Here is a 72,089-nt window from a genome sequence, read left to right as displayed (position 1 = left end):
CAGTGGAACAAAATAGAAAACCCAGAGATAAATCCACGCACCTATGGACACCTTATCTTTGACAAAGAAGGCAAAAATATACAATGGAGAAAAGACAATCTCTTTAACAAGTGGTGCTGGGAAAACTGGTCAACCACGTGTAAAAGAATGAAACTAGAGCACTTTCTAACACCATACACAAAAATAAACTCAAAATGGATTGAAGATCTAAATGTAAGACCAGAAATTTTAAAACTCTTAGAGGAAAACAGGCAGAACACTCTCTGACATAAATCACAGCAAGATCCTTTATGACCCATCTCCCAGAGTAATGGAAATAAAAACAAAAATAAACAAATGGGACCTAATTAAATTTAAAAGCTTTTGCACAATGAAGGAAACTATGAGCAAGGTGAAAAGGCAGCCTTCAGAATGGGAGAAAATAATAGCAACTGAAACAACTGTCAAAGAATTAATCTTCAAAATATACAAGCAGCTCATGCAACTCAATACCAGAAAAATGAACAACCCCAGTCAAAAAGTAGGCCAAAGAACTAAACAGACATTTCTCCAAAGACATACAGATGGCTAATAAACACATGAAAATATGCTCAACATCGCTCATAATTAGAGAAATGCAAATCAAAACCACAATGAGGTACCATCTTGTGCCAGTCAGAATGGCTGCTATCAAAAAGTCCTTAAACAGTAAATGCTGGAGAGGGTGTGGAGAAGAGGGAACCCTCTTACACTGTTGGTGGGAATGCAAGCTGGTACCACCACTACAGAGAGCAGTGTGGAGAGTCCTTGTGTGTGTGTATGTGTGTGTGTGAAGTCGCTCAGTCATGTCCGACTCTTTGCGACCCCGTGAACTGTAGCCTGCCAGGCTCCTCTGTCCATGGGATTCTCCAGGCAAGAATACTGGAGTGGATTGCCATTTCCTTTTCCAGGGGATCTTCCCAACCCAGGGATCGAACCTGGGTCCCCTGCATTGCAGGCAGACGCTTTATCCTCTGAGCCACCAGGGAAGCCTCTTTTTAAGGAGATTCCTTAAAAAACTGGAAATAGAACTGCCATATGACCCCGCAATCACACAGAGGAAACCAAAATTGAAAGAGAACATGTACCCCAATGTTCATTGCAGCACTGTTTACAATAGCTAGGACCTGAAAGCAACCTCGATGTCCATTGGCAGACAAATGGATAAGGAAGTTGTGGTTCATATACACAATGGAATATTACTCAGCTATAAAAAGAAACACATTTGAGTCAGTTCTAATGAGATGGATGAAACTGGAGCCTATTATACAGAGAGAAATAAGTAAGATAGAGAAACACCAGTACAGTATATTAATGTATATATATGTAGAAAAATGATAATGACAATCCTATATGCAAGGCAGCAAAAGAGACACAGATGTAAAGAACAGACTTTTGAACTCTGGGTAAAGGCAAGGATGGGATGATTTGAGAGAATAACATTGAAACATGTATATTTCCATATGTAAAATAGATGACCAGTGCAAGTTCGATACATGAAGCAGGGCACTCAAAGATGGTGCTCTGGGACAACCCACAGGGATGGGTGGGGAATAAGGTAGAAGGGGGTTTTAGGATGGGGGGGGGCACATGTGCACCTGTGGCTGACTCATGTCAATGTATGGCAAAAGCCATCACAATATTGTAAAGTAATTATCCTCCAATTAAAATAATCAATCTAAAAATATTGAATATTCAGATCCCTCATTCTCAAGACATGGATGGGCATAATAAATATGTGACAATAATTTTAAGAGGTTTTTTTGGATGCATCTTGTCTCTCTGGGGTTGTGTTTCATCCTCCTGAATAATAGGAAGATGTTATATTCCCTCAATGTTCATGCAAAGAAAAATATTCCTTTTAACATTGAACCATAAATAAAATAAATAAGATATTCTTGAGCTAGCATAAAAATTAGCACAGTGGGATTGAGAAATTATACTGTTCAAGAAGAATAATGAAATTGCAAAATGCTAAAGATCCTGTAGAAGGAGATTAAATGGTCCAGTCCAACTTTTTTAATGTTCAGATTCAGAAGTTAAAGATTAGTGGAGATTAGGTAGCTTTCTGAGAAATAGTTTGTATTTAAACTAGGACTGGGTCTTGCAATCCCAAATACAACCAAAATAGCAAAATCTTGACTTAAAAAGTATTTCAGGAAAATGAAAACTTTTCTCCATATTCTCTCTCTCTCTTCATTAAGCATTATTGTCCAGTCAGTAATAATAAGTATGATTACATTATTTAATGATGTGAAAGAGAAAATTGGCTTGACTCTCCTCTGTTTGTACAATTAGAGAAAATTACTCTATCATTTGTTCACAGTGACTCTATTTTTACTACAAAGTGCTGCATAGTGTATGCTTTTTCATAAAATTAATTCAAAGTGATATCCTTAAGGATACTCTCAATACCTACTGACATAATTAGCTGTATCTTTAACTTTTTCAAAACCAGAATTAGTGATTTCAAGGTTGAAGAAAAGACTAAAGACAAACCTGAATTTTCAACATGTATTGTCACTGAATACCAAGGGCAGAAATCATATTTAATTTACTGTACATGGCTTGAAATATTGGGGATGCTGGCAAGAACAGAAGGAAAGCAGTGAGAGCTTTAAAGTACTCAGGCAGAGAGAATCATAACTCACTATTTTGAATTTACATGAGTTCACTGTATGATGATCCTTGACAAAGGAAACGTTCTAAGATTCAGGGTAAATGAAACATAAACTTATTAGGCTAAATAGTTGTATCAATATGTCAGGGGAAATAGGCCAGAGATATTTTCACGTCGAACCATATGCAATTGTTTGTATATTCCCTTTTCTCCCCCCAGAGACATTCTGGCTGCCTTCCCATTGGTCAAGTCTCCTGACTCATTTGTAAACTTAAATTTCATCCAGGGAAAGCCTTTCATGTCTATTTATATCACATCCTGCTTTCATTTGGTTTATTTAAAGATTTATTAAATGCATTAAGCACAGTGAAATTTCCTATGAGAGTTAGAACATGTGAATAAAATAATTTTAAAATTATGTTTATGTTGTGATTTATAGAATTGCAAATTGTCAAAGACATAAGGGATCGTAGCAAAGTAGCACACAGTTGCTTGGAGCCCACATATTACTACAAGACCTCACTTGAAAGCTGGTAATTTTCCTGAAATAGCCCATAGGGGAAGCATATGAAGGCAGCTCCCAGCACGTGGTGTGAATAGATGTGCCCTTACAGTGAAATGCCAAATTGAGGAAAATTTTAATGGAGAATTTGAGTACAGGAATCACTTCTTAACTTGATTCAGAGCCTGGCCCCATTTTCCTCCACTTTTTGTCATCTGTCTCATTGAAGAGAGGAAGAATTTACTCAAGGCCGCAAGCACTTGCACCCTTAAAGTGAGTTAATAGATAATGTAAACAGCAATGCAATTGCATACCTCCTTTATGACTTGATGAATATAGAGAGTGGGGAAAAAAATGTTTGGTAGCCACAGCAGCTTGTATTGATAGCAAACTAGTCACTGTGCATGAGTGTCTTTAGACCATTCAATTATGAATTCAACAAACACTGATTACTAATCATAAAGCATTTTATGGAGGAGTGGTGTGAGTGATGAGGGTGAGGCTGGCAGGGTACGAAGATGCTAGTTTGTAAAGGGACTTTTGTGACATTCTAAGTAGTTAGGCCAGATCCCTTTTAGTCTGTTAGGTGTCACTGAAGGATTCTAATCAAGACACAGGCATTTTGGGGACTTCGCTGGCAGTCCAGTGGTTTAGACTCTGCACTTCCAGTGCATGGGGCACGGGTTTAAACCCTGGTTAGGGAATTAGGATCCTGCATGCCGTGCAGCAAGTATTACTATCAAGTACTTCTATACATAATGTTAGTTTGATTGTAATAAAGACTATGTTGAAAAAGATAGGCATTTCTAAGGCCTGCTTCCTAGAAATAATAATATGATGGTAGTATATAGGATGGATGGAAAGAGGAAAGATCTAGACCCAATGAGGAGATAATGGCAGTTGACTGGACTGGAGATGGTGGTAGCCTGAGCAATGGCCAGGATAAAAATGATGAAAAGGGATAGGCTTGAAATATCATTAGGTTAAATCAATAGCATATGTGATTGATTAGATATGGAAGCTAAGAAAAAGGCATGACTCAATGGTGATTGATAGAATGATAGAGTGATTGAGAGTGATTTCTGCTTTATACAAACTGAGCATTTATGGAACTTTCTAACCTCTGTTCACTTTTATAACACTGAAAGTGACCATTGAAGAAAATTGTTATCAAGTAATACATGTAAGACAACAAAGTACATTTTCAAACTACATGTGTAGGGCAAGCAAGGTTAAAAACTGGTTTCTATTGTTTCAATTTTGCTAAATAAATAGTATGAGAAAACAGGTCTAAATTGCCAGACTTTCTAGTTCATATTTGTAAGAACAGAGCTTACAAATAAATGAACATTCCCTATGAAAATGAAGAACAGACCTTAAAGAAAATTCCACAGAAAGCCTTGAGGTCTAACATGACATAACTTGATAGACCAGGAAATCTGAAAATTTGGTGTCTAATTCCAGAGAGCAAGTGTTAGAAGATAGAATTGATGAATACTTGACTGAAACGAATTCCTTGAATATCTAACCATGCATTTTATGTCATCTATCATTGTAGTTTCTCAGCACTTAGAAATATGAGCCCTGAATAAAAATGTAGAGGACCACCTGTCTCCATGGCAGTATTCCAAGAATCCACTGGCTAATTTATGCTTAACACTAGCAGGAAATGTAGATGGCTACCTTCTACTTGCCACTCACAGTTTCATTGTTCAAAGGAGGGCATTACAACGAAACTAACTGTACATTAAGGCAAATATAATAGAGTGCACTCCTTATACATGGGAGCTTGGAGTTAGGTGTTAGGATCCGAGGGGAATCACATAGGGTAGACTTACTATAGCTATCTTCTAATGTCTCCCTCAGCCATTTGACTTTGGAGTCTAAAGCAGTGCGACCTAGTTAGTAATGAGACTTGGAGTATTGTGTTTCAGAATAGGTATGTAATATGTGAGTAATATATTTTGTTTAATGTGTATTTTTTTTAAGGTTGATGGTTATTTTAGCAATTTCCTTTCTCACAACTATGAACTGAACTCCTGAATTATTATGTTATAAAGTAAAAACATAGAAAAGGGCATGGCCTCTAATCAGTGCAATGAGTATTAATCTGTGTTTATACAAAACAAATGTCGCTGACTGAAAATGGAAAGTAAAGACTGACCTATAACAAGTATTTGTTGATGACATCACATAATCATACTGTTAGCATTGATAGAATTTACTAGCTTCTTTAATATTACAATGTTTGAGGTTTACAACATACCACAGTGGTTTGTATATAGGATTAAATTAGACCTAGGACCAAGCTTTAAAACCTGCAGATGGTAACTCCTAGTGGTGATTCTGTGGATCAATTATTTAACCCCTCTAAACTCCCTTTGCTTCATTGTTAATACAGAAATGACCATAGCTAACTCATCCAATAATTGAATGCAAGGTAAATGCTCAGTAAATCATTATTGGTTAATAACAAACCAAGAGTAGTGGAAGTACTGTTTGAATTAGAATAAAAGTAAAGTGTTGAGAGTCCCTTGAACTGCAAGGAGATCAAACCAGTCTATCCTAAAAGAAATCAACCCTAAATATTCATTGGAAGGATTGATGCTGAAGCTCCAATACTTTGGCCACTTGATGTGAAGAGCAGATTCATTACAAAAGACCTTGATAAAGGGAAAGATTGAAGAGGAGAAGAAGGGGATGACAGAGAACAGATGGTTGGAGTGCAATCACTGACTTAATGGACACGAGTTTGAGCAAACTCCAGGAGATGGTGAAGGATGGGAAAGCCTGGTGTGCCACAGTCCATGGGATCACAAGGAGTCAGACACGACTGAGCAACTGAACAACAAAAAGTAGAGTATCCTTTTTTGTCCCACAAAATACTTGAGATTAATTATTTTAAAAGCTTTAAAAAATGATAAGTAAAAGGGAAGAATCAGACTTTATTTTTAACATGTAAAAGAAAAAAGAGGAAAGCCAAAGTCAGTATGTGTGTGGTGTGTATATATCTGTGTGGGTTTATATGGGGGCTATGTCTTTGTATATCATTAAGACTAACATTACTTCACTTGATCTTTCTAATCTGAGCTTCAAATTCAGCTTTAAGATTGATACCTGCCATTTGAAAGAGGAATATGTCCAGCTATGTAATTTTCCATAATCTATATGGAAAAAGCATAGTAACTATTCAGATCAAGCCAAGTTTTTCTTGAACAGTTATTTGTTCAAAGGATTTCTTCTGTTAGGATTTATAAGAGGGCATTTCAGGATAAGGGTAGGTCATATTTTCAAAAATTTATGCCTGACACAAAAATAGTAATGTATTGTCTCATGTTTGATCTTTTGACAAAAATCAAAATCTTATCATTAAAAGACACGCTCACTCATGTCCAACTCTTTGCGACCCTGTGGCCTGTAGCCTACCACGCTCCTCCATCCATGGGATTTTCCAGCCAAGAGTACTGGAGTGGGTTGCCATTTCCTTCCTAGGGGATCTTCCCAGCCCAGGGATTGAACCCTGGGTTGCCCTCATTGTAGGCAGATGCTTAACTGTCTGAGCCACCAGGGAAGTCCAAAAGACAATTAAATGAAGCCAAATACATGAAGGATACAATTCATACAGTTCAATTATGTAGCCTTTCTGTGGTCTAGTTTATTAATCCAAGGAAGAACCTGGAGCAACGGAAGAGATAGATGCAACCATCTTATTTCAGACAATTCTTTTAGTTGGCTTTCTAATGGGAGCAGAAAATCTGAGCTCATCCTCTGAACTAGGAATAGATTCACGCACTTAAGGAAGAAAGGAAAAATTACATAGACATGTGTCCTTGTGATAATGTAAGGAGGTCAATCAAAATCCTCAGTGCAAAATACTTTTAATAATTATGTTAAAGAATAGCTGCTTGTATTGGAAGTTGCTTTTCTTTAAAAAATGTTTAAAATTATGAAATACTGCTTTATAATTTTTTCTGCTGCATGGGATATTTTATTAAATTGAATATGTGGCTTCATAATCTTAGTATGAGACAACTGGGTCACATGATGAAAAACTACATAAATGGCAGTACTGCATGTTGAGGATTATTAAAATTTCTGTTTTGGCAACAATTTTGGAAAATGGAATAAAGACTGAGAATAAGCGAATGTATTTCTTTAATTCTTTTATTTAAATGAAAACACAGTCATCTCAAATAACAACTGTATGAAAACATGCCATGACTTTAGTAATCAACTTTTACTAGCATTATCATTAACAAAATGATGATGATAATAATTGAGGGAGCAAGACATAAACATTCTAGTTTTTGACTAGTCCTATTAAAGTAAAGTGAAATTTGTTCTCTCTTAGATCTCATTTACTTGAATGAGGGTAGTTTTCTCTATTCAGTGCTGAATGATTAGTAATCAAGCATGTTGGTAATGTTTAAGGCTGAACAATTAAAGAGACTGGGGACTTCCCTGGTCGGATGGTAAAGCGTCCGCTCGCAATGTGGGAGACCCGGGTTCGATCCCTGGGTTGGGAAGATCCCCTGGAGAAGGAAATGGCAACCCACTCCAGTATTCTTGCCTGGTGAATCCCATGGACAGAGGACCCTGATAGACTACAGTCCATGGGGTTGCAAAGAGTAAGACATGACTGAGCAACTTCACTTTCAAGGCTAACCTGGGGTCTCTTCAAAAAAATACAGATTGTGATATCATTCCAGTCCTATTGGATAAGAATTAGGGTGAGTTTAGGAAATGGGGTACCTTGTTGGGAATTTATATTTTCAACAAGATTTCTGTGTGTATATGCTCAGTCATATCCAACTCTTTTGTGACCCCATGGACTGTAGCCTTCCAAGCTCCTCTGTCCATGGAATTTTCCAGGCAAGAAAACTGGAGTGGGTTGCCATTTCCTACTCCAGAGAATCTTCCTGACCCAGGAATCGAACTTGTGTCTCTTGAGTCTCCTGCACGGGCAATGGATTCTTTACCACTACCCCACCTGGGAAGCCCAACAAATATACTTCATGATTCTTATGTCAGACAAGTCTTGAAACAACAGATGAAGCCAGTCCTTCTCAGAAGCATTCTGGAGATGAACTTTGCTTTAGAAATTTGTTTTCTGCATCCCCACTGCTTTAGCCTTCAGAACCACAAAACAATCCAAATATTCTCCATTGAAACCTCATTGCTAACATCTGGGCTACTTTTCTCTCTGTTCACAGATTTTATCAGATTACAATATGTGTAAGTCTCTGCTGTTTTTGAAATTAAAAATGCTTGGTCCTTGGAAGAAAAGCTATGACCAACCTAGACAGCATAGTAAAAAGCAGAGACATTACTTTGCTGACAAAGCTTCATCTAGTCAAAGCTGTGGTTATTCTAGTAGTCATGTATGGATGTGAGAGTAGTACTATAAAGAAAGCTGAGCACCAAAGAATTGATGCTTTTGAATTGTGATGTTGGAGAAGACTCTTCAAAGTCTCTTGGATTGCAAGGAGATCCAACCAGTCCATCCTCAAAGAAATCAGTCCTAAATATTCACTGGAAGGACTGATGCTGAAGCTGAAACTCCAATACTTTGGTTACCTGATGTGAAGAACTGACTCATTTGAAAATACCCTGATGCTGGGAAAGATTGAAGGCAGGAGGAGAAGGGGACGACAGAGGATGAGCTGGCTGGGTGGCATCACCAACTCAATGGACATGAGTTTGAGCAAGCTCCAGGAACTGGTGAGGGACAGGGAATTCTGGTGTGCTGTGGTCCATGGGGTTGCAAAGAGTCAGATACAACTGAGCGACTGAACTGAACTGCTATTTTTTGGTCATACTAGAGAAGGCAATGGCACCCCACTCCAGTACTCTTGCCTGGAAAATCCCATGGACAGAGGAGCCTGGTAGGCTGCAGTCCAATGGGTCGCGAAGAGTCAGACACGACTGAAGCAACTTAGCAGCAGTAGCAGCAGCAGGGTTTTTGGAGAAGGAAATGGCAACCCACTCCAGTGTTCTTGCCTGGAGAATCCCAGGGACGGAGAGCCTGGTGGATTGCCGTCTATGGGGTCGCACAGAGTCGGACATGACTGAAGCGACTTAGCAGCAGCAGCAGGGTTTTGTGACATTTTTCATTCAGAGTTTCTATGGTCTAGAATTCATGTTGCTGACACTCTACATTTAGCTTTAAGAAAATGTAGAAAATTAAAATCTGGCTAACTGACTTTTTACATTCAGGCATATCCATTATTTCTCCTCCTTAATAGAATGGATACAGGTCATAAGATATTAGAATAATTGCCCAAACTGCAAGGCTGTATATTGTCACTCTGTTTATTTAACTTATATGCAGAGTACATCATGAGAAATGCTGGACTGAAAGAAACACAAGCTGGAATCAAGATTGCCGGGAGAAATATCAATAACCTCAGATATGCAGATGGCACCACCCTTATGGCAGAAAGTGAAGAGGAACTCAAAAGCCTCTTGATGAAAGTGAAAGTGTAGAGTGAAAAAGTTGGCTTAAAGCTCAACATTCAGAAAACGAAGATCATGGCATCCGGTCCCATCACTTCATAGGAAATAGATGGGGAAACAGTGGAAACAGTGTCAGACTTTATTTTTCTGGGCTCCAAAATCACTACAGATGGTGACTGCAGCCATGAAATTAAAAGACGCTTACTCCTTGGAAGGAAAGTTATGACCAAACTAGATAGCATATTCAAAAGCAGAGACATTACTTTGCCAACAAAGGTTCGTCTAGTCAAGGCTATGGTTTTTCCATTGGTCATGTATGGATGTGAGAGTTGGACTGTGAAGAAGGCTGAGCATCGAAGAATTGATGCCTTTGAACTGTGATGTTGGAGAAGACTCTTGAGAGTCCCTTGGACTGCAAGGAGATCCAACCAGTCCATTCTGAAGGAGATCAGCCCTGGGATTTCTTTGGAAGGAATGATGCTAAAGCTGAAACTCCAGTACCTTGGCCACCTCATGCGAAGAGTTGACTCATTGGAAAAGACTCTGATGCTGGGAGGGATTGGGGGCAAGAGAAGAAGGGGACGACAGAGGATGAGATGGCTGGATGGCATCACTGACTCGATGGACGTGAGTCTGAGTGACTCACGGAGTTGGTGATGGACAGGGAGTTGGTGATGGACAGGGAGGCCTGGCGTGCTGCGATTCATGGGGTCGCAAAGAGTCGGACACGACTGAGCGACTGATCAGATCTGATCTGATCTATCTTCTTTTTCTTATCTTTCTAAGTACTACCAGTATCAAACAGTTACTTCTTGGCTTCTAGTTAATCTTGCACATTTTAAAGTTTCTTAAAGATATGATAATATTTTAATATGACATTGTAAAATTAATTATTAGGTCTTTCATTTAGACCAACTACCAATCCAGTATGATGTTGCAGTGGGCTCAGTTAGCAAGCAATGTAGAAATGGTAAAGTCTCATCACTCAAATTCACAAACAAGGTATTTGCATAAACACTGAAGCATTTTCTTTTTCAAAGTGATGTTTCCTTTTAAAGATCTGCCTTTAATCTTATGTAATCTTTGACCATACAAAAAACAAGATTTAATTTTTACAAATTCTTGTAAAATGCTTTGCAAAATAATATCAGGAGAACAAGACCTATTTCATACCTCTACCCCATAGCATCTTTTAATGTAGATGTGCTCAGTTATTAATTTTTCCTGTTTAATAATGAGGATGAATGCATTCTTTTTTATAATATTTATATATATTTTATTGAAGTATAGGTGACTCACAGTGTTTCAGGTACACAGCAAGGTGATTCAGTCATACAAATACACATATATTATTTTTGAAATTATTTTCCATCATAAGTTATTATAAGATATTGACTATGGTTCCCTATGCTACACAGTAAATCTTTTTGCTTGTTGCATATCCATTTTTTAATTAAAAATCTAGCATTCTGTTAATACTACGTCCAACAAGTGGAATCAAAATGTCATAGATTTTTAGTTAGGCAAAAATTCATAAGTTTTCTAAAAAAGATATATATTATACATATCCAACCAGTCCATTCTAAAGGAGATCAGTCCTGGGACTGATGCTGAAGCTGAAACTCCAATACTTTGGCCACTTCATGTGAAGAGTTGACTCATTGGAAAAGACCCTGATGCTGGGAGGGATTGGGGGCAGGAAGAGAAGGGGACGACAGAGGATGAGATGGCTGGATGGCATCACAACTCGATGGACATGAGTTTGAGTGAGCTTTGGGAGTTGATGATGGACAGGGAAGCCTGGCGTGCTGCAATTTGTGGGGTCGCAAAGAGTCGGACACGACTGAGTGACTGAACTGAACTGATATATATTTTTATACATGTATACAAAAGCTTTACCACTACACTTGATAAAGGCTTGATAAAGAACATCAAAGAAAAAAAAAAAAGAGTTGGAGACATTGGAGAACATAAACTAAAAGAAATGGGAGCACTGATTATGAAATAGAAAAAGTGAAACAAACTGCTGCTGCTAAGTCGCTTCAGTCGTGTCCGACTCTGTGCGACCCCATAGACGGCAGCCCACCAGGCTCCTCCATCCATGGGATTTTCCAGGCAAGAGTACTGGAGTGGGGTGTCATTGCCTTCTCCAGTGAAAAAACTAGATAAAAGTAAAAGATCGTCCTGTAGTCCAATTGCTTTTAAACAAGACTGCTCATTAGAAACATCTGGAGCTCTAGAGAAAAAAGCAATACTTGAGCATTTGTATTTTTCAAAACATTTCAAGATAATTCTGATATGCATCTGGATTTTAAAAGTAATTACAGGTTTTTCTATTAGGTCCCAGTTTTGGTGATATAGAGTTCTATTATTTTTTTCTGTTGACCAATCATGATACAGTGGTATTAAGTGAGTAATAGTTGCATAATCACAATAGTAAAAGATGTTTATCAGTTTTCATACTCGATAGCCAGATGAAAAATAAAAGATAAAAATAATTACAATTGCAAGCCATAATGGGAACATGATTAACGTAACAATATAAAATAATCACATACAATTTGGAGGGGATCAAGCAGAGTGATGTGGTAAGAGGAAATGCATACATGCACATGTTTTCATCCACCCAGTCAGTCTATGTCTTTTGGTTGGTGCATTTAATCCATTTACATTTAAGGCAATGGCACCCCACTCCAGTACTTTTGCCTAGAAAAATCCCATGGACGGAGGAGCCTGGTAAGCTGCAGTCCATGGGGTCGCTAGAGTCAGACACGACTGAGCGACTTCACTTTCACTTTTCACTTTCATGCATTGGAGAAGGAAATGGCAACCCACTCCAGTGTTCTTGCCTGCAGAATCCCAGGGACAGCGGAGCCTGGTGGGCTGCCATCTATGGGGTCGCACAGAGTCGGACACAACTGAAGCGACTTAGCAGCAGCAGCAGCAGCATGATCCTATTACCATTTTCTAAATTGTCTTGGTTTTTTTCTGTAGGTCTTTCCCTTCTTGTGTGTTTCCCACCTAGAGAAGTTCCTTTAGCATTTGTTATAAAGCTAGTTTGGTTGTGCTGAATTCTCTCAACTTTTGCTTGTCTGGAAAGGTTTTGATTTCTCCATCAAATCTAAGGAGAGTGTTGCTGGGTAGAGTACTCTTGGTTGTAGGTTCTTCCCTTTGATCACTTTAAATATGTCATGCCATTCCCTTCAGGCTTGTAGAGTTTCTGTTGATAAATCAGTTGATATCCTGATAGGACTTCCCTTGTATGTTATTTGTCCTTTTTCCCTTGTTGCTTTTAATATTTTACCTCTGTCTTTAATTTTTGTCTGCTTGATTACTATGTGTTCCTCCTTGAGTTTATCCTTCCTGGAACTCTCTGTGCTTCTTGGACTTGGTTGACTATTTCCTTTCTCATGTTCTGGAATTTTTCATCTATTATCTTTTCAAATATTTTCTCATGTCCTTTCTTTTTTCTCCTTCTGGGACCCTTTTAATGCAAATGTTGGTGCATTTAATGTCCCAGAGGTCTCTGAGTCTGTCTTCATGTCTTTTCATTCTTTGTTCTGGGACAGTGATTTCCACCATTCTGTCCTCCAGGTCATATATCTGTCTTCTGCCTCAGTTATTCTGTTATTGACACCTTCTAGTGTATTATTCATCTCTGTTTGTTCTTTAGTTCTTTGGTAAACATTTCTTGCATCTTCCCAATCTTTGCCTCCATTCTTTTCCCAAGATTCTGGACCATCTTCACTATCATTATTCTAAATTCTTTTTCTGGAAGGTTGCCTATCTCCACTTCCTTTAGTTGTTTTCCTGGGATTTTATCTTGTCCCTTCATCTGGGACATAACTTTCTTCTCTTTCATGGTGATTAACTTTCTATAATATGGTTTTTGTTTTAGCTGCTGTGAGACTGTGCTTCTTGTTTCTTCTGTCTGCTCTCTGCCTTCTAGATGAAGCTAAGAGGCCTGTGTAAACTTCTTGATGGGAAGGACCAGTAATGGAAAAAACTGGGTCTTGCTCTGGTGTGCAGGGCCTTGCTTAGTACTGCTTTAATCCAATTATCTGCTGATGGGTGGGACTGCACTCCCTCCCTGGTAGTTGTTTGGCCTGAGGGGTCTACAGGCTCTATGTAGGGTTAATGGTGAACTGGAGGGTTTACACCAAGGGGGACCTTCCAGTGCCCCCATTCCTGTGGTGAGCCCCTGCCCAAGCCACGCCTCCACAGGAGATCCTCCAACACTAGCAGGTAGTTTTGGATCAGCTTCCTGTGGGGTCACGGCTTCTCTCCTCTGGGTCTTGGTGGATGCAGAATTTTGTTTGTGTCCTCTAAGACTGGAGTCTCTGGTTACCTTAGTCCTAGGGAAGGCCAATGATCAAATCCTGCTGCCCTTAAGGCCAGATTCCCTGGGTATTCCCAGTCTCTTTGTTGGATCCCCAGGCTGGGAAGCCTGACATAGGGTTCAGAACCTTCACAATAGTGCAAAAACTTCTTTGGTATTGTTGTTTTCCCATCTGTGGGTCACCCACCTGGCATTTCTGGGATTTGATATAATTGTGATTGCACCCCTCCTACCGACTCACTGCAGTTGCCTCTTTGTCTTTCGACGTGGGGTATCTTTATTTGGTGGGTTCCCACATCCTCTTCTTTTTATTTTATTTTTTAACTTTACAATATTGTATTGGTTTTGCCATATATCAACATGAATCCGCCACAGGTATACACATGTTTCCCATCCTGAACCCTCCTCCCTCCTCCCTCCCTGTACCATCTCTCTGGGTCGTCCCAGTGCACTGGCCCCAAGCATCCAGTATCGTGCATCAAACCTGGACTGGCGACTCATTTCATATACAAAGGCGCATAAGAGACTACCATCAGCAATTATATGCCAATAAAATGGACAACGTGGAAGAAATGGACAAATTCTTAGAAAAGTACAACTTTCCAAAACTGGACGCGGAAGAAATAGAAAATCTTAACAGACCCACCACAAGCATGGAAATTGAAACTGTAATCAGAAATTTTCCAGCAAACAAAAGACCAGGTCAAGACGGCTTCACAGCTGAATTCTACCAAAAATTTAGAGAAGAGCTAACACCTATCCCACATCCTCTTCTTGATGGTTGCTCAATAGCTAGTTGCAATTTTGGTCTCTTGAAGGAGGAGATGAGTACACATCCTTCTAGTCCACCATCTTGAACTGAAAGCCTCCGAACTCATTCTTTTTTTGAATACTTGTATTTAATATTAAGTAAGATGGACATAGCTAAATAGTTACTCAATATCTTCTTACCTTGTGATATAATAGTTTTTATTGATGAAAGATTATATTTCATGTAATTTTCCATTGATATATTTACTGAAGATGTGAATTCTGAGTCAGAATGGCAGTTTTTGAGGACTCTTTTAGAAATTGTCTTGTAGCCTAGGAGTACAATAAGCTCTTATAAAAGTCCTGTTATAAACCAGACTCCTAAGATCCTTGAATGCTCAGTCCGAATCATTTTAGCAGCATATTCCTGGGAAAGAATGCATGGATTTGCAAAGGAAACTTTGCTATTTATTATTTAACACATACTTCCACAGCAAGGCCACTGTTTTGAGAAGGTTAACTTGGTGTCGGATAATGGAAACTTGAGTCTGCTGTATTTGTGATTTTCAAATCCACGTATTTCTCTATGTGGTAGTAGTGCAGTGCTATTCGCTTTTGACATTTCTTTTCAGATGCTGCTGGAGGCCCTAATCAAGAGGATCCTTGAAACATAGCCACTTGACAGTTTGGGGACAATTCTCCACTCCACAGGAGCCAGAACTTTTCAGGTTGTTTGATTTTGTTTGAATGGGATAATCTACCTCAGAGTTGGTGTGGTCATATTTTACAGCATAACTGGTATAAAAGGTAGCAATACCCAAAATCAGAAAGTCAAATCTTCAGTTATAAGTGTTTCTTGTGGCTGTGACTCTTTTCGAAGTTTAAAGTTGAATTTAAGACCCCCCTTTTTTGGTCATTTTCTGTATTTTCAATCTTGGTGAATAACTCTGCCCTGAGGGCCTAAGTATTTTATTTGGCAAGCATTTTAATAGTGTTTGTGAGCCCACGTATATCCTAAAATAGGAGAAAGAAGTGATGGTATACCATTTGCTGGAGGCATTCTTATAAAACAAATGATTTTTTCTTACATGATCTTAAAATACACCAGTTTCAGAATATATATGTTAAAGATACCCAAATTATGTGTATGCATACATGTTTGTTTATGTTATGTAGTTCATAAATTGCTTGAACATTCCTTCACCAAAAGGAGCTATGTTTATCTTTGAAAATATTAAATGTTTAAAGAGATGACATTATTCACAAGAACTAAAACTGTGCTTTTATTATATGAAATAAGTATGTTATAGAGAAGCACTTATTTTTTAAAACCATATTTCATAGCATTAAGTTCATAATGTGGGTGGAACTGCTCTATAAAACTTTATCATTCCCAAGACTTTCTAATAAAAGTAATCTGTCATTCAGGGGATCCACCATTTACTAATACTATTCATATGAAGAAACTATATGGGATACAAAGATGAACAGGGCACTGTATTTGGAAAGTAGCACACGTAAGACTATAATCTTTTTTAAAATAAGTGAATAACTTTTCTGAGAGTTAACAAAATTCCATGTTTTCTATTTCTTTTTCTCGCAAATGAAACTCTTTGATTTTCCCCTGATTGTTGTTGTTCACTCACTCAGTCATGTGGAATTCTTTGTGATACCATGAAGTGCAGCACACCAGGCTTCCCTGTCCTTCACTATCTCTTGGAATTTGCACAGACTCATGTCCATTGAGTTGATGATGCCATCCAACCATCTGTCCTCTGTCATCCCTTCTCTTCCTGCTCTCAATATTTTCCAGCATGAGGATCTTTTCCGGTGAGTCAAATCTTTGCATCAGGTGGCCAAAGTATTTGAGCCTCAGCTTCAGCATTAGTCTTTCCAGTGAATATTCAGGGTTGATTTCCTTTAGTTTTGACTGCTTGAACTCATTGCTGTTCAAGAGACTCTCAAGCGTCTTCTCCAACACCACAGTTCAAAAGCATCAATTATTCAGTGCTCAATCATCTTTATGGTCCAACTCTCACATCTATACATGACTACTGGAAAAATCATAGCTTTGATTAGACAGACCTTTGTCAGTAAAGTGATGTCTCTGCTTTTTATTTTATTTTTTTGATTTTATTTTATTTTTAAACTTTACAAAATTGTATTAGTTTTGCCAAATATCAAAATGAATCCGCCACAGGTATACATGTGTTCCCCATCCTGAACCCTCCTCCCTCCTCCCTCCCCATACTATCCCTCTGGGTCGTCCCAGTGCACCAGCCCCAAGCATCCAGTATCATGCATCGAACCTGGACTGGCAACTCGTTTCATACATGATATTTTACATGTTTCAATGCCATTCTCCCAAATCTTCCCACCCTCTCCCTCTCCCACAGAGTCCATAAGACTGTTCTATACATCAGTGTCTCTTTTGCTGTCTCGTACACAGGGTTATTGTTACCATCTTTCTAAATTCCATATATATGCATTAGTATACTGCATTGGAGTTTTTCTTTCTGGCTTACTTCACTCTGTATAATAGGCTCCAGTTTCATCCACCTCATTAGAACTGATTCAAATGTATTCTTTTTAATGGCTGAGTAATACTCCATTGTGTATATGTACCAAAGCTTTCTTATCCATTCACCTGCTGATGGACATCTAGGTTGCTTCCATGTCCTGGCTATTATAAACAGTGCTGCGATGAACATTGGGGTACACGAGTCTCTTTCCCTTCTGGTTTCCTCAGTGTGTATGCCCAGCAGTGGGATTGCTGGATCATAAGGCAGTTCTATTTCCAGTTTTTTAAGGAATCTCCACACTGTTCTCCATAGTGGCTGTACTAGTTTGCATTCCCACCAACAGTGGAAGAGGGTTCCCTTTTCTCCACACCCTCTCCAGCATTTATTGCTTGTAGACTTTTGGATCGCAGCCATTCTGACTGGTGTGAAATGGTACCTCATAGTGGTTTTGATTTGCATTTCTCTGATAATGAGTGATGTTGAGCATCTTTTCATGTGTTTGTTAGCCATCTGTATGTCTTCTTTGGAGAAATGTCTATTTAGTTCTTTGGCCCATTTTTTGATTGGGTCATTTATTTTTCTGGAGTTGAGCTGTAGGAGTTGCTTGTATATTTTTGAGATTAGTTGTTTGTCAGTTGCTTCATTTGCTATTATTCTCTCCCATTCTGAAGGCTGTCTTTTCACCTTGCTAATAGTTTCCTTTGATGTGCAGAAGCTTTTAAGGTTAATTAGGTCCCATTTGTTTATTTTTGCTTTTCTTTCCAATATTCTGGGAGGTGGGTCATAGAGGATCCTGCTGTGATGTATGTTAGAGAGTGTTTTGCCTATGTTCTCCTCTAGGAGTTTTATAGTTTCTGGTCTTACGTTGAGATCTTTAATCCATTTTGAGTTTATTTTTGTGTATGGTGTTAGAAAGTGTTCTAGTTTCATTCTTTTACAAGTGGTTGACCAGTTTTCCCAGCACCACTTGTTAAAGAGATTGTCTTTAATCCATTGTATATTCTTGCCTCCTTTGTCAAAGATAAGGTGTCCATATGTGCGTGGATTTATCTCTGGGCTTTCTATTTTGTTTCATTGATCTATATTTCTGTCTTTGTGCCAGTACCATACTGTCTTGATAACTGTGGCTTTGTAATAGAGCCTGAAGTCAGGTAGGTTGATTCCTCCAGTTCCATTCTTCTTTCTCAAGATTGCTTTGGCTATTCGAGGTTTTTTGTATTTCCATACAAATTGTGAAATTATTTGTTCTAGCTCTGCTTTTTAATATGCTGTCTAAATTGGTCATAGCTTTGCTTCCAAGGAGCAAGAGTCTTTTAATTTCATGGCTGCAGTAACCATCCACAGAGATATTGGAGTCCAAGAAAATAAAATCTGTCACTGTTTCCATTTTTCCCCATCTATTTGCCATGATGGGACTGGATGCCGTGATCTTTGTTTTTTGAATGTAGAGTTTTAAGCCAGCTTTTTCACCCTCCTCTTTCACCTTCATCAAGAGGCTCTTTAGGTCCTCTTCACTTTCTACCATGAGTGGTGTCATCTGTGTATCTGGGGTTATGGATATTTCTCCTGGCAATCTTGATTCCTGCTTGTGATTTATCAAGCCTGGCATTTAGCTTGACATACTCTGCATATAAATTAAATAATTGGGGTGAAAATATGCAGCTGTATCATACTCTTTTCCCAATTTTGAACCAATCAGTTGTTCCATGCCTAGGTCTAACTGTTGCTTCTTGACCCACATACAGGTTTCTCAGGAGACAGGTAAAGTTAAGGTGGTCTGGTATTCCCATCTTTTGAAGAATTTTTCACAGTTTATTGTGATCCACACAGTCAAAGGCTTTAATATAGCCAGTGAAGCAGAAGTAAATGTTTTTCTGGAACTCCCCTGCTGTCTCCATGAACCAACAAACATTGCAATTTGATCTCTAGTGCCTCTGCTTCTTCAAAACCCAGCTTGTACATCTGGAAGTTCTTGGTTCACATACCACTGAAGCCTAGCTCGAAGGATTTTGAGAGTAATAGGCATAATTGTATTGTAGTTAGAACATTCTTTGGCATTGCCCTTCTTTGGAATTGGAATGAAAACTGACCTTTTTCAGTCCTGTGGCCACTGCTGAATTTTCCAAACTTGCTGACATACTGAGTGCAGCACTTTAATAGCAATATCTTCTAGGATTTTAAATAGCTCAGCTGGCATTCCATCACCTCCACTAGCTTTATTCATGTAATGCTTCCTAAGGTCCACTTGACTTCACACTCCAGAATGTCTGGCTCTAGGTGAGTAATCACATCATCGTGGTTACCTGGGTCATTAAGACCTTTTGTACAGTTCTGTATCATCTTATGGACTTTTTTTGCTTTATTATTGTTATTTTCCTGATAATAAAGCAAAAAGCATCCATAATAAAAACAAGTCAAACAAATACTGTTTTGTGGAGTAGAAAGAGTATCTTATCCTTCTTGAACTCCCCTACCTGTAAACCTCCTCCTTCTATTCTGCCCATTCTTTTCCAGTACTCCCACTCCACCAGGATAATAAAAGACTGAGGCATATGTTCACAGGTATTTGTGAATATGTATTTACATGAGTGTGTACTGGAACCTGTAGCATTTGGTGTGTAATGTGGTAAGCACATGATAGATGTGAGCTAAACTATAATTGCATATTTGGTTTTATAAATTTTATTTGTAGTTTATGTATTTAACCCTATAACGTAGCAGTAGTTTCTTATACAGTTTATATTGTCATAGATTTCTCTTATAAGTTTTAATGAATATTTAGCATTCATCTTATTGTTATATATTAATTCATTAATCAAGTCCCTTTTTTATTGAGGGATAACTGACAAACATTATATTAATTCATGTGTACAATATAATGATTTGATTTTTAGATATCAGTTCAGTTCAGTCGCTCAGTCATGTCCAACTCTTTGTAACCCCATGGACTGCAACACACCAGACCTCCCTGTCCAACTCCTGGAGTTGACTCAAACTTATGTCCATAGAGTTGGTGATGCCATCCAACCATCTCATCCTTTTTTGTCCCCTTCTCCTCCCACCTTCAATCTTTCCCATCATTAGGGTCTTTTCAAATGAGTCAGTTCTTTCTATCAGGTGGCCAGGGTATTGGAGTTTCAGCTTTAGCATCAGTCCTTCCAATGAATATTCAGGACTGATTTCCTTTAGGATGGATTGGTTGGATCTCTTTGCAGTCCAAGGGACTCTCAAGAGTCTTCTCCAACACCACAGTTCAAAAGCATCAATTCTCTGGTGCTCAGCTTTCTTTATAGTCCATATATTATAACACAATTACCATAGTAAGTCTAGTTAACATCTGTCACCATACATAGTTGCAGAATATTTTTTCCTTGTGATGGTAAATTTACGATCCACTCTTTTAACAACTTTCATATATGCAATATGGTACTGTTAACTATAGTTGCCATGCTGTGATTACCTCCCCACAGTTCACTTATAACCATAAGTTTGTACCATTTGACCTTTTTCACTCATTTAGCCCACCCCCACATTGAACCTCTGTCAACCACTCATCTTTTCTCTATCTATGAGCTTATTTTGTTCTTTGTTTTGTTTTCTAGATTCCACATATAAGTGATACCCTTTAGTATTTGTCTTTCCTATTTCACTTAGCCTAATGACCTCAAGGTCTGTCCACGTTGTTGCACATAGCAAGTTTCCTTCTTTTTTATGGCTGAATGGCAGAAAGTGAAGCAGAACTAAAACGCCTCTTGATGAAAGTGAAAGAGGAGAGTGAAAAAGTTGGCTTAAAGTTCAACATTCGGAAAACTAAGATCATGGCATCTGGTCCCATCACTTCATGGGAAATAGATGGGGAAACAGTGGAAACAGTGTCAGACTTTATTTTCTGGGGCTCCAAAATCACTGCAGATGGTGATTGCAGCCATGAAATTAAAATATGCTTGCTCTTTGGAAGGAAAGTTATGACCAACCTAGATAGCATATTCAAAAGCAGAGACATTACTTTGCCAACAAAGTTCCATCTAGTCAAGGCTTTGGTTTTTCCAGTAGTTATGTATGGATGTGAGAGTTGGACTGTGAAGAAAGCTGAGCACTGAAGAATTGATGCTTTTGAACTGTGGTGTTGGAGAAGACTCCTGAGACTCCCTTGGGCTGCAAGGAGATCCAACCAGTCCATTCTAAAGGAGATCAGCCCTGGGTGTTCTTTGGAAAGAATGATGCTAAAGCTGAAACTCCAGTACTTTGGCCACGTCATGTGAAGAGTTGACTCATTGGAAAAGACTCTGATGCTGGGAGGGATTGGGGGTAGGAGGAGAGGGGGATGACAGAGGATGAGATGGCTGGATGGCATCACTGACTCGATGGATGTGAGTTTGAGTGAACTCCGGGAGTCGGTGATGGACAGGGAGGCCTGGCATGCTGCGATTCATGGGGTTGCAAAGAGTTGGACACGACTGAGCGACTAAACTGAACTGAACTGAGGGTTAGTTCTCTGGTAGTCTAGGGTCTTGGCGTCCATGCTCCCACTCCAAAGGCTCAGAGTTTGATCTCTGGTCAAGAATGAAGATTTCACAAGTGGTTTGTTATGGCATTAAGAGAGATTAAAGCAAATATCCAAAAATGAGAAATGAAAGGTGAACCCTAGACAAATGGCAGTTACAACATCAGGCAAATAATAATTAAAATAATGGAATATACACATATACATATACACCCATGAGCAAAGTCAAAGCAGTGCAACAAAAATAAAGTAAGTAGATTGACCTGATGAACAAAGGAAATAAAAAACTTATATTTACCAGTTAAGAACAAAACTAAGTAAAACACACACTGGAAAACAAAACTAAAGCAGGGTGCCAAGTGGGGAATAAAGCAATGGAAACAAAACTAACAAATACATTGAGAGGAAAGGAAAGAAAGAAAAGAAAGGAAAATAGATATGCAAATTTAAATAGAGGTAGGTAAAGATTTATATACATTAAAGATTATCTGCAAGGGGAAAAAAACAGTAGGAAAGGCAAACAAGGAATAAATATAGAAAAAATATGGTAGGTTTAAAAAATTAAAAATCAAAATTATAAAAAAGAGAAAAAACAAAACAGAAGAAAAAAGGAAAAAATAGGAAAGCTCCACAGAACTGCAAAAGCCCAACGGAGAGGCAGACATTTATAACAACAATAAAAAATGTGACTAAATATATACATGTACACCTATAAGCAAAATCAAAACAATCCAACAAAAATAAAGTACAATAGATTTACCCAGCAAACAAAGGAAACAAAAAATTATATCTACCAGAACAAAACTAACTAACACACAAACTGGAAAACAAAACTAAAGCAAGGTGCCAATTGAGGAATAAAGCAATGAAAATAAAATTAACAAATACTTTGAGAGGGAAGGGGAGAAAGAAAAGAAAGAACAAATAGATATGCAAAGTTAGATAGAGGTAGATAAAGAAGATTTATATATGTCAAAGATTAACTGCAATGGGAAAAAAAGAGTAGAAAAAGCAAACAAAGGAATAAATGTAGAAAAAATAATAATAGATTTAAAAATTAAAATTAGAAAGAGAGAGAGAGGGGGAATAAAAAAGAAAACTCCACAGAACTGCAGAAGCCCAGCGTAGAGGCAGAGGTTTATAACAACAACAACAACAACAACAAAAAAAATGTGTGTGAGAGAAAAAAAAGCTCCAAAGCTTAATTGGATTTCACAGTGCCAATAAAGTCAACAACTACAACAGAGAGGGATTAAAAAAAAAAAAATCCAAAAGAATCTACAGAACAAGTCAAAAAATAAGAATAATAAATGTTTTTCTTGAGTCATTGTTGTCAGGGTCCTTTCCCTTGCTGGGAGTCATACCCCACCTCACCTCTCTAGGGTGCCCTCCAACACTGTGCTGATCTCTGGACCTGCTGCAGGGGCAGCTCAGATTCTAATCTGGTCCTGCTCCTATGTGTTCTTGCCTCCAATGTCCACAGCTATCAGAATTAGTGCGTTTTCTTTTGTGGGAGCTCTCAATGACATTTTATGTATTCCATAGACACAGAGTCTGCCTCATTGATCATGTGGATTTAATCTACAGCTTGCACAGCTGGTGGGAAGGTTTTGGGTCTTCTTCCTTAGCCACACTGCTCCTGGGTTTCAATTGTGGTTTTACTTCCACCTCTACTTGTGGGTTATCCTCTGGGGTTTGCTCCTGAGGCTGCCCTGGAGGACTTGGGTTTGCCCCTGTGAGGGCCAGGTGTGGAGGTGGTGCAGCTGCTTGGGTCATAGGGGTTCTGGCAGCACCAGGTACTCAGGGGAGTTGGTGGCCAGGGCAGCAGGAAATATAGCGCTCTAAAGGGTATGGCAACCAGCATTGGTCAATATGCTCCAGTATTCTTGTTTGGAGAACCCTCCTCCCTGACAGACAAGCCTGGAAGGCCACAACCTACAGGGTCACAAAGAGTTGGACACGACCAAAGTGATTCTGTGCGCATAGATGCAAGACTTCTTTTGCCTGTGGCAGCTCCGCCCCAATGAGAGTTGAGCATGAAGGTGGCACAGCTGCTTGGCTTGCAGGGACCCTGGTGGCACCAGGTGTGCAGGGACACGGACTGTCTATGCCACAGGAGTTACAGCCCTATCAGAGTCTTTTTTCAAGCCTCTTATAGCTGGCAACCAGAAGGTCTTTTGGGCCCGTCTTTCTCTGTAGCTCCACTCGTTCGGGCACTTAGAGGGCTGCCTTGCTTGGGGTCCTTCTCCGTTGTTCGGCGTGTCAGGCACATGGAGGGGCCCCCTTCGTTCAGTGTGTCAGGTGTTTGATGGGTCGGCCTCTCTACTGTTCAGCTGCCGATGCTGGCATGTTGCGGGAGAGAGGCTATGGCTCCACCCTCTGCGTGACTCAGCAGAATCGCTGTGCTACCATGGCTGCCTGGCTTTCCTCCATTGGCATTTCTCACCACTATCTCCTCCCTCACATCCCCTCAATCCATCTCTCCACAGTTAACAGGAGTCCTCACCCTGGGATTGCTCCACAATCCCTAAACTTCAGCTCCCAGCTGCTGTGCCTTCCAGGGGACCAGCTTTCCTGTCTGGCGTGTGTATGGCTGTGGCAAGGACTGTCTGATATTCATCCCATTTAGGCTGCCACAGATCAGCTCTTTCACTCTCAACCTTAAATGTTTCTCCTCTGACTCAGACAATTGCCCTGATGTGGGGATCGGACCCTTGCTTCATTTCCCCCATCGGCCAAGGGCAGGTCTAGCCCTACTAAGACTCCTTTTTTTCCCCCTAGTTCCTTTGTCCTACTGAGTTTTGCTTGGTTCTGTATATTCTTCTCCACTGGTCAGGTACTTCTGTCCAGTTTCAGCTGGTGTTCTGCATACATTTCTGTTTCTGAAGGTATCTTCCTGATGTATCCGTGGAGAGAGATGTACTCCACATCCACCTACTCCTCCACCATCTTGTCATCTCTACTTTCTTTTTAACAACAGGGAGTACGAGAAAAGAAACAGTTCTTTCAGAAATATTTGTTTATTTAGTTTTTTTTTTTTTGTCATTTTGAAAGCTTTACTGTGAACTCTACTCATTGATAGATGTTTTATATACATTCTCATGGCACCCCACTCCAGTACTATTGCCTGGAAAATCCCATGGACGGAGGAGCCTGGTAGGCTACAGTCCATGGGGTCACAAAGAGTCGGACATGACTGAGCGACTTCACTTTCACTAATCTTCAAAAACAGGCATGACCATTTCCCTCTTAAAGAAGGGAAACTGAAGTTAGGAAAGCCAGATAATTTGTCCAATTAATACAGCTAGTAAGTAACAGATTTGAAAGCTAAACCTATAGATGATTGTGCTGGAAAGTATATTCTAATAACTCTACATACTGCTCTATTCTCTTTCTAAATTAGTATCATATCATTATCCATTTAGTTTGACTGTCCAGTACATTTATCTGGAAGCACTTACTGTTATTGCTTTTTATGAGTGAGGTACTTTTCTAGATGTTGAGTTTATACAGATGAATAAGACATGGTCTCTGCATACATTCTAATCCTTGAAGAACTCCTAGTTCAAAGGAAAGTAGACAAGTAAACTATTAAATTACAGTATAGCAAGTGCGGTACAAACAGTCCTGCAGTAACCTAGAGGTTGAATATTTATGACACGTTAGCCCATCATCATTGTTTATCTGGTCACATCTCATTCCAGTACAGAAAAGTGACTAATGAAGACAAGTCAAACCAATTGGGGCGCATGGGACATAGCTAATGTGCTTTTCTGTTCTTTTTATTCAAGCAAACTATTTCTCTTGTAGGATCAATTTGACGCTTTTTTTTTTTTTTAAATTGAGATCAACAAAGGTATTAATTTCTCTATCATTTTTCTGAGACTGAATATTACTATATTAAAAAAAAAAAGACAATTCCTGAAAATTTCCCACTAGCTTTACCCTTTATTGGTAATATAGCCAGGAGTAAATTTCAAATGATCCAACTTTATGTGGTTTCTTAACTCTAGAGTAACCTAAGACTTTCAGAGTCTGTTCCCACCTTGAATATTCTGAAAGGGCATGTCATTTTTGTTCCTTTTTACATCAGGGAAAGTAAAAAATATCTTAAGACACGAAAGATGACAGAAGTGCGTTATGTCCATCGTGTCATAATGAGTATTATGCCCTCGTAGACTTTCTGCAGAAACAATCTGACTTTATAATAGACATATTTTACATCATAGAAGTAAATGATATTTTGTCTGAGGAAGTTTTGGATTCAGTGGTATTCCAACATAAATGAAGATTAATTCTGTGTGTGCAAAGCTGATGGGGATTAGATATTTTCATAAGGACACCAGGTTTAAAAGTTAATTTATAAAGTTAACTTGGAATCCTGGCATCAGTGAAAAGGGATAGGAATGGTTGATAAATTAGACATGAATAAGCAACTCATATTTCTTGAACTATTAGAAAATTTTACCACAATTAAGTTGGCCAATTTCATAATGTTATATAGCAACTGTGACAGGGCTCATGTTTCAGAAAATACTTGAAGAATTGTGTATAATAATATATATGGCCTGGGATTATTTTCTTTGTGGTATATTATTTTAGTTTAACATTTAATTCACAAAACATGCATGGAATCTTATTTTTTTGGTAAGGTTCAATTCAGAGTCTAAAGATTGCAGAATGTCCTTTGTAACTGTTACAGCCATACAAAGATCAGACATACTGCAGTTATTGAGGTCTTGTTTGCCCTTAAAGGTCTTGCCAAAGGTTAGAAACAAACCAAAAGCTCAAGTCAGTTATCTCTTTTTTTATTGGCTGATGTAGAAAAACTGTTTGGTGAGGAACTTGAAAAATGGGCCATTGTGAAATGAATAATCATAGTCATCTTGACAGGTAATTTTATCTGTAAAAAATTAGATTTTTATAATTTCAGTTGAATAACTTGGTTCTGCAGATCTGTTTTTTCGAATCACAAGTAAATAACAAAATGTGTGGTTAGGATTTAACCTCATATCTCATGCTGTTTGCATGGCATAAAGTGAAACTGACTGGCCCAGAGAGTAGTGTGTGGTAACTTGAGGAAACCACACTGTGAAACAAAAGGATGTTGAAAAAGTTAGAAAGCAAAATCAATTTACATCCTTGCCACTATTACGCTGTTGTTAAACAACATCACTTCATGCCATCAAATCACGTATTTTCAATATTTCAGTTTTTCAGTAAGGCAACATCTGTCAGTGACCAGTTTAATGGTCTGGAGATCCATGTTCCTCTGCTCTTCCCTCTTCTTCAGTTCAGTTCAGTTCAGTTCAGTCGCTCAGTCATGTCCGACTCTTTGCGACCCTATGAATCGCAGCACACCAGGCCTCCCTGTCCATCACCAACTCCCGGAGTTCACTCAGACTCATGTCCATCGAGTCAGTGATGCCATCCAGCCATCTCATCCTCTGTCGTCCCCTTCTCCTCCTGCCCCCAATCCCTCCCAGCATCAGAGTCTTTTCCAATGAGTCAACGCTTCGCATGAGGTGGCCAAAGTACTGGAGTTTCCAGCTTTAGCATTACTCTACCGTATCTCTTGGGTTGATCTTATACAATCAGGGCTTCAGTGATTGCCCTGGTCTAGTTCCTTTATCATATCCATGACATCCTTCTTACTGAATATCCTCAGTTGGATGGCCCATGCAAACCTCAAACACATCTCAAAGTACACTTATCTTCTCAGTCTTCTCCTTCCTTTCAAGCTACAAATCTGTTTCTCCTTCTGTGCTCTGATCTCAGTAAATAGTACCACTAACTACAAATGCTATCGCACATGAAACTTCATCATTATCCTGATTCTTATCTTTTTCCTACACCTAATGAACCACCAAGGCCTGTCAATTCTATGACCTGTATCTAAAGACTATCCACTTCTCTCTAATCTCAATACTATTATAGTAGTTCGGGCTCTCATTCAATTTCTTCTAGATTACTGCAGCAGTTTTCTAATTATTGAAAATACCACTTATGCATAATTTCTTCAGGATGTCCTTATAATGAAGCAGGTATTATTATAATATTTATTATACTTAAGCAGATTGTATCCTATGTCTTTGTTGTTGTTTAGTTGCTAAGTCATGGAAATGGCAACCCACTCCAGTGTTCTTGCCTGGAGAATCCCAGAGATGGCGGAGCCTAGTAGGCTGCCATCTATGGGGTCACACAGAGTCGGACACGACTGAAGTGACTTAGCAGCAGCAGCAGCATGTCTGATGCCTTTGCAATCTCATGGACTGTAGCCCACCAGGTTCCTCTATCCATGGGATTTTTCAGGATAGAATACTGGAGTGGGTTGCCACTCCTTTTCCAGGGGATCTTCTGACCCAGAGATTGAACCTGCATCTCCTGCATTGGCAGGCAAATTCTTTACCACTTAGCCACCAGGGAAGCCCATTCTACGCGCTGGTTATTAACAAAAGTTTGGCATTGGGCTTTAGTGTGAATGACTAATTTGGGCATAAAGATCTTATCCCTGCATATGACTAAACCTGTGTATGTGTAATTTGTACTTATTACCCTTCAGTGATTCCCTCATCTGAACTGTGAGGTCAGCTTATTGATGGTTCCCAAGATATGCCATTTGAGAGTTTTGATTTTAACTTCAGTATTAAGACTGCTTTGATAGCTGGAGAATCATTTCAGCTTATGCTAGGAATGCCAGACCAAGAGGGAAATGGATAGGAAACACATTGTGTGAGCATGTTTTAAGGAACATGCTCAAGTGTAAATTTCAAAATTCTTCACTCTCGTTTGCAATTAGGAGTAGTGAAGTAGTGAAGAGCTACTAAGGGTCTACTCAAGCTAAGGGTCATAATAATTTTAAAAAACTACTTCTTATTGGAGAAGATAGAAAAATAACACTATAATTTTGTAAGAGTAGAATTTGTATCCCCACATTAGAAAACATTACTTTTCTTAATGTAGTTGTTCATTTCCAGTAATTAAAAAAAGATGTTCAGTATCATGCACCTGTATCTCAAATAACGGGATCAGAACTTAAGCACGTCCGTGCTGTTCAGTTCGTCCTGTTGTGAGTGGCGTGTGTGACCTCTCAGCTTGACCCATTTGAGTTACTTTTCTTACATGTAATGTATGATAAACACTCTGGAGAGATCGAAGATGAACCAAACTTGGCTCCTACTCTGGAAAAAACTAAAAATTGATTTCAAATAAGAGTAAGTTAGCAGTATGTGCCCTCTAATGCAAAGGAAATCAAACCTCTGGGTTGGTTGATTTCATTCAGTACCAACATGAGAACACAGCTCTTCAGTGCTTTTCACTTCTGTAAATATTACCATAAGCCATAGGAAAAACTATTGCTTTTGAAGCATATAGCTTTATAAATTATAAACATCTTATGTTTGTTTGGTCTGTTTGATCAACTGTGTAATAAATTCAGTGAATAAAGCATGAAAAATCATTTAAGCTGGTTAGTTGGTAACAGTTTTGAGTAAAATAATCATTGACTTTATATTCTTTTTGTTCAATTGGTTGTTAGATTATGGCTATATATTTTTCTCTTTCTAGGCATAGTCTAAATGCAAATATAATATTAAAAAACATAAAATATTACCCATGATGGTTTACATATATATATTTCACTATTCACCAGCATAGGTCCATCAACAGAAACATGATGCTCATTCACAGAGGAGAAATAGTGGATCCACTTGTCAGCTCTTCACTACTGCTAATTGCAAACAAGAGTGAAGAATTTTGAAATTTACATGTGCAAGACATGCTACAAATTCTAGTATAAATTATGAGAGTGATTATATCCTGTGTTTAATTATAATTCATACTCTTATGATATTCTTAATGAATAAGAGAGCTATTATTGTTTCTGTCTAGTCATTGAATCGTGTCTGACTCTTTTGTGACCCTAAGGACTGCAGTCAGTGAGGCTCCTCTGCCGATGGGATTTCCCAGGCAAGAATACTGGAGTGGGTTGCCATTCCCTTCTCCAGTGGATCTTCCCAACCAAGGGATTGAACCCATGTTTTATGCATTGGCAAGCGGATTCTTTACCACTGAGCTTTGTCATAAAAACAAAATGTAAAAAAAAAAAAAATTGAAGATGACAAATATCATTATTTCAAGTTATAACTGGATCATAATTTTATTTCTGTATATAGAGTTTGTATAGTCAATGACTGTACTTTGCACAGCCAACTTTCTGAGATCTGATTTTTTTTACTACTTAACAATAGTGCATGGCGTGTTGATAAGAGCCAATTATAACCTTAACTGATATATTATAGGATAAAAATGTTATGAACTATACAAAAGCATTGTTTATATAGTGTACATATATATTCACAGTAAGTACTTTAATCTGATCTTGAAATTGATCACATTTAAAAGCAGAACCCTGTACATTAACATATTAAGTAAAATAAACAGTGTATTGAATGTGGTTTATATATTTAAATATTAAAATATATACTATTTATATACATGTAAATATTTAATTAATGCTTTATTAATATGTGACATAATATTTCAATCATTAAAAAACTTTCTGACTTCTTACCTAGTTGAACTTGAGATTTTGATCTAAATCTTACGTTGTTTTTCTGAATATCTTGGTGCTGTCCGTGAGGGGGGTAGACTATTTCTATTTAAGAAACTCTATCAAAGAGCCTCCTGAAGCCACCAGCGTTCCAGCCACTCTACAGATGCTAATTCAGTTCACCCTCCTGACAATGCTGGGAACAGCAGCAGGAACTACTATAATGCCCAGTTTGTAGATAAGAAAGTTAAGTAACTTACTATAGGCCAGACAGCTAATTGGCAGAACCAAAATTTAAAATTACTTCAGAGTCCTTGTGATATTGCTTCTATGTGGAACCGAAAGGAAAAAAAAAAAAAAAAAAAGGATACAAATGAACTTAGTCATAAAACAGAAGAGAGTCACAGATGTAGAAAACAAACATGGTTACCAGCGAATAAAAGGGGGAGGGGTAAATTGGGACTAATATATAGACACTGCTATTTATGAAATAGATAATTAATAAGAACCTATTACATTCTGCTCACTACTCTGTAATGGCCTATATGGGAAAAGAATCTTAAAAAGTTGTGGAAGTGGAAACTAACACAACATTATAAATCAACTGTACAACAGTAAAAATTAAAACAACAACAACAAAATGACTCCAGAGTCCACCTGTCAGTTTGAAAAGGATTGACAGTTGTATCTGAGCATTATGTGCTCAGATATTGATTTGACACCAAAGGCACAGACAATACTACCCAACCCTTGGTAGCTTGGTGGCAAGACATCCAGATACCTGGAGTCTCAGCTTTCTGTTGCCAGCCTGTGTGTTACCCAAGAGTTAGAGCCACGTCTTACCTGCCTTCCTCTGCAGAGCACCCTGGCAGCAAAAAGGGAAAGCTGGCATCTGTAGTAGCCCTTCTCTTTAGGTGACACAAAAATGACCTCTTGTTATCTTTTACTGACTCCACAGCTGCTATAGCATTCGGTTAGCCATGGTTACGAATTGGGTTTTGTGGTAAGTTTGACTTTTGTAATTCTTTGAAGCCTTTGCTAGAACTAGAGATTTGAGTCTTTATATCATTCCCCTTGTTAGTGACATAAATTTGTGAGTTTATCTAGCTATAGATCTTTGTATATTGCAGCTTAAGCTTGCTCCTTCGACAAGATATTGAGGACTGCTCTTGATTACTACAGGATGTTTTTCACTGTCTTCTAGAATTTAATTAAAAGTTTAAAAAATCTGTTTTCTGTTTGGGTAGTGATGATGAGTTTTAGATTCTTTTTCACGAGCTTGGGGAGAACATTAGATTTTTCTGACTTTAAATGCAGGTTCATTATACTAGAAAAGAAAATAAGGTTTTAAGTGACGACTATACTTAACATGTAACTTTTCCCCATTTTACCACTGAACCTTGAATAATAGAACTTAAGTAGTTGTTTGGATTTAAATTATTACTATGTCTTAAATTATAGTTCAAACACAGTAAAATCATCATATGTCTTATTTCAGAAAGTAAAAAGCCCTCAAAACTGCCTCAGAAATTTTATTTCCTTATAATTTAAACTTGGTAGTTTTCCTCAATAATTAAAAAAAAAGTTGTTCTAAGGTAAATACAGCTTGTAAACTTAGTATTGTTTTTCCACATGAGGGAGGAGGGCTAACATTTACTGTGTGTTCACAGTATGGCAGACGCTTGACCTCACTTATGGCCGACGCTTGACCTCACTTAAATCCCACACCAAAGGTATGAAGTGGGTATCTTTCTCCCCGTTTTTATTGAAAGAATGAATCTCAGAGATATTAGATGAATAGTCTAAGGCCACAATGGGTCTTCCATGGAATACAAACTGGAGTTATCATGACCTCAGAAATTGTTCTTTGTTCATTACAATTTACTTTGAATTGGGAATTTAAAAAATACTGGTTATTTTCACCTTTAAATTAATCATCAGTATCAACAGTGTACCTTAAAGAAGGAGTGCATTTCTAGAAAAAGTGTGAGCTCTTTACTGTTATCATTGGAGGTAGAAATCATGCTGAATATGAAGTATGATTTACCTTGGTAAGTTCCCTGGTTTAAATTGACAGATACTAGTGGACTTAGTTAAATACCTCTTTGGAAACAAAAGATTCCTTGTGGACCCAATGCACGTTTGTTGTACTTGTGTGCTCCTCAGAGTCCTCTTACCAATTGCTCAGAGGGATTACAGGGGAGTCAGCAGGTAAGAAGCATGAAAGGTGACTGCTAACAGTGTCCTTTACTGTCAGTCCAGGGCAGAGGCTCAGAGTAACTGTCAATAGAAAAGAAGCTATTGTACAAGAGAATTGCTTAAAACATGTCCGTTGCTCTCCCTGCAGAGTGGAGGCACTGTTTGTGGTTTGGAAAGCATGGTGACAGTTGAAGCTGTTTCACCAATTCAGAGTGTGTGTATATATATATATATATACGTCTGCAGTGCGGTATGCTTTCTTATCTTGAGGAGCATGTGTTACAACAGTTGATGTATGTTGACAAAATGGGGTCTGTAAGGAAAGATCAAGTCTTGATATTTCCTCACTTCATAGTTAGTGTTCAGTTGGTAGTGTGAGTATAGATAAAGGACAGCATTAGTGCCTGTTGGAGATGTGAAGCTATCAGTTAAAAGATGATCAATTATGGATAGGACTATTTCTGTTTTTCTCTATCTCTTGGCAGCTGTGAGCAAGGCTATTCTAAAGTTCCATTATAGTATAGCAAGTTTATTGCTTCCCTGGACAAAGAAAATACAAATATAATTTCACCCTGAAAAGAGATTATTAAGCTAATGTTGCAAAAACTTGCTAATCTTATTAATTTAACAGTTCATAGTACTGAATAGAGAAACTCAAGATAACATGATTTTAGATCCTAAGGGTGTGTTTCAAATCATATATTAAGGGCCCCCCCAAAAGTAAGTATACATAAATATAATTCTTGCTGAGAGTTCTCACTTCTCAGTTGTATCTCCATTTCTCTGTGTGAAGTGGACGTATTTATCTCTGACAGTTTTAGGTTTGTCTTTCAAGGATCTTGAGTACTTCAGACAAAGTGACCATACTGTTTGTTATAGCAGTTACAACACACACACACACACACACACACACACACACACACAGGCACTAACCAGGAACTTCTTGCATATTTGGGAAGGTAAGAATACTTGTTTTTCCTGTGACTTAGAAATCAACATCTTCTGCCTTTGACCACAAAAGTAGGAAAAGTCTTGTTTACCATGGATGTTCACTACTGAGCCTGATGAACAAACCGTCAGTGGTGTTTCTGGATAGTTTGAGTTTCCATAAGCAAGCCACCTTTTGAAAGGGTTGTCCTAAACGCCGAGTTCATAGAGTCCAAGAAGAAGCTACCCTGAATTTTCTTTGCCAGTATCAACTATTTTAGTATTTTCTGAGCAGGATTAATTAGACCTGGAAGATATATCTAGTCCCTTACTGAAAATTCAGTCAAAATGTTCCTGCTTGTTTAATACATAGTTTGTAAACATATCGGAGAGTTTTCATATTATTTGTCTTTTTCCCTTTCACTGTTGATTTAATTCTCAGTTCTGCCTAAATATCATACTTCAAAAACTGTTCTTAATTTGTGCTTAAATATGGTTAGAAGCTTGATACTGAAATTATTCAGTATATAATTTTTGAGTTTTGAAAAGTATTTACAACTAACCAAGGAAGGAGCACCTAATTCCTAACTCCTAAACTGGGTGTTTCTAATAAAGAGTTGTTTTTTTATTGCAAAAAGTTGTTTTGTGATCTCACATACTTGGAGAGTGAGATGTGGAGAATTTAACAAGGCACAAAGATGGACAAAAGAGAGTTGATGGGCAGACAGGGACTGATGAAGAAGGCAGATAAATGAGGAAAGGTAAAGAACATTTCGAAAAATTTCTGTGATATCTTTACTTAAGATAATATTTAAGAGAATGTTGTTCACAGCTGCAAAAGAGATTCAGAAATGAAACATAGAAAAGGGATTGAAAAATGGGAAAGGGGGGGAATGGGAGGGAGAAAAATGATACACAGATGGTGAAAGAAAATGTCTTGAAGAACAAAGGTATTTATAAAATAGCTGTGAGTCCTCTGCTCTTCAGTCTTGAAAATCCTCTGGTTTCATAGTCTCTGCTTCTTTACACAGGATGTACATTTATAGATTGTTTACTTAGTAACTGGAACCTTTGCTTTTTTTCTCTTCAAAAAAAAAAAAAATCATGAAGTTAGAGGGAGAAGTTTGTTCCCAATCACTTAGAAATGGAAACCTCATCTAAGGGCAGTTGTAAAGAGTGAAAATATTCTTTAAGAATAAAAGTGATAAACTGTTAAAATGATCAGGCTATTTCTATTGGTTATTGAAGTTCTTAGAACTTTTTTTTCTGCAAAATATTATAGTGATATCAGTGGCATTGCCTGAGAATCAATTTAAGTACCAGTAATGGCCGTTTTAAACTGATTCAGTGGACAAGCATTTGAGCAAACTCCAGGACAGTGGAGGACAGAGGAGCCTGGCGTGCTACAGTCCATGGGACATGACATAGCGGCTGAGCAACAACAACAAATGGCTATTTTTGCTATACAATTATTTTAGAATTTTTCTATTAAGTCAGTAAACACACATAACCCAATAGCTGTTAGGAAACTGTGACTATGTTCCTTGAATTTAAGAGACATCATCTTAAAAACTCTCTTTAGAAAACTCTTTGCTGAAGACACAGTGGTAGGCTCTGAGCCCAGGCTGTCTGGGCTGTAGACCCAGCTTTGTCTCTTACTGTCCGGGTAACTTGGAACAGTCATTTCTCCTCTCAGAAGGTACAGGTGCTGTCTCATGAGGCTGGGCTATTGGATAATTAAGTGCAAATAACTCAGAAGAATGTCTGACATATAAGAAGTATCCAATAAATTTAAGGTATCAGGATGCGTTGCTCAATAGAAAAGAAAAAAAAATCACATCAACATATAAACAGAAAACCACAAAAGAAGTAAATATGTTTGGTAGTCACTCAAGGTGACTATTATTCTTTAAAAAAAAAATCTATCAAAGTATCTTCCACATAGTTAGCAGTTTAATAAATATGTACTGAAAAGATAAGTGGTTAAGAGAATAAAGTGTGAAACTGGAGGTACTCATCAGAAGTATTTATTGAGATCTCATACACACTTATAACTATATTGGATCTGCTTTAGTTAGTGGGAAAATATGATATAACTTATATCTTCAAGGTTGTTTCAGCTGGTTGCAGAGAGATTACATATATGTATGACAGACCTAAGATAAGCCTTTGCAAGTAGTAAGCACTCAGTAAGTACTCAAGAACTCACTCAATGAATGAATGGGAAAATATGAAATAATTCTAAATGATAACAAAAATGCAAGGAATTATAACATAGGTAGTCTGGCAATCATAAGACCCAAATGAGTTGATGTAGTTCTGAAAGTAGGATTCAGGCAAGTATTTAAAGAATGTGTATTTTAAGCTTGTCATTTTCAAGCCTGGGGTTTCCCTGGTGGCCTCAGATGGTAAAGAATCTGCCTGCAATGCAGGGGACCTAGGTTCAATGGGAGGATCCCCTGGAGGTATACTCTAGTATTCTTGCCTGGAGAATCCCAAGGACAGAGAAGCCTAGTAGGCCACAGTCCATGGAGTCACAAAGAGTCAGACACAACTGAGTGACTAACACTTTCATTTTTCACTTTTTCAACCTTAGTTGCACACTGAAATAGTGAATATCCATAGCCACCCCAAGAAAATCTTATTTGACTTATGTGAAGCCCAGGCATTTATATGGTTTAAAAGCTACTGAGGCATCTGATATGAAGGCATCTGATATCAATATATACAGTTAGCAAATATTTTTCAAAAAAAAATCTACTGAGATGATTCTAATATTCAGTCAAGGTGGAACTCACTGGTATAAATGATCAAAAACACAGAAAATATCATTTGGGCAGGCCTGACGTGGAGAGAGATGGTAGTGTGGGGGCATTTGTGTGTAGGACTGTGAAAAGATGTGCAGTGACGCAGAAGGGAGTTACACTGAGGCTAGACTAGCTTAGTTTTAAGGTAACAGCATCCTTCTTTGGGATGGACGAGATAGAAGTGACAGATATGTGACTTTCTCATATGCATGGACTTTGACTTCTGGCCCAACTTAAATCCCCTGCGCAGGTGGAAAGGATGTAGTGAAAGGAAGAACCAAGTTAAGTAAATTAAATTACTGGGAAAATGGTGTGTCATGGCCAGGCAGGAAAATGGAAGGGGCCAAAAGGGAACAAAAACAGGTCACACACTTCTTGAGTTTGTAAGACTTCATAGCTAGAGAAATTTGTCTTTCCAAAACTCTCCAAATAAAATATATGGTGGATCAGAAAATCTCTGTTTTATGGAACAAAGTAAATTCCCTTCTCATAGCTGCTCACTATAAATTCCCTCTCAAAACTAGTTATACCAACTTAGAAATGAAACTAGAGCTGTGCACAGTAGGTTGGGCAAAATAAGAAATAACCCTCCTGAAAGTTTACTTACTGTTTCAAATGTTCACATTAGAAGCAGAAGTATTTAAGTCCCGTGAGAAAACGCTAAATGAAAATAGGAAGTATTGAAAATGAAAGCCACATACATTTTGTAAGAATTTGACCTTCCATATTCTTTCTGTAGATTTTTTTCTACATAAAGTAATTGAAATTGTTAGACCTTCTGATGAATAATATCTATGTGGAGGCACATATTAATACTGCTATTTCTAAATTAAAGAAATGTGATTGCCTAGAAACATATTGCATGACCATAATTTTTGTTTAAAAAGAACAAATGTATTAAATGAGGCAGAGTGATCTAGAGAAGAGTTGACCTGTATTTAAATTGTCTTTTTAATCTGAAGCTATTGTATTAGTTTTGCATATGGACTTTTGAAATGTCTTCTAGTTATCATTGGCCTAAATATTTCTGTTATCTCCAAGTGTTATTATTCGTGTTTGCTTACTTTGTTGCCATACAGACTCTGAGAGATGGATATGGTATCCCACTGTACATAGAAGAAGGCAAGTTTCAAAGAGGGGCTTCTCAATAAAATGTGCCTCAGTAAGCAATCATAATGACCAGGCTAGAACACAATTTCTTGAGTTTCTGTGTGACATCTCATTTTATACTAACATATTCATTCCAGTGGTTACTGACCTTTTAAAATCACAAACTCTAGTCAGCCTGATATAACACAAATGAAAGCAAGTGTATTCACTTTTTCAAATTACGTATTACTTGGACTCTGACTAATGTTAGTTTTTAAAGGAAGCAATGTTTCATATTTTCAGTATGATTTTCAGCAGGCTTTGATTTTAGGTAGACCCAGCTTAAAATCCTAGAAGAATTTTCATAATCTCTATATGCCTCAGACTTCTCATGTGTAAACTAGATAATAATTTGTACTTTATATGTATAAGAATCTTATCAAGTAAGAATGCATGTAATATTCTTAACACACAGTAGGCTTAATACAGGCTATTTACATAATTCTGAAGTTGAAATAACTGTTTCATAAAGGTATAAGTAGGTTTCATTAATTTATTATTTATTACAAAAATTGTACTTTTTAAAGAAACCATGATCTCTGTTAAAATTGAAGATATTTTGAAAAAGAATTCAGGTTAAAACATGTAAAATATTTTTAAAATACATAAATATGAAAGGTATGATAAAAGTATCAAAAGACATTTTTATAAAGCTAGGTGAAAGTGAAAGTCACTCAGTCATGTCCGACTCTTTGCGACCCCATGGACTGTAGCCTACAAGGCTCCTCTGTCCATGGAATTTTCTAGGCAAGAGTACTAGAGTGGTTTTCTATTTCCTTCTCCGGGGATCTTCCCAACCCAAGGATCGAACCTGGGTCTCCCACATTGCAGGCAGATGGTTTACTATCTGAGCCACCAAATCATGCTAAAAATACACATAGAGGAATAGCAAAGAGAACACTAGAAAGAAAGGCTACGTGGACAGCCATATGCAAAAGAATGAAATAGACTGCTATCTTACACCAAACAAAAAAATCAACTCATGGATTTAAAACTTGAACATAAGACCTGAAACTATAGAACTCCTAGAAGAAAACATAGTGGGTAAGCTCCTTGACCATTAGTCTTGGCAATGGTTTTTTTGAATTTGACCCCAAGAGGCAGCAAAAACAAAAATAAACAAGTGGGATTACATCAAACTAAAAAGTTTCTGCATACCAAAGGAAACCATCAACAAAATGAAAAGGCAACCTCCTGAATGGGAGAAAATATTTTAAAATCATGATTCTGATAAGGGATAGTATCCCAAATATATAAAGCACTGATTAACTCAATAGCAAAAACAGTCTGATTTACAAATTAGCAGACCTCTGTAGACATTTTCCCAAAGAAAACATACAAATGGCCCAGCAGGTACACAGAAAGGTGCTCAACATCACTAGTCATTAGGTGAAATAGAAATTAAAGCCATAGTGAGATATCACCACATACCTGTCAGAATGGCTGTTATCAAAAATAAAAACTGATGATGAGGACGTGGAGAAAAAGGAACTTGCATCCTTTTGGGTTCCTGTAGTTGCTGTAAACTGATGCAGCTACTACAGGAAATAGTATGGAAGTTCCTCAAAAAATTAAAACTAGAACTACCATATGATCCAGCTTTCCCACTGTGAGCATTTATCCCAAAGAAACAAAATCACATTAAGGGTTGTCTGAGGAGTCTTTAAGCATAGCGCAGGAAATAAGAGAAGCAAAAACAAGGAAGAAAGGGAAAGGTATGCCCAACTGAATGCAGAGTTCCAGATAATAGCAAAGAGGGACAAGAAGGCCTTCTTCAATGAATGATGCAAAGAAATAGTACAGAAGGTGAAAGATCAGCGATCTCTTCAAGAAAACTGAAAATATCAAAGAAACATGTCAGCCAAAGATGAGCACAGTAAAGGACAGAAATGGTAAAGACCTAAAAGAAGCAGAAGAGATCAAGAAGAGATAGCAAGAATACATAGAACTGTACAAAAAAGGTTTTAATGACCCAGATAAACATGATGGTCACTCACCGAGAGCCAGACATTCTGCAGCATGAAGTTAAGTGGACCTTTAGAAACACTGCTGCCAGTAAAGCTAGTGGATGTGATGGAATTCCAGCAGAGCTATTTAAACTCCTAAAAGATGATGCTATCAAAGTGCTGCACTCAATATGTCAGCAAATTTGGAAAACCCAACAGTGGCCACAGGACTGAAAAAGTCAATCTTCATCCCAATTCCCAAGAAGGGCAGTACTAAAGAATGTTCAAACTACTGGACAATTGCACTTATCTCCCATGCTAATAAGGTTATGCTGAAAATTCTTCAAGCTCGGCTTCAGCAGTTCATGAATCAAGAACTTCCAGATGTTCAACCTAGGTTTGGAAAAAGGCAGAACCAGAAATCAAATTGCCAAGATTCTGTGAATCATAGAGAAATCAAAGCAATTCTAGAAAAACATATACTTCTGTTTCATTGACTATGCTAAAGCCTTTGACTGTGTAGATCACAACAAACTGTGGAAAACTCTTTAAAGAAATGGTGATACCAGACCACCTTACCTGTCTCCTGAGAAACCTGTATGCTGGTCAAGAAGCAGCAGTCAGAACCCTTTATGGAACAACTGACTGGTTCAGGATTTAGAAAGGAGTACAACAAGGCTGTTTATTGCCATCCTGTTTAACTTATACATGAGCACATCATGCAAAATGCTGGGCTGGATGAGTTACAAGCTGGAATCAAGATTGCTGGAAGAAATATCAACAACCTCAGATATCTGGATGATATATCACTCTAATGGCAGAAAGCAAAGAGTAACTAAAGAGCTTCTTGATGAGGGCAGATGCTAAGTCACTTCAGTTGTGCCTGACTCTTTGCAACTGTATGGACTGCAGCCTGCCAGGCTCCTCTGTCCATGGGGTTCTCCAAGCAAGAATATTGGAGTGGGTTCCCATGCTCTTCTCCAGATGAGGGTGAAAGAGGAGCATGAAAAAAACAGCTTAAAACACAATATTAAAAAAACTAAGATCATGCATCTGGTCCCATCACTTCATGGCAAATAGAGGGGAAAAGGTGGAAGTAGTAACAGATTTCCTCTTCTTGGGCTCTAAAATCACTGCAGATGGTGACTATAGCCATGAAATTAGGAGATGACTGCTGCTTGGCAGGAAAGCTATGGCAAACCTAGACAATGTATTAAAAAGCAAAGACATAACACTTTGCCAACAAAGGTCCATATAGTAAAGGCTATGGTCTTTCCAGTAGCCATGTATGGATGTGAGAGTTGGACCATCAAGAAGGCAGAGCACTGAAGAATTGATGCTTTTGAACTGTGGTGCTGGAGAAGAATCTCAAGAGTCCCTTGGACAGAAGGAGGTCAAATCAGTCAATCCTAAAGGAAATAAACCCTGCATACTCATTGGAAGGACTGATGTTGAAGCTCTAATACTTTGGCCACCTGATGTGAAGAGCCTGGAGAAGACCCTGATGCTGGGAAAGATTGAAGGCAGAAGAAAGGGGTGACAGAGGATGAGATGGTTGGATGGCATCACCGCTTCAATGGACATGAATTTAGGCAAACTCCAGGAGATGGTGAGCAACAGGGAGGCCTGGTGTGCTGCAGTCCATGGGATTGCAAAGAGTTGGACACGACTTGGCAACTGAACAACAACATTATAATAATGCAGCATGGTTTACAGTAGCCAGAATATGGAAACAACCCAAGTGTAATAGATGAATAGGTAAAGTATATGATTGTATGTTTACATGTATGTTACATATATAAAACATGGGTAGACCTTGACAGCATTATGTTGCGTGAAATAAATCAGACAGTGACAAATACCATATGACTTCATTTGTATATGAAATATGAAAGAAAAAAAAAACCTGAACTCATAGATACAGAGAACATATTGGTGAGTACAAGGTAAGGTAAGTAAATCTGGCAATGTAGTGAACAACACAGTGACTATAGTTGTTAACTATACTAATTAATATTGTACTGCATGTTTAAAAGTTGCTAAGAGAGTAGATTTTAAAAGTCTTCATCACAAGAAAAAAATGTAACTGCAAGTGGTGATGGATCTTAACTAAACTTGTTGAAGTAATAGTTTTGCAATGTATACATACGTCAAATTATTATGCTATACACCTAAAACTAATACAATATTTTCTGTCAATTAAATTTCAATTTAAAAAAGAAATAAGCAAAAAAACAGACACAGGCAAAAAGGAAACATTAAATGGGAACTATCTCTAATGGATGTTAAAACCTACCGTAAGTTGTCTATAATTGAAAAGTATGGTACTGGTGCACCATAGAGAGATGGACCAGTGGAATGATTGGATGAAGCAAAAATAGTCCCAGGTACAAATAGAACTTCACTGTTTATGTGCATATCTATATATTTATATCTATTTCCAAGTCTTCTGCCCAACCTGAAAATCTGCCATTTCTCTGACTCCGCTCTGGCACTGCGTGGGGTGACCATCCTGGCAGATGTATTTTGATTGCACTCCACACTTCTAGATGTTGATTTCTTTCTACACCAGGACTGTGTATCTTTCTGTATTGATAGAAACGGTGTAAAATCTGGACTGTCCAATAAGTTGGCTATTGAACTCTTGAAATATGGCTAGTGCAACCGACTTACTTTAAAATTCTATTTAATTTTAATTTATATTTGAATGGGGCTACATGAGGTTAGTGTAAACTCTACTGAATGATCACGCTTTAGATTCTAAGCTCTTTGAGGACAGATTCACATCTGTTTAGTTCACACTAGTGTATAACATGGTTCCTGAGGGCTGACTGGATTTTATTTTTCCAATCGATATTAATTCCATGACAAATATTTGACAGGAGATCTGGGTGCATCCTGATGTTCGGCTCCATGATGGTACACAGTCAGGGGGGAAATCTTCAGCTGTAATAGGTGCTTCTTGAGTGTTTTTTCTCTTTGCTGATCAGAAACTAGCTTATCCTTAAACATACAGGCTTGAAAGATTCACTTTAATTTGCAGGAAACTCAGAGTCTTGTTTTTATGTGATAGTGAATGAAAAACAAAAGCAGATGTAAGTATATTTATTCACCTGCTTTAAGGAAACTACAGCTTCCTTAAAGTAATATTTTCAGCTCTGCTCATAGAGAAATTTGTCTTTGAGGAAACACATGCAGTCAACGGTTTACATAAACACTGGTCTCAGAAGAGCAAAACATCAGATGGAGGGCTCAACAGCAACAGAAGGGGAAGATTAGAATTTTGAAAAGGAGTTTCTGTTAACCTAAAGATTGTTCAAATCAGATATTCACAGACAATTTGGGGCAAAGTAAAATAAAGTGTTAAGTAGCATGCTGGTGAGGAAAGAGCTAGGGCTTAAGGTCACTCATCATTCATTTGACTTTCAGCTTTCCTGTTCCCTTTAGCTGTGTGATGACATCTATTCAGCTTCTCAGTACCAATTCTTTATCTGGCAAAAAGAGAAGAAGGATTGTATTGTGCAAATGTGGTTTGGGGTATGGAATGAACTAATCTAAGTAAATGCTCATCAGAGGTATATTTTCCTCTACTCAACTCTCCTCCCACACACTGACACTACCTTCAAAATGTTGTTGTGTTGAGTTAAGAGGGTGAGAGCTGGAGAAGATTCTAGGAAATACCCAATCAAATACCTTCTCTTTATAAATCTGGAAATTGAATATGGGTTATGGGAAAGCAAAAGTTATACCAGCTGCAGACTCTAAAAGAGGAGATGGCAGATGTCCCCAGCATCACACCTGCTCCATGCTCTGCGCCACACCTTTGCAATCAGTACTCACTGCTGAAAATTCAGAGACGCAAACATGTGCCTGCATGTTTTAAGTTCTTTCTCACACTGATTTTCAATGTTTGCTTTTTTCTTTACTTTATTAAAAGTATTACCAGAGCAGTTGTGCTGTGCTAAAGTCTCTTCAGTCACATCTGACTCTTTTTGACCCTATGGACTGTAGCCCACCAGGATCCTCTGTCCGTGAGATTCTCCAGGCAAGAATACTGGAGCACATTGCCATGCCCTCCTCCATTAAGTTTCTCTATTTGAGCCTTTGGTTACAGCCACATTAAATACAAAATACAAAAGGAAACATGTATACCTAATGCTGATTCCTGTTGATGTATGGCAGAACCCATCACAATATAATTAAATAAATATACATGTATAAACAAAACAAACAAAAATACGAAATAACTGCCTCAACATTATTTTATCTAGTAGGAGGGCAAGTTCTTTGCTAAAAGTGGTCAAATTCGTCTACACTTTTCTCCCTTCTAATGTGCTTTGGCGTCTCCTGAATTTTAATGCACACTTTTCACTTAAAAAAAAAAAACAACTCTGGCTTCATTGTCTTATCTTTTGGTGACTATAAGACAGGGCAGGGAAATGTCTAATTGTGATAAAGGACCAGTGAAATTACACATAATAAACAAAGAACACTTCAGCGATGCCAGTTATGAGAACTGGTATTTGACAGCACAGTGTGTCGTGCAGTATCAATGCACAGATCAGGTATTTGCTTGTAGGAAAATTCCTGAAAGTAGCAGAGTGGGGGAATTTGTATTTTTCAGCATTGACTATGCTTTTGGTTTACAGAAACTATAAAACACATTTTCCATGTTTCCTAATTTAGGTATTTAGTTTTACATAGGTAAACACATACAAAACTTTTTTGTGTTAGTTGATTTTCTCATATAGAATTTTTTACCTTAACTACAATTTCATTCCAAACCCAAATAAGGGCAATGCCAAAGAATATTCAAACTACTGCACAATTGTGTTCATTTCACATGCTAGCAAGGTAATGCTCAAAATCCTTCATGCTAGGCTTCAACAATACATGAACTGAGAACTTCCAGATATACAAGCTGGATTTAGAAAAGGCAGAGGAACCAGAGATTGAATTGCCAACATCTGCTGGATGATAGAAAAAGCAAAAGAATTCCATAAAAAACATCTACTTCTGCTCCATTGAAAAAGCCTTTGACTGTGTGGATCACAACAAACTGTGGACAGTTCCTAAAGAGATGGGAATACCAGACCAACTTACCTGTGTCCTGAGAAACCTGTATGCAGGACAAGAAGCATAGATAGAACCACAAATGGAACAATGGACTGGTTCATAATTGGGAAAGGAGTATTCAAGGCTGTATATTGTCACCCTGCTTATTTAACTTATATGCAGAGTACATTGTGTGAAATGACAAGCTGAATAAATAACAAGCTATAATCAAGATTGCTGGGAGAAATATCAGTAACCTCATATATGCAGTTGATACCACCCTAATGGCAGAAAGTGAAGAGGAACTAAAAAGCCTCTTGATGAAAGTGAAAGAGGAGAGTGAAAAAGCTGGCTTAAAACTCAGCAATCAAAAAACTAAGATCATGGCATCCAGTCTTATCACTTCATGATGGGGAAAAAAATGGAAACAGTGACAGACTTTATTTTCTAGGCTCCAAAATTACTGCAGATGATGACTGCAATCATGAAATTAAGACAACTGTTCTTTGGAAGAAAAGCTATGACAAACCTAGACTGCATTCAAAAGCAAAGACATCTCTTTGCCAACAAAGTTCTGTCTAGTCAAGGCTATGGTTTTTCCAGTAGTCCTGTATGGATGTGAGAGTTGGACCATAAAGAAAGCTGAGCACCGAAGAATCGATGCTTTTGAACTGTGGTGCTGGAGAAGACTCTTGAGAGTCCCTTGGACTGCAAGGAGATCAAATCAGTCAATCCTAAAGGAAATCAACCCTGAATACTCATTGAAAGGACTGATGCTGAAGCTCCAATAGTTTGGCCACCTGATGCAAAGAGCTGACTTGTTAGAAAAGACCCTGATGCTGGGGAAGATTGAGGCAAGGAGGAAAAGGGAGTGGAAATGATTTGATGGCATTATCGACTCAGTGCACATGAGAGTTTGAGCAAACTCCAGGAAATAGTGAAGGACAGGAAAGCCTGGTGTGCTGCAGTTCATGGGTTCACAAAGAGTCAGATATGACTGAGCAACTGAACAATAACAACATATATGATGAATAAAATAATACATAACATATTTTATCCAATTTTAGAACATAACAAGAGTATGTTTTCCTATTCTTATAGAAATGAATATAGGCTTAGAGAATATGGATACTCATATTAAGACTAAAGTGTAAAATATAAAAATATCTGGCTTCCCAGGTAGCTCAGATGGTAAAGAATCTGCCTGAGATGCAGGAGACCCCAGTTTGATTCCTGGGTTGAGAAGTTCCTCTGGAGAAGGAATAGGCTACCCACTCAAGTGTTCTATGTCTTCCCTGGTGGCTTAGACAGTAGAGAATCCGCCTGCAATGTGGGAGACCTGGGTTCAATCCCTGGGTTGGGAAGATACCTGTATATGGGCGTGGCAACCCACACCAGTATTCTCCCCATGAAGAAAAGAGTCTGGCAGGCTACAGTCCTTGAGGTCATAAAGAGTGCAACACGACTGAGCGACTGAGCAGTCTAATAGATGTTATTTCTTTTGAATGGAGTTTGTCATGGTACATATTCTCGGTCATGTATATCCCTTTCTTTGTTTGTCTATTAACATTTTCCCCAGAAAATAGAATATTGTTCAGTGGTATCACTCTGTAGATGAACACACAGAAGATTTCCCTGTCTTTCTCTTCATATCTTGTTGCCACAGCTTCTCTTTTATTTTTAGTTATTATAAACTTATTTGTTTGGCTGTGCCTGTCTCAGTTGTGGCATGCAGGATCTTTTTTTTAATTGTGGCATGTGGGATGATCTAGTTCCCTGACTAGGGATCAAACCTGGGCCCCTGCATTGGGAGCATGGAGTCCTAGCTACTGGACCACCAGGAAACTCCTTGTCTTTTATTTTTGGCACCCTCTCCCCTCTCATTCACACATATTTATATTTCCATATTTATATGTATTTTAAAAATATATATCCCACCTATCTATTCTTATTTATCTATCTTATTCAGGAAGGACTCATAAGATGATAAGGCTAATATTAATCATAATAAAGAGGATTCTGAAAGAAGGCTTCCAGCCACATTGTTGAATCTTTGCCTCTTTATTTTTCCATTAAAGACAATATTTAGAAAACGTACAGAATGAAATCTCTTCTAAACTGTTGCTTCCTAAAGTGAAGCTATTTTATACTTCATTTTCTCCCCCTCTCCCCAGTTTTTTTTTTTTTTGAGAAATAATTGAAATAATTACTGTATAAGTTTAAGGCATACAGCATGGCAGTTTGATTTACATATATTGTAAAATAATTATCACAATAGGTTCAGCTAACATCCATCTTCCCATATAGATAAAATAAAAAGAACTCAAAAGATATTCTTGTGATGAGAGCTCTTAGGATTTATTTAGTCTCTTAATAACTTACAGCAGTGTTAACTACAATCATCCTGTTGTACATTACATCCACAGTCCTCCTTTATCTGGTAGCTGGGAGTTTGTACCATTGGACCACCTTTCTCCAATTCCGCCTTTCCCCACCCTCTGCCTCTAGAAACCACAGGGCTGAACTCCATTCCTATGAGGATCTGTTTTTGTTACTGCTTTTTTAATTCCACATAGAGGTGAGATCATACAGTATTTGTCTTTGTCTGACTTATTTCATTTAGCGTAATACCCTCAAAGTCACCTGTGTTGTTGCAGATTCTCCCTTTGCAATATCGTGTTTGGTGCATTATTTCTGGGCACTTAACCTCTCACTCAGTTTCAACAAGAACCTCTTTCTTTACCGAGAGTAACAAATCCAGGAGAGAAAGCCAGTTTTCAAAAAGCTTCAGTGACCACAAGTAGGGAAATTGAAAAAATATATATTTGTCCTCAGTCTATCTAAAGCATATACACATATATATATTGCAATTTGCCTTCCTAAATATAATATTGTCAGATTTATTCAATTTGCTTAACTTGTGACTGCATGCTATAGCCTTGCCATAAAATTTCTGGGACATCCTAATTTTTCTTGTTCTTGCTAATGAGACAGGAGCCCCATACGGGACACTGCTTTGACACAGCTCATGCCCTGACTCAGGGGTGATGGGCCTAACCAGAATAAGGACAGAAGTGCTTCCCAGGACCTTCATCATTAGTACTTTATAATCATAGTCTGTAGGAATTTACAGATCAGCAATCAAAAAGTCCAATCTTGAGACGTCATTTTAATAATATGAGTGAGTTATAAAGCCATAATGTTGTATAAATTAAATTATAATAACACAGTTCACTACTTTTATTTCCTAATTGAATGTAAAGTGATCCAAAATGATATATAGAAATAATTAAACTTTTAAAAGTGATAAATTAGTGAAATTAACTTGTTAATTATTGTAAGACATTGAAATATTAGTACTCTCCAATCAGATAGGAAAAATATGGGAGAAATTAAGTGATTATATCTCTTCTTATTTTTCTCCTATATTACATCTCTTCTGAATTCTCTAAGAGTTCTAAGATATATATTTAAAATTTCTGAAATAAACTTTGATTTTTCATTCAAATCAGTTAAACATGTTTTCTTTCTTTCTTTTTTTTTGTTTTTAAATTTTATTTTATTTTTAAACTTTACATAATTGTTATTAGTTTTGCCAAATATCAAAATGAATCCGCCACAGGTTTACATGTGTTGTGTCAGTTAAACATGTTAAAGAAAGCACAAAATATATATCTTAGGTTGCATTTGAGGTGTCATTTAAAAAATACCTTAAATTCTTAACATCCTATAAAAGGAAAAATGGACATTGTTGTATATTATTATTAGGTAGTAAATTGGTAGAGTCTCTGTGAGGAACAATTTGGCAACATACATTAAAATTTTTAAAGTGTGTAATATTTGATCTATAAGTTCCATTTCTAGATATTTATCCTCTGTACATACAGATTCATGTGCAAAATGCTGCATGTACCATGATACGGCTTTGCTGATGGCTCAAAGAACGACAAAGAATGATGACAAAGAATCTGCCTGCAGTGAAGAAGACCCAGTTCAGTCTCTGGGCGGGGAAAATCCCCTGGAGAAGGGAATGACAACCCACTCTAAGATTCTTGCCTGGAGAATCCTATGGACAGAGGAGCCCAGAGGGCTACAGTCCATGGGTTTGCAAAAGTCGGACATGACTGAGTGACTAACACTTCTACCATGATATGCACTGGAGCATTTGTACAATAATGATGATTAGAAACAAGCCATGTCTTTAATAGAAAACTGGTAAAAAGGTTTTGCTACATTCATTGCGTGGGATGACAAAGAAGTATTAAAATAGTACATGAAATAAAATGAAGAAGCCATTAAAGTCATAATAATGCTTATCATTTGTTGAACAGTTAATTTGTACGAATTCATTTAATCCTTATAATATCCCTATGATGTTTATACTGTTATTTACAGATTAAAAAAAAAAAACAACTGGAGTGTGGAAAAGTTTCCTTTAATGACCAAGATACAATGTAGTGTGACTACTATACAAACCCAGCCAATTCTATACTGTTATACTACATAAACAATCATAAAAGTATATAGAGTGTGCACCCTTTTGTAAGAGAAATACATATTTAGAAAGGAAAGAAAGAAGGGAAAGGAGAGAATCTACAGCCTTAATTTATCTAAAGAATATGATTCTTTACAAATACTTTTTTATAATATTATATTATTTGTTAATGCACATAATAATTTGTTATATATTAGAAAATAAATATTTTTCAATGAAGGTAAAGGTTTTATACATCATACATTGCAGTGTATGTGTTGCAGTATGTAATAGACAGCTTTAGCAACATGTAGCTCTCGAATATTTGATATATGGCTATTCCAAATTGAAATATGCTATAAATATGAAATATTCATCAGATTTTGAAGATTTAGTACCAAAAAATATAAAATATCTTATTAATAACTTCATTGATTATGTTATGAAGTAATATTTTAATTAAACTGGGTTAACTAAAATATATTCTTAAAATAAAATTTACCTTTTAAAAACTTTATAATATAACCATTAGATAATTTTGTTACTGTAGGTCATTCACCTAGAGCCAGACATCCCGGAATGTGAAGTCAAGTGGTCCTTAGAAAGCATCACTGCGAACAAAGCTCGTGGAGATGATGGAATTCCAGCTGAGCTATTTCAAATCCTGAAAGATGATGCTGTGAAAGTGCTGCACTCAATATGCCAGCAAATTTGGAAAACTCAGCAGTGGCCACAGGACTGGAAAAGGGCAGTTTTCATTCCAATCCCAAAGAAAGGCAATGCCAAAGAATGCTCAAACTACCGCACAGTTGCACTCATCTCACACACTAGTAAAGTAATGCTCAAAATTCTCCAAGCCAGGCTTCTGCAATACATGAATTGTGAACTTCCTGATGTTCAAGCTGGTTTTAGAAAAGGCAGAGGAACCAGAGATCAAATTGCCAACATCTGCTGGATCATCAAAAAAGCAAGAGAGTTCCAGAAAAACATCTTTTTCTGCTTTATTGACTATGCCAAAGCCTTTGACTGTGTGGATCACAATAAAATGTGGGAAATTCTGAAAGAGATGGGAATACCAGACCACCCAACCTGCCTCTTGAGAAACCTATTTGCAGATCAGGAAGCAATAGTTAGAACTGGACATGAAACAACAGACTGGTTCCAAATAGGAAAAACAGTATGTCAAGGCTGTATATTGTCACCCTGCTTATTTAACTTATATGCAGAGTACATCATGAGAAACGCTGGGCTGTAAGAAGCACAAGCTGGAATCAAGATTTCTGGGAGAAATATCAATAACCTCAGATATGCAGATGACACCACCCTTATGGCAGAAAGTGAAGAGGAATAAAAAGCCTCTTGATGAAAGTGAAAGAGGAGAGTGAAAAAGTTGGCTTAAAGCTCAACATTCAGAAAACGAAGATCATGGCATCTGGTCCCATCACTTCATGGGAAATAGATGGGGAAACAGTGGAAACAGTGTCAGACTTTATTTTTGGGGGCTCCAAAGTCACTGCAGATAGTGACTGCAGCCATGAAATTAAAAGATGCTTACTCCTTGGAAGAAAAGTTATGACCAACCTAGACAGCCAAAGAACTTCCCTGGTGGCTCAGAGGTTATAGCGTCTGCCTGGAATGCAGGAGACCCGGGTTTGATCCCTGGGTTGGGAAGATCCCCTGGAGAAGGAAATGGCAACCCACTCCAGTACTCTTGCCTGGAGAATCCCATGGAGGGAGGAGCCTGGTAGGCTACAGTCCATGGGGTTGCAAAGAGCTGGATACGACTGAGCAACTTCACTTTCACTTTCAGACAGCATATTAAAAAGCAGAGACATTGCTTTGCCAGCAAAGGTCCATCTAGTCAAGGCTATGGTTTTTCCAGTGGTCATGTATAGATGTGAGAGTTGGACTGTAAACAAAGCTGAGTGCCAAAGAATTGATGCTTTTGAACTGTGGTGTTGGAGAAGACTTGAGAGTCCCTTGGAAAGCAAGGAGATCCAACCAGTCCATCCTAAAGGAAACCAGTCCTGGGTGCTCATTGGAAGCACTGATGCCGAGGCTGAAACTCCAATACTTTGGCCACCTCACGTGAAGAGTTGACTCATTGGAAAAGACCCTGATGCTGGGAGGGATTTGGCGCAAGAGAAGAAGTGGACAACAGAGGATGAGATAGCTAGATGGCATCACCGACTCAATGCACATGAGTTTGGGTGAACTCCGGGAGTTGGTGATGGACAGGGAGGCCTGGTGTGCTGCGATTCATGGGGTCACAAAGAGTCAAACACGACTGAGTGACTGAACTGAACTGAACTGAGTTATATTTCTATTAAATACCAGTAATCAAATACAATCAAGTTTTATTGTACTTCACTTACTTCCCCTCCAGCATTATTTCTCTAGCACAATGATGATCAACTCTTGTACATTAGAATCACCTGAGAAACTTTAAAACGCACCTGGGCCCCCCCGTGGGGGTTCAGGATTAGCTCTTCTGGGCTGGGGTGCCAGCATCCCCACCTTTTTTAAGATTTGCATTCTAATATGAAACCAAGGTAAGGAACTACTGCTTTAACCCTCTGTGCCTATAGAGTATACAAGGGACTTAATTTTTTTCAAGTAATGCTTGAAAAGTTTAAGTTTGCATTTTCTTAACTAGGTAGGGATTTTTTTTTTTTTTGAACATGTCAAAGTATAGGAGATTTTCAAGTAAAGAAATATTCAGAAATGTTCTTGAGTCTTGGTTAATTAAATTTGTTTAATCATTGGTAAAACAAAGAGGCCTGATCCATATTGCTGTTTGTTCTACAAACTTTCCTAAGGAAAACTAAATGTTTTTAAAGCCCTTCATTTTTTTTTAATGTGCATAGTTTAACTTTTATTTTATACTGAAGTATAGTTGAAATATAATGAAACATACTGAAATACAGCAAAGTGATTCAGTTATACATACACATGTGTTTATCCTTTTTTATTTTCCCATTTATGTTGTTACACAATATTGAGCAGAGTTCTCTGTGCTATACAGTAGATCCTTGTTGGTTATCCATTTTAAATATAGCAGTGTGTACATGTCAATACCAGACTCCTTAACTGTCACTTCCCCCATCCTTCCCCTCTGGTAACCATAAGTTTGTGAGCCTGTTTGTTCTGTAAATAAGTTCATTAATATTAATTTTTTAGATTGCACATATAAGTGATATCCTATAATATTGGTCTCTCTCTCTCTTACTTACTTCACTCAGTATGACAATCTCTAGGTCTATCTGTGTTGCTGCAAATGACATTATTTAATTCTTTTTAATGGATGAGTAATATTTTATTGTACATATGTACCACACCTGTTTATACATTTCTTTGTCAATAGATATTTAGGTTTCTTCCATCTCTTGCTATTCTAAATAGTGCTTCAATGAACATTGGCATATATGTGTCCTTTCAGACTATGCTTTTCTCCAGGTATATGCCCAGGAGGGCTTCCCTGGTGACTCACACTGTAAAGAATCTGCCTTCAGTGTAGGAGACCTGGATTCGATCCCTGGTTGGGAAGATTCCCTGGAGAAGGGAATGGCTACCCATACCAGTATTCTTGCCTGAAGAATTCATGGACAGAGGAGCCTGGTGGGATACAGTCCATGGGGTTGCAAAGAGTCAGACACAACTGAGCAACTAACACTTTTACTTTCTTTCACTGTATGCCCAGGAATGGGATTGCAGGATCATATGATAGCTCTATTTTTAGATTTTTAAGGAACTTCCATGCTGTTGTCCAAAGTGATTATACAAATTTACATTCCCACCAACAGTGCAGGAGGGTAAAGCACTTTGAACAGAGCAAATAAAAGTTACAAACCTGTTTGTATTATGACCACGAAAATGAAATGTGGCCAACAGTGTTGGGTCAAAGATTGCTGCTGCTGCTGCTAAGTCACTTCAGTCGTGTCCGACTCTGTGTGACCCCATAGACGGCAGCCCACCAGGCTCCCGTGTCCCTGGGATTCTCCAGGCAAGAACACTGGAGTGGGTTGCCATTTCCTTCTCCAGGGTCAAAGATTATGTCTTTACAAATCACATAACAGAGTTTTCTGTCCCCTAACATTCTCAGTGTCATATAAACAGACTGTGGTAAACATACTAAATAGAATTTTTTGTACCCTCTGGATAAACCCGAGTTTTATAAGTGCCACTGAAAGACGATTCTTTATCATGCATCAGTGGGACCAGTATTCAGCCTCTCAGTTTTTATACCATTCTCACAGTTGATTGCCTTTCCTGCCACGGTGTTCTGCTCTATATTTTGACTCCCACTGCTTATTGGGTTGTGGTGATGAAACCCTGCTGATTGAAAAAAGAAACTGAAGGAAAATTAAATTGTGACTTTTTAAAAAATCTATTTTCAGGGAGAGAGAAATTACTTACAAGATCTTAGATTTTTTTCCTGGCCTCTTTGGTATTAGCTACATAATTGTTTTCTGTTTGTAATATACCAGAACCTGAACCTTTGTACTAGAACTAAGACTCAAAGTTTTATTAGTATTCAAGCTGTTCGAAAGTACCTTCAGTATGATTGTGTGTGTGCACATGTGCGTGTGTGTATGCACTCAGTTGTGCCTGACTCTTTGCAACTCCATGAACTGTAGCCTGCCAGACTCCTCTGTCTACCGGATTGTCGAGGCAAGAATACTGGAGTGGTTTGCCATTTCCTACACCAGGGGATCTTCCTGACCCAGGGATCAAAACTGTGTCTCTTGCAGCTGGGTTCTTTCCCAGCTGAGCCACTGGAGAAATTGTCAGTATGATTATTTTTTCCCAAATTACTGAAATTCTTTTTCGAATTGGCTATATTGACAAGCTAGAATATAAATTCCTTGATGCCAGGCACCTATCTATCTACCTTGTTCAGTGCATCTCCCCAGTGTCCAGTAAGAATAACTATCACATGCATTTTTAAATAAAAGAAAAATGAAAAATTTGTGATGGAGTATTTCAAGGTACAATATAACCCCATTATGATAAAATTTTTCAAGGATGGAGTAAAGTTGTAATTTAATCACTGAATTTTGCACCTTCACCATTTCTGAAACCTTGTTAAATGTTGTAGAGAGAACTCCTACCAGAAGTATAAAACCCTTAGCAAAATGATCCTAATGATTCTGAGAATTTTTCAGGCCTCTCTCTAATCTGTCATTAATATATTTTAAAGATGTGCTTAAAAGTAAATAAAACTACCAGCAAAGAAAAATTCGTACATGTATTAACTTTAAAACAATCTAAAATTAATCTCTATCAATTGTGGGATATTTAATTTTTCAAGAGCCCAAATATTCTGGAAATATGATTCTACTAGATTATCCCTAGGAAATATTGTTATGCAGACAAGTTCTGCATAATAGGATTGTGTTATGCAGCATCCTGTTAAATGGCAACAAAATATAAAAGTCATAAACTCATTTGCCAGGATTCTAAATGAACTCTCTTTGAATCCTGGTTGTTCTGTTAGGTTGGGGCAAAAGTAATAGCCATTTTGCATTGTTGAACTATGCTGTTTGATGTTAGAATACATTCTTAAATGTGATTATGCTATATATCATTTTAAGGTGCACTTCTCACTTTATGTTTTTTGTTAATAACTTATTCCTTTATGCTTATTTTATGTTTATCTTAGACTATAGAAATGATGGTAGGCAAAAAGTATATTCATATGATTTTTTTATTCGAGTTCAAAATGAGCTGTAAAGCAGCAGACAACTTGCAACATCAACAACGCATTTGGCCCAGGAATTGCTAACGAACATACAGGGGAGTAGTGGCTCAAGAAGTTTTGCAAAGGAGACAAGAGCCTTGAAAATGAGGAGCTCAGTGGCCGGCCATCAGACGTTGACAACAATCAATCGAGAGCAATCATGGAAGCTAATCCTCTTACAACTATGTGAGAAGTTACGAAAGAACTTGTCGAACATTCTATGATCCTTTGGCATTTGAAGCAAATTGGAAAAGTGAAAAATCTTGATAAGTGAGTGCCTCATGAGGTGACTGAAAATCAAGAAGCTGGTCATTCTGACATGTCATCTTCTCTTACTGTATACAAAAACAATGAACCATTTCTCCTTCAGATTGTGACATGCCATGAAAAGTGGATTTTATACAGCAACCAGCAATGACCAGCTCAGTGGTTGGACCGAGGAGAAGCTCCAAAGCACTTTCCAAAGCCAACCTTGCACCATAAAAGGTCATGGTCACTGGTGGTGTGCTGCCCATCTTATCCACTAGAGCTTTCTGAATCCCAGCGAAAGCATTACATCTGAGAAGTATGCTCAGCAAATCGATGACACGCGCCGAAAACTACAGTGTGTGCAGCCGGTACTGGCCAACAGAAAGGGCCCAATTCTTCATCATGACAACACCCAAGCACACCTCACACAGCCAGCACTTCAGGAGTTGAACAAATTGGGCTGAGAAGTTTTGCCTCATCCATCATATTTACCTGACCTCTCACCAACTGACCACCACTACTTCAAGCATCTCGACAACTTTTTGCATGGAAAATGCTTCCGCAAACAGCAGAAGACAGAAAATGCTTTCCAAGAGTTCATGGAATCCCAAAGCATGTATTTTTATGCTACAGGAATAACCTTATTTCTCATTGGCAAAAATGTGTTGATTGTAATGGTTCCTATTTTGATTAATAAAGATATCTTTGAGCCTAGTTATAATGATTGAAAATTTATGACCTTAAACCACAATTACTTTTTCATCAACCTAATAATTACTAGCTGTATGGCTATATGGTTACATAACTTCTCTGCATCTCAGACCCTCCCTTATTAAAATAGGAAAAGTAATGATACACAGTATTGTAGGGATGTGGTAAGAAATAACTTAGGTAACAGCTATAAAGCAGTTCCTATATAGCCTTGATGAAAGTGAAAGAGGAGAGTGAAAAAGTTGGCTTAAAACTCAACATTCAGAAAACAAAGATCATGGCATCCAGTCCCATCACTTCATGGCGAAAATTAAAAGATGCTTACTCCTTAGAAGAAAAATTATGACCAACCTAGACAGCATATTAAAAAGCAGAGACATTACTTTGCCAACAAAGGTCCATCTAGTCAAGGCTATGGTTTTTCCAGTGGTCATGTATGGATGTGAGAGTTGGACTATAAAGAAAGCTGAGCATTGAAGAATTGATGCTTTTGAACTGTGGTATTGGAGAAGAGTCTTGAAAGTCTTTTGGATTGCAAGGAGATCCAACCAGTCCATCCTAAAGGAGATCAGTCCTGAATATTCATTGAAAGGACTGATGCTGAAGCTGAAATTCCAATACTTTGGCCACCTGATGCGAAGAGCTGACTCCTTAGAAAAGACCCTGATGCTGGGAAAGGTTGAAGGCTGGAGGAGAAGGGGACGACAGAGGATGAGATCGTTCGATGGCATTGCTGCCTCAGTAAAGATGAGTTTGAGTAAACTCTGGGAGCTGGTGATGGACAGGGAGGCCTGGCGTGCTGCAGTCAGTCCATGGTATCGCAAAGAGTTGGACATGACTGAGCAACTGAACTGAACTTATATAGTCAATATTCAATTTAATATAATGTTCACTATCAATATTATTGGTTACATGACCATGTGAAGTTATATAACTGTGCAAGCAGAACTGTGCACTACCCTTCACAATAGTAGAAAGTCCAGCTTTAGTCATTAATTTCTTCAGCTAAAAAATCACATTAGTACAGTAGGGCTAACTTGTTTTTTGTTCTCTGAAGTGATTGCTGCTTAATCACCGAGGGCATAGAGTTAATGGGCTGATATACAAATGCAAATCCTAATATTCTTAGTTAACAACAAAAGCGTCTGTATGAATCTAGTGTTTATATCATCACAGTAGTCAAGATTTATAAAAATTTATTCTCTTCTAGACACTCCATATGGGTAATTTCATTTAATCTCCACAATAACTCAATGATAGAAGTATACTATTATTTTTCCTTTTATGGGTCAAAGATCTGAAGACTAGAGAAGTTATATATACTTGCCCCGAGGCCTGAAGTTTACCAGTATGAAATACTAATTAGAACTGAAAGTTAATCACAGAAAATCATACATTACATTATAGTGTAAACATACAGTATTTCTAAATGTATAATATGTATGTTACAGGATTTAAAATAATTTACATAGTTATTTAAATATGTATTTTAAGATTTTGACTTAAATCAGTGTTCTCGAAATATTTTCACATGGGATTGTGGCTAATGTAGTTAGCCCAAGGGGCGACTGTGTACCTAGGCCTCGTGTGTCTTTGTGATGGTGTTCAGGCACACCTATTAAGACCCTTTGAAGTGAAACTCCTAGGATGTTAGTATGAAATAGCTTGCTTGATCACTAAAATGGATCCTCATATACTGAATTTTTGTGTTTTTATGGCATTCTTTCATTGACGGCACCTACCTATCATTTTAAATAGTAAATATTAACTGTATTTGGGATTGTGCATTCTTTGATTTCCTTTTTTTCCTTGAACCTATCACACACAGTTCTGGGCTTTATATATAAGTCTTTTAAAGCATTATACCTGAAGAGGCTGATGGAAATATGGGTGCAATGGTGTTTGTAATGAAATGAGTCATATGCTTTCAGAATAGTAGGAAGGTCAAATTGATGAGCCATCTGATACCACCTGTTACTATTGTAAAACCACCAGCTGTAAACAAAAAATATGGACATATAGTGAAAATTGTTTTATATTTGGATTTTAGTGGATTGGAAATGAACATAAATTCTTCCATTAGAATAAGCATGTTTAGGGACATTCACAGTGGTGGCAAGGAAGCATTCTATCTGAAACATCAATTTTGAAATGTACAAGGACTACTATGGGAAATGTTGAGCTTTTTAAAACAAAGCAGGAAGGCATTGGATAGACAGAAACATCAATGCAGGTGGTAGATGAAACTGCAGAAGTTGCGGAAGTCTTGTTTACAGTGTGTTCAACGTCAAAGTTAGAGTTATTCGAGTTATTGATGACACACCCATTACTGTTTGGCTGCCAAACAGTGCAAATAATGCTCTCTGGAACAAAGCAAAGGAAAAAAAAAAATCCTGTGGAGCAACTCTGTCAAATGTAATAATTTATCAAACAATGACAGAGGTAGTCCAAATATGGGGCTCCATTTGTTGTGTTGATTACAAAAGAGTCCATAATACTCCCCGGAGTCTCTAAGATGAATTCTCTGATATAGCCACTCAGCTGATCTTTTGGTGTTTGTGAGATGTGATTTGGATAAAGCAGTCTAAGAAGAAATATTGTTTGGCCATTCTTTATTAACTCTTAGAACTGGGAAAGAAATTTTAAAATTATTGATAACTTCAAGGTGAACAATAGCACACAAGTGATGTACTGGGTTATGCATAGATGGTGCTAAGGCAGTGGTACCTAATGAGAACAACTTGTTCCGTATGTTTAAGGTGCTGTTCTGAAAATAAGATCCACTAGCTATGTCATGCATCCCAAAGCTCTCCCTACCAGAGATGTTTTTAAAATTTAAGGGAAAGAACCAAATGAAGCTATGCTGCTAAGTCGCTTCAGTCGTGTCCGGCTCTGTGGGACCCCATAGACGGAAGCCCATGAGGCTCCCCTGTCCCTGGGATTCTCCAGGCAAGAACACTGGAGTGGGTTGCCATTTTATATAAATAATTGTCAATTATACTAAGGACAGACGAATTGAATGCTCTATTTTTGTCTCAGCTTTGAGAAAGTATTAGCAATGATTACAAACAATTACTATTTTCTGTGATAATTTGGAGAAAAACTTCATGTCTTTCATGATAAGATCTACACAGTGAGTAGGAACATATGCATAATTTAGATTGACTTTGCAGATCAGCACGTCAGTGATATATTTTCTCTCCTTTGAATAGACTAAATTTGTTCTTTCAAGGTAAACAAAATGTATTATTATTGCACATGAAATCAGTACTGAATGTGACAGTTGCAGGTCTGGATCTGGGACACATGCCTTGGTTGGAGTTGCCGCTGTTGCTCAGTTGCTAAGTCGTGCCCACCTCTTTGTGACCCCATGGACTGCAGCACACCAGGATCCTTTGTCTTTCACATTTTCCCAGAATTTGCTCAAATTCATATCTGTTGAGTCAGTGATGCCATCCAACCATCTCATCTTCTGCTACCCTTTCTCCCTTTGCCTTCAATCTTTCTCAGAATGAGGGTCTTTTCCAACGTGTTGGCTGTTTGCATAGGTGGCCAAAGTATTGGAGCTTCAGCTTCAGCATCAGTCCTTCCAATGAATATTCAAGGTTGATTTCCTTTAGGATGTACTATTTTGATCTCCTTGCAGTCCCAGGACTCTTAAGAGTATTCTCCAGCACCACAGTTCAGAAGCATCAATTCTTTGGTACTCAGCCTTCTTTCTGGTCTAACTCTCACATCTGTACGTAACGACTAGTTGGAGTAAGCTAAATTATTATATTAATCTGAATAACCTTGTAAACATTCATTAAAAGAAGTCACTGAAAATATTCTAAAAATTATGAAATAGTCTCTTGATAAATATCTCCATAAACACTTGTCCATGGAAAATGACTGGTAAGTAAGTAAATCCACAGTTTCACAACCATGACATATTCTGTTAAAATACATCCTGCAAATGGTTCTTTCTAAAAGTGTGCTGACCTAAAGTTACTTATGAAATTTTATTGCACTATGATCTATGAAAATGGCTTATATTGGTCTGTTATACTTGTATTGGTTGTTTTGAGGTTAGTACATATGATCATTTTTTGGTAAATTTTTCAAATTTACCAAATTTGAAAAATGCAGACTCCCTCCTTATAAGGTATAGAACTCTTGATATAACTGTTAAATAAACTTTAGGAATGGTATCCTTCATGTCCTCTATAACCTTAATCATTTTTATCTGATGTTCTTTAAAAAAAACCTGTGAGCTAAAGTTTCCCATTACTTTTCTGTGTTTTTTCTTTAGTTTTACTTCATAAATACTTTGATACTAAATTATTCAGCATTTTATAATTACAGCAATTATACTGTCATATTAGGCTTTGGTTGTCTTTAAAGCAAGTTGAACTGCTAAATAAATAAATAGTAAGATTATCCAACATTTTCCTTTTATTCACTGAGTTTCATTATGTGTATCGCTTATAGATATTTTGTATGTAGCATATAGATTTTCATTTTTTTGACCAAATGTTGGAAATCTCTTTATTTCAGTAATATATTTATCCTATTAATCTTGTCATTTTTTAGGCTGACTCTCCTTCCCACTCCTTCTTTCTCTTTTACTTTAGTTTCATCTTTTAATTTTTTGCTTCTCAGTGTTTTTTATTTTCCTTTAGCGGTATTATCTAAGATTTCTTTCATTTATTTCTCTCTTGTAATCTTAATGTATAAGATTTGCATTTAGACATCTGTTAAATACTTCTTGAAAAACTCTGTAAATGTTTCTTTTCTTTTTTTTTTTTTAAACAGTGGCTGACTTTATTTTTATTTATTTATTTTTTTAAATTTTATTTTATTTTTAAACTTTACATAACTGTATTAGTTTTGCCAAATATCAAAATGAATCCGCCACAGGTATACATGTGTTCCCCATCCTGAACCCTCCTCCCTCCTCCCTCCCCATTCCATCCCTCTGGGTCGTCCCAGTGCACCAGCCCCAAGCATCCAGTATCGTGCATCGAACCTGGACTGGCAACTCATTTCATACATGATATTTTACATGTTTCAATGCCATTCTCCCAAATCTTCCCACCCTCTCCCTCTCCCACAGATTCCATAAGACTGTTCTATACATCAGTGTCTCTTTTTAAGTTACTGACTTCAAAAATTAATCAGCTGTGTTTCTGATATCATGGCATCCCACCTTCTCAGACTTGTGATGCTTTTATTTCCTTCCCCCTTTAAAAAAGTTTTACTTATTATCATTCTCCCCTCAAATGTATAATTCTTATCTGCTTTTAAGCATGTTCATATCTCATCTATAAAAAGGAATCTTGTTTCCATGACTGCACATCTCTCCCTGCAACTGCATCCTCTCCTTTTCTCACTATCAAACTTCTTAAAAGATAATTGTTGATACCAACTCCCATTTCTCACCTCCTGCTGCTGCTGCTGCTGCTGCTAAGTCGCTTCAGTCATGTCTGACTCTGTGCGACCCCATAGACAGCAGCCCACCAGGCTCCCCTATCCCTGGGCTTCTGCAGGGAAGAACACTGGAGTGGGTTGCCATTTCCTTCTCCAAGGCATGAAAGTGAAAAGTGAAAGTGAAGTCGCCCAGTGGTGTCTGACTCCTAGTGACCCCATGGACTGCAGCCCACCAGGCTCCTCCATCCATGGGATTTTCCAGGCAAGAGTACTGGAGTGGGGTGCCATTGCCTTCTCCATCTCACCTCCTGGGCTTCTACCAAATCACTCTCCCAATTTTCCTCTTTCCTCTTGGTGGCTGCTTATCTGTCCTTTTTTATAAAGTTATATTCCTCTGGTTCTAGGTTCCTTATCTCCTCTTTCTAGGACATCCACGCCAAGAGTTCCAAATGACACATGCACAGATGACTTGCAGATATATCTCTCTAGTTCCAGACATTCCTGCTTGGACTCCAGATCCATGATGAAACTGCCTTCTTCATGTCTCTAGGACATGCCACAAGTACATTAAAATCAGTATCTCTACAACTGAACTCTTGACTGTCCTCCCTGAACCCACTTAGGCTCTCATCCCCTCAACAAAGAGAGCCTTGAGAGAACCAAGAATGAATGGGAAGAAATGAGATTGTGTCTGGGGCCCAATTACCAGCAGGCTTGGAGGTCACAGTGTTTGGATTTTACTTTGAGATGCAAAGCCATCTGAGAGTTTTAAATAGGGAAGTATTAACATTTGTATTTTTAAGGATTGCTCTGTCAGTGGAGGAGGTTGGCAAGAGCAGAATAGGAAGACCAGGTAGAAGCCTGTTGCAGAGGTTTGGGTGATAGGCAGAGGCCTGTAAGAGGAGGTAGCAGTGGAAGAGACCAAATGTGGTCGGATTTCTGATACTCTTTCAAGGTAAATTAAACAATATGTTGGCTTCCCAGGTGGTGCTAGTGGTAAAGAACACACCTGCTGATGCAGGAGACCCAAGAGAAGCAGGTTTGATCCCTGGGTCAGGAAGATCTCTTGGAGGAGGGCATGGCAATGGGCTCCAGTATTCTTGCCTGGGAAATCCCACAGACAGAAGAGTCTGGCAGGCTACGGTCCATAGGGTCACAAAGGGTTGGATGTGACTGAAGCATGCATGCACGTGTTGATGGATTAGATTTAGAAAATAAGATAAAGAGAAGAATCCAGTACAAGTTCTGTGTTTTTGTTGTCATTTTCTGATGAAGAAAACCTGCAGAAGGGCAAAGGTGCAGAGCAACTGGAATCAGGAGTTGAGTTTAAAACGTGATGCTATGAGATGCATATTAGACATCAGCTACTTGAGTTGGCAAGGGGATTCACAAATCAAGTTCAGGGTAGAGGTCAGAACTGCAGATACAAATTTGAAAGTCATCAGCATAGGTATGAGCTGTAAAACCACTTGAGGGACCAGTGTAAATTACCGATGAGAAGTGCAAGCTCTGCGCAAAGAAAATTGGTATAAAGAAAGAAAGAAAGAAAATTGGACTGCTTGTGTGTGTGTGCGTGTGTGTGAGGGTGGGAAGGAATGTGTGTGTGTGTGTGTGTGTGTGGCAGCCAGCTATGATTGATATTGGTATTGTGACAGAAAACTCATCTTTAAGTAGAGTTTGGTCATCGTTTCTTTCAGAGCCTGTCTTTCTTGATAGTCGCTAGTACTCCAGATTAGAGGCTACTTTATGATTCATAAAGAGCTTCCTAGTGTCAACTGCACCCTTCCCAGTACATGACACTCCTGACTTGGAGTTTGATAAGGCTATGTATTTCTCTCCTTCCAGCTCCGATGGGGTATTTAAGAATGAGAGCAAGTTTCTTCAGTGTTGTCGGCCCCTATCTCTCCCATGGCCTGCCCTCACCTCACCTCTCACCCCTCCAAATCAAGGCATGTCTGTGAGTACTTAGTAGAGTTCATGAAAATGTATTTCTTTCTTTCCACCCACAATCCCTCATTCTGTTAAGAAGAGCATTGATGTTTTATTCTGTTTGTTTCTGTCTTTGCTATATTTAAATATGATTCCTAAAGGGAGGTTTGTGACACATTAATTTTGAAGAGACTTCATAAGCGGATGAGGGTTGTGGTTTATTAATCTGTTTTCTAGTTAAACTCCTTAACAGATACATCCCACTTGTAAGAAAACCGAGGCATTAGATGGTAAACAACTTTCTTTAAGATCACATAGCCAGTGAGTGAGACCTTGTTAGACTTGGCATGCTACAAAATCAAAGTGTGTGATTAATTTATAAAAAGCATAATAGTTCTATCCCTACTCTTCAGATATTTTTCTGTTGATGTGACAGAATTTTAGTTTTCTGGATAAAGATACTAAAGAGATAGTACCAAGGTATTGTTGTTGTCTTTATGAATTAATTTATGTTACTCTAAGAAATTCACAGCCATGTTTCAAGTCAAGACATTTAGGCTTTGTAGAGAACTTTCCATCATGAATGTATGTTACTTTTGAATTTTGAATTCTATAGAGACATAAACATTTTATCTTGATAAATACCTGCCTGAGGAACTGAAGGGTTTTTCACTTCATACGGTTGAATTCATTAGCACAGCATATACACCTTCCATGAGCAGGCTACCTGTCTCTCCAGCTTCTCTCTTTGCAGGTCTCATCCTCACACCCTGCTGTCTGGCTGTGTACTTAATCAGCAGCGTTCTCCTAACATGCCAGACTGTCTCCTACCTCTGTGCCTCGATTCATATGTTCCCCACTTGTAATGCTCTTTGCTCTGTTGGTCCCTGCAAGAACAACACCTTCCAAAATTTAATCCAAACATCATCTGCTTAGGAAGTCTTTCCAATCACTATTGCTCCTCATTGTACCCTGTCAAACTCCCTTTCATACCCTGTAAATGCCCCTAACATAACAATCATCATTTTTACTCCACTTTTTTCTTTACATGTCCTTCTCTCACACTAGATTTTGAGCTGGTGTGTCTAATTAATATCAATGTCCCTACACTGTTCAATGTAATAGAAGATGCTTAGTAGCATTTTATTATATGCAAAGATGATATCCAGAATCTTCAGCAGCCGTACTGAATGAGAAATGACCAATCTTAACAGATATTTAAGTTATAATATTGGTGCATATCAGCTAAATATCAGCTCATCAAATTTTGCTTTATTTCCATTTCACACCTTCTTCATTATTATTTTGATCTTTATGGATCTGGTAAGATAATATACAGCCAATAATTCTATAGCTAAGTACATAGCTTTTTTTCCCCCCCCCAAAAAATCTGTTTTCCTACAACAGCTATGGTCTACACTCCTACTGTGTCAAATTCAGTCACAGGATCTTATTAGATCTTCATATTAAAGCATCTGCCAAGTTATTTAAGAGAACTGCATTTTGTCTGCCTTATGAATTGTTGGTTTTGACACTCCCTATATAGTTCTACATCATATGAAGCACTGACACACCAGTTGGATCACTGAGAACAGTGAAATTATAAGCCTTTTATTGAGGGATTATTTCTACAGCAGCCAGAACTATCTTACTCCTTAGTAAATGATAAGTGAAAATCCACCATCAGTTTGTGGCCCACATTATTACAAGGAGAGAAACCAACCTGTAAGACCAAGGCATCCATGGGTGCTTAAAGAAGGTGCTTGTTTTTGATTTAGTGATGCTCTTCTTCTGGAAACATTTAACAAGAGTTAAGCTGAAACAAAAGTAAAGAATTATATGGTATTTTCTGTGATCCCCAAAGAATGGTATACAGATATGGATTTTAGCATCATATTATGAGACAGAGCCTTTTAGAATTTCAGCATGTAGGATCACAAATCATCCCCAAAGCTACTTAATCTGTAGAAAGTATTTACAACAAGCTAATGCCCCCTAGAATAAAAGGGAGCATTTAATGTGGCAGACCATGATGGAGGGGAAGCAATAAAAGAGAAAGCACAGCTTGAAGTGCAGTATAACTGGGTGACTTACACCTCCCCACCGAAGGCAGCAGACTTGCAGTTACGGAACTGCTAATCTGTTCTACTGTTTTTTAATCAGATGTTGGCATTATCTGCCACTAATTGCTTTTTCATTTCCACTTGTAATTATTCCATTGCATGTTTGTAGTGAGAAGCTGAAAATGAGGCAGATCACTGAGAAAGAATTAATTGTTAATGAATAATCATCAGTAGGAAGCCAATTTCATTATCTTCAAAGAGGTAGCCAGAGATTAACCACTAGCTGTGGTTCTCCTACTTTCTGTGCATGACTGTAAAGTAATCACAAATAATCACGCCCTCCAACTTCATCAATTATTTTCTATTATGTGGATTGATACCCATTTTTGTCTTTGTTGTTTAATGATAATGGCAGTATTCATGCTGGGGAGTGCTAATTGGAAGGTGTTACATTCAGTGGGCTCTAGGCCTAATTATTAGAGCATCTTCTTCATTAGCACATGATCCTTCAAGGGTTGCATGGTGGGAGTTACTAATTTTTCCAAGTTATAAGACTATTGTAATAGGAAACTTTTGCATGTCCTTATGCCGAGTAACACACAGAAAATCTTCGTCTGGTCAAAGTTGTGTGGCTACCAACAGAGATTTTCTGTTTAAGTAAAATAGAACGTTTTAACCTGATAGAAGTCTTTGAACACAAAGCTCATTTCTGCCCTAGGAGCTCGGTCTGCCCAGGACTGTTGATGAGCTTTCGCTTCTGCTTTGTTTCTGAACTAAAACTTGTTCTTCAGAACGGCTTGCACGGCCCCCTGGGATTATGACAACTCTCAGCCGAGCTCTGCCAGCAATTAATAGAAATACTATGAGGTGAGTTTGAAAGTCAGGATGGAAGCTTCCGAATGCTTGTTGCCAGAGTGGCCAGTTGATGTCACTCGCAGACTTAGGGAGAACATAAACATGCAGCTTGATCGCATGTTTGCATGCGTGCTCAGTCGTGTCTGACTCTCTGTGACCCCGTGGACTGTATCCCGCCAGGCTCCTCTGTCCATTGAGTTTCCCAGGCAAGAGTACTGGAGTGGGTTGCCATTTCCTCCTAGTAGGGGATATCCTGACCCAGAGATTGAACCCACATCTTCTGCTGCTCTTGCGCTGCAGGTGGATTCTTTACTGCTGAGATACCTGGGGAGCCATAGGGCTACCTAACTTGTCAAGGCTCCTTCACGCGCATTGACTGTCAATGGCCTTTCACAGAGCAGTAGAATTTGCTGCTTACAGATGTGCTATAGCCCCAGGAACTGTCGCAGAAAACCTCCTGTCCAGACTAGTATGGGTGCATTCTCCTGTCTCCCTTTCCATGAGGCACTACAGTTCTTTAATTAGTGTGGCAAAATAGCTACCCTTACAATGGGAAAGAACTTCTTCAGTGCTTGCAATCACTCCCAGGCAACCCAGGCCTCATTCCTAACTAGACCCACAGCTAAAGACAGCATGTATGGTGGTGCAGCAGTCTCAAGTGTATTGGGTGGCATGTTTTTCAAACATCTCCAGGAGAGAAACTTGCAAAGAGATAGAAACATTAGATGTAGTTCAAAGAGTGTAGGCTTTGGGGTTAGTTCTGTGAGTTGGTGTACATTATTTAACCTCTCAGAAGCTCAGTTTCCCTCATTCAGTTCAGTTCAGTTCAGTCGCTCAGTCATGTCCGACTCTTTGCGACCCCATGAATCGCAGCACGCCAGGCCTCCCTGTCCATCACCAACTCCTGGAGTTCACTCAGACTCACGTCCTTCGAGTCAGTGATGACATCCAGCCATCTCATCCTCTGTCGTCCCCTTTTCCTCCTGCCCCCAATCCCTCCCAGCATCAGAGTCTTTTCCAGTGAGTCAACTCTTCGCATGAGGTGGCCAAAGTACTGGAGTTCCAGCTTCAGCATCATTCCCTCCAAAGAAATCCCAGGGCTGATCTCCTTCAGAATGGACTGGTTGGATCTCCTTGCAGTCCAAGGGACTCTCAAGAGTCTTCTCCAACACCACACTTCAAAAGCATCAATTCTTCCACACTCAGCTTTCTTCACAGTCCAACTCTCACATCCATACATGACCACTGGAAAAAACCATAGCCTTGACTAGACAGACCTTTGTTGGCAAAGTAATGTCTCTGCTTTTGAATATGCTATCTAGGTTGGTCATAACTTTCCTTCCAAGGAGTAAGTGTCTTTTAATTTCATGGCTGCAGTCACCATCTGCAGTGATTTTGGAGCCCCCCAAAATAAAGTCTGACACTGTTTCCTCATCTATTTCCCATGAACTGATGGGATCGGATGCCATGATCTTCGTTTTCTGAATGTTGAGCTTTAAGCCAACTTTTTCATTAGGTTTCCCTCATTAGGTTGTTATAAAGGTGAATGAGAGGTTGCATGTAAAATATAATGCTAAACTCAAGGTCTGGCATCTGATCCACGCTTGCCTTGGTTAGAAGCAGATCAGGAAGAACCTTAATTGTCTAAGTAAAAGGTTGTTTTCTGGAAATTAAATTAAAAAAGGTTCCAGAGAATATTAAGAATATCACACAAGTTCTGCAACAGGCAGATCCTGAAAAGTCAATGACTAGGTATAAGAGCATTTATTTCTTCCTCATAAAAACCTGCTGTGAAGTAGTTATGTCTTTCTTCTTTGCAGTCAGCTGGGTATCCAGACTCCCTTAATCCAATGGTGTTGCCCTCTGATGCCACAGCTTCCCAAATCACCACGGAAGGGAAAAGAGAGACGGCTGAGGCATAGTGGCTGTCGTGTACCTTCACCAGACATGATGGTTGCATCAGCTCATATTCCCATGTGCTGGAATACAGCCATGTGGTTCCAATCTAGTGACTGGAGACTTGTGGTCCTTCCCCATGACTGGTGTGACAAACAGCATCACGTATTGTATCTGCTATGGTGTGCAAAGAGTAAAATAAATGAGAGATTAATTTGAAAAGATTCTACTGAGAGTTCATAGAGATGGTTGGGAGCAGAAGAAAGACTAGAATCCAAGATGCTCTTCAGAAGAGTATTAGAATCACAGAAGGAAAGAGATCATGTAAGAATAGTTTGGAAACCATGATTAAAAATGTCCGACGTTTCTAATGTCAGAGTCATTATGTCTAACGTCGGAAAGAAGTCACAGACATAAAATTCCAAGCTGACACAGAAGTTGAGTAGAAACACTGGCTTTGTATAAAGAGACTAGGTATGGCTAATGAGAGTAGGAAAAGCATATCAGGTGGTCTTCAAAGCAGACTAAGTTATATAGCAGATCACTGCTGATATGATCAGGGGAGGAATAACCATAAACAAGAGGAAAATATACCTCCAGAAGACCTGGACATTCAAATGTTTGGGAGAAAGGTTCAAATGTTTCCTGTAGAGTCACTGATGAGAAGTTTCAAGCTTTTAGGCATGTGAAGAGGGTCTCTGAATTGTTGTGTGGTGAAGATCCTACTCAGAACTTCTCTCTTGAATACAGTAATACTATAATTTTTTTACATAGTGACTTTTACTCTAGCACAAAACAACCTTCCAAGCCCAATAGCATGAGGCTCTTGGTTCATCTGTTGTTAAATAGCAGATTGGGAAGGAGGAGGTGAGAAGTAGGGGAAAGGGAATGGAATACACAGGCTTACCCACGTCTTCGTGGTTTTTAATGTTCCATGTGAGAAAAGTGATTGCTGTGCGATGAACCTAATAGGTTGTTAACTTATTAACCAGTGGCATTCTTTTGGCATTTGGGCATTGGATTATTCCTAGACGCCAAGCTATAAATTGATGCTATGGACTGAAATGCTTTCTTTTGATTAAGTTTTAACTAAGACCCCTTGCTCACATGCTGTATTTGTCTAACTTAAGTTATTATATATGACATTTCACAGGGCGTTAACCATGTACTTCAAGATCCTGACCTTATGTAGGCATTCAAGCTGGTTTACTGACGCTTAGCTTCTGTTTCCAGAGGGTTTGTTTCTGTGTCTCACCCCCTTCTCAATCACTTGACTAATGTCTTTGATGAAAAAAGCATTCTATTCTCCTATCTCCAACCTTACCATTCTACTTCACCATGGCTGCCACCATGCCACTGTTCCAAAGTTAGAAGGTGATGGTTTCATTTTTATTTTTTAACCTGTTTTGCTTGGAAAAAAAGGGATGTTCAAGCTGGAGGTAGGATGACACAGTTAATGATCCTTTGGTTGCAACTTCATTCTGTCAGAGACTAGAGAAGAGGAAACCAGTCCTTGAGAGCAAGCATGAGCACTTTGAGTAAAAAGGCATCCTGGAAGTAGGGTATACAGAGCATCCCAGCCCTACAAGACGTTTTAAGACCTAGATATAGAAATCAAATCTAAGAGCTCTAATAGTGTTAGTTGTTCAGTCATGTCCAACTCTTTGCAACCCCATGGACTGTAGCCCACCAGGCTCCTCTGTCCATGGGGATTCTCCAGGCAAGAATACTGGAGTGGGTTGCCATGCCCTTCTCCAGGGGACCTTCCTGTCCCAAGGATTGAACTCAGGTTTCCTGCCTTGCAGGCAGGTTCTTTGCAGTCTGAGCTGCTAGGAAAGCCCCAATAATAATAATAATGTTACCTTAAGTTTAAACACTTACAGGACTTTATTCATGAATTCAGGTGTCTAGTATTGTATAAAGGGTATGAAAATGAAGAGCAAGCAGTTCTTGCCCTCCAAAATTTAAACTCATATAATTTTATCTCCTAATAGTGGCCCTATTTCAAAGTGCTTCATGGGTGAGCAAAAGAAATCCAAAATAGAGATTTTAGAGGCCTCTGTTTTCAGGGATAAAGGTAGTTTAAAAAATTAAATAATATGGTAAAAATAATGATTTTTTATGAAGCCATAGTTCTGGACTTCAGGCTGAAATCTGTAACTACTCTTTAAAACAAGTTAGTGATAAAAGTAAGTGAGGTTATCACATATGAAAATAAGTCTTGATACAATTAAGAAAATCCTAAAATGTCTTTGGGAGCTTTTTATTCTGTCAATAAACTCAGTCATCATATATTTATAAATGCGACATCTTTCTAGCACCAATTGTATTTTCAGTACTTTATGCAAGAGATAAGAGCTAATTACATAACATCAGGCTCACATCCTATACATTTTCATGGGAAAAACTAGGTTCTGAATCGACCATAAAGATTAGCAGAGAGTCTCACGAATGAAGCCATAACAGAGACCGTTCTCAAGTGAAAACTTTACCCTACATTGGTATTCTCCCATTTTGTCATCTCATATCAATTTTAATACCTTATATCTCATCAGAGAGCAGTTATACTCTGACATGTTCCCTCCTGGTGCAAAATAGCAGCTTCTAAAATATAAATCACTGCAGAGAATTGCTGGATTTAGAGCCAATTCTTCTAATCGAAAACAATAGCAATGTTAATTTCAGCTTGAGAATGATGATTTTTGTATGGTGATATAATGGTGTCAACCACAGCCATAAAATATGCTTCAAATGGGGTACCTTTTTTGCATTTAGACTAGGGTGACTTCTGTCACATTTCTTTCTTTGGCATGGAAACTGACAATCTATTAAATAAATATTAATCCCTAGCAGTCTTCAAAGCAGCCTCAACCATATCAGGATTTTAAATAACTTCATTAATTGCTTAACTACCTTTCCCCTGAATTCCTGAGGGATGCTTTGATGCTCGTCACTCTAATGAGTTACCAAGTGATTCATGACTTCAACCTGTTATCACGCAAAATACATTTCCAGTTGGAAATTTTTACAGAAGGTTATGCCAGAAAGTTCGTAATGCCTCTAGACTTTACAGAGGGCAGATTTTGTTTATGAAGAAAAATAATTTGACTTTCTTTTTTCCTTTTTTTAAAACAGTATACTCTAAAAGGTTGTAATGTGTCCAGAAATTCAATTTGGGCAATATATGATCAAAGGAATTATATTTGAATAGTGAAGATGATCTGGATTATTTCTGAAGGCTTCCCTGGTGGAACAGTAGTAAAGAATCCACCTGCGATGGAGGAGACATGGGTTCAGTCCCTGGGTCAGGAAGATCCCCTGGAGGAGGACATGGCAACCCACTCCAGTATTCTTGCCTGGAGAATCCCATGGACAGAGGAGTCTAGCAGGCTACAGTCCCTTCATTCGCAGAGTGGGAGACAACTAAGTGACCGAATATGTATGCACAAAGTATGTGTAACAGAGGCAATGTCTATTGCTAGTCCTGACTTTCCTTGTAAGATTTCATATCACTTCTCTCTTCCCTAAGTAATCATTAAAAACAGAGGATGATTTTTTTTATTAATTTAAACAGGATACAAATTGAGAAGGTAACTATTTTTTCAAAGAGCAAGAAGAAATTATTTTTAGAAATCTATTTTTCAAAAGTTATGTTTGTTGCTCTCCACTTGAATTGTAATCAAACACTGAGTATTCTTTATTTATTCTTTATTCATTTATTATTGTCATGCTAACACCAATACACAATTCTTTTAAGTACTGTAAAGCTAATAAGGAGAAGCGTGCTTCCTGGAGAAACCTTTCCGGTAGCCCTCTGCTCTGCCTCGCGTTCTAGAGTGCCTACCCTCCAGGAGTGCCTACCCTCCAGGAGTGCCTACCCTCCAGGAGTGGTGCTGAACTGTCACCTTAGCATTTCCTGTTGCCTCTGGCCTCAGAGGAGTCACCCATTTCCAGGGTTCTGAAAACTAAATAGAGACAGAGGGCTAAAAGAAAGTACAGCTTTCTTTTTTATTAAATTAACTTTCATTGGAATATAGCTTCTTTACAGTGTTGTGTTGGCTTCTACTGTACAGCAAAGTGAATCAGCTATGTGTATACACATATCGCCTCTTTTTTGGATTTCCTTCTCATTTAGGTCACCGCAGAGCATTGAGTGGTGTTCCCTGTGCTCTACAATTGGTTCTCATTAGTTATCTATTTATTTTTTATTTTTTAATATAAATTTATTTATTCTAATTGGAGGCTAATTACTTTACAATATTGTATTGGTTTTGGCATACATCATCATGAGTCCGCCACGGGTGTACACGTGCTCCCCATCCTGAACCCCCCTCCCACCTCTAGTATCCGTAGTGTATGTCTGTCAATCCTAATCTCCCACTTTATCTCCCAGCCCCCAAATACGACTTTCTGTTACT

The 72,089-nt window shown here is 38.1% G+C and overlaps 1 pseudogene; it reads left to right on the top strand.

Annotated features, from left to right (window-relative positions):
• The first annotated feature begins 43,729 nt into the window (after positions 1 to 43,729).
• On the top strand, positions 43,730 to 55,502 carry LOC129647270 (histone-lysine N-methyltransferase SETMAR-like; annotated as a pseudogene).
• The last annotated feature ends 16,587 nt before the right edge of the window (positions 55,503 to 72,089 follow it).

The sequence above is a fragment of the Bubalus kerabau genome, chromosome 3 (assembly GCF_029407905.1).
Source record: "Bubalus kerabau isolate K-KA32 ecotype Philippines breed swamp buffalo chromosome 3, PCC_UOA_SB_1v2, whole genome shotgun sequence".
NCBI lineage: Eukaryota > Metazoa > Chordata > Mammalia > Artiodactyla > Bovidae > Bubalus > Bubalus kerabau.
Note: the sequence above shows the minus strand (reverse complement) of the source record. Positions and strands in the feature narration are given on the sequence as shown.